This window comes from Dromiciops gliroides, chromosome 1 (genome assembly GCF_019393635.1).
Source record: "Dromiciops gliroides isolate mDroGli1 chromosome 1, mDroGli1.pri, whole genome shotgun sequence".
NCBI lineage: Eukaryota > Metazoa > Chordata > Mammalia > Microbiotheria > Microbiotheriidae > Dromiciops > Dromiciops gliroides.
Window position 1 is genome coordinate 80,586,203 of NC_057861.1, and position 72,089 is coordinate 80,658,291.

General features: G+C 40.4%; 1 protein-coding gene and 1 pseudogene across 1 annotated transcript; one reads left to right on the top strand and one right to left on the bottom strand.

Annotated features, from left to right (window-relative positions):
- Positions 1-19,054: 19,054 nt before the first annotated feature.
- On the top strand, positions 19,055-35,089 carry LOC122745855 (lymphocyte antigen 6E-like). The gene is made up of 6 exons (XM_043991316.1): positions 19,055-19,081; positions 24,625-24,717; positions 27,239-27,353; positions 31,693-31,811; positions 31,915-32,026; positions 34,878-35,089. Exons 1-6 carry the CDS (start codon positions 19,055-19,057, stop codon positions 35,087-35,089), a joined length of 678 nt encoding a protein of 225 aa, XP_043847251.1.
- Positions 35,090-71,701: 36,612 nt separating this feature from the next.
- Positions 71,702-72,089, bottom strand: part of LOC122745865 — a 3,241-nt pseudogene continuing 2,853 nt past the window's right edge.

Sequence of the window (72,089 nt, forward strand, 5' to 3'; positions counted from 1 at the left end):
CTTTAACAAACTCTGTTTTGCCCCTTGTATAAGCACAAAGCATGGACTTCCACCAATGAGGAGGAAGTCCCATACCAATGGGCTTTGGGATGGGTCATCTCTGAAATGGGGCCTTTCTAAAGTTTCACACTGGGGGGTAGGGAGGTGGCCATGGCAAAGGCCAGAAATTTTCCGCTATACATTTCCCAGTCCTTATGTTTCCATTTTCCTTTGCACTTTATGAGACTTCCTGCCATATGTTTCACAAGCTTGGGAAAGACAGGAGAGATGGATATCTGAACCCCATTTGGGGTTTTCCCTTCTGAGCAGCTAGTGGATGGGGAGGGGAAACTCTGATAGCATTATCACTCCAGCTGAATTGGATGAGTGAACTAAGTACTCAGACTGCTCATGAAGATCTGGGGGGCCAGTGCAGACATGGGAATAGGCAGAGTCTGGAGCTGGAACTGACTGGAGCAGTTTCATGGCTAATGAGGCAAGAGTTCAGAGAAGCCCACCACCCAGGGGTGAGAAGAGACAATATTCAGCCACACAGCTCTCCCTGTTTCCCTTAGAGAGTTTGTTGACTCAAACCTCCCAAATGCCTTTCTCCTCCTTCCCCCCTCCTTGTTCCCTCTTATGGCTTCCTAAGGGATCTTGATGAGTTCTAAACTTGCCACACATCCTATTAGTTGGGAGGAGGTGTAAGGGAAAGGAGAATCAATTCTGTACAGCAGTTTCATTGAAGCTTACTATTCAAGTGATTCATTACCATCTGTTTTGGGTTGCTATGTTGTTATTTGGATTACCTTATTGCTCCAATAAATCACATGACCACTAAAAAAAAAACAACAAACAACCCAGTAAATTATTGAATCCTATAAACAAATGGCTGTGAATCAAAAATAAAGTTTCCAAATGTGGGAAGGTGGGGATTCAGAGAAGAAATGAGGGGTGTTTCTCATTTTGGTCATTTTAAAGTTTATATCAGGTTATACCCCAAGATCTATACAGAACCTGGGGCCACTGTGAAAGCTTCTCAGGATGGGGAACAGGCAAGTGAGAGGGATGCTTGATGTGGCTGCACCACCACCTAGTGGTCAATATACATATTAGACACTTCCAGTTAAGTGGTAACCTGCCTTTCCCATACATAATCAGTTGTATGCTGTTGATTCTACTTCTACAATGTCTCATATCTGATCCCTTCTCTCCAGGGAAATAGACCCTCATTCATATCCCCATCACCTCAATTCTAGGCTAATGTAATCCTATGTGCCTAGACTTTCTAAACTGGTTTCCTTGATCTCAGTCTCTCCGTGCTCCAATTTACCCTTCTCACAGATATGTCTAAAAACATAAATCTGACCATATATGTCCCTTCCTCAAACGTCTTCAGTAGTTTTCTATTATCTCTAGTATAAAATAAAAAAAGTCAAACTAACATTTTAAGGCTCTCCATAATACGGCTCCCTCCAGGGGTACGTTGGTAAATGTTTAACAACCAGTTTTCCAGAAAAAACTTTTAAGCTCACTTTTAAGATCAATCTGAATTATTAACATTTTCTTAATCACTTTCTTAATTCTAGACAATCAACAAAACAACAAATCAAACCCTGATTTGTAGCATTTGTTAATTTTTGAGATGTAAATACTCATGCTGAAAACTTAAAAATCAGCTCTCACAAACCAGTAAGAGCTAGTTCCAGCATAGCCTTGGCTGCCTCTTCCTTTGACTTTCCTTGATGAATCCTCTATTTCAGTCAAGCTATCCTCTTGGCTATTATATAAATATGTAATACATTTTTATATATGTGACCTACATACATGATCTCTTAATTCTGTGTCTTGCCATAGGTGGTCCTTCTTTATAAGGCTTTTCCTGATTTCTCCAGCAGCGGATATCCTTTTTCTCTTCAAATAACTTTTTACTGCTTTGTATGTTCCATAAGGATTGCAATGCATCCCCTTCCTCTAGTAGAATGTAAGCTCCTTGAGAGCAGGAGTTGTTTTAATGTCTGTCATTTATTTTTGATGGCAACTGATATTTGGGAAGAAAAAGAGTTATGATGAATGTATTCAGATGAAATTAATGATTACTCTTGCCATCTGTCTGGGGAGGATGAGCATTAGCAAGTATTGGGAACATGTATATCCAGAAACTGAGGGAAATATTTAATATTTAAAGAAGAAGAACCAACAGCTGTAAGGATAGGAATCTTTGTACTCCCAGTGCCTGGCACAGTGTTTGGCAAAATGGTAGACACTTAATAAATGTTTGTTCAATTAGAATAAAAACCAGAAATATTTGTATTAAATTGCATACACATATGTATGGATAAAGATTAGTTGCATATTGTTGCTTACTTACTACTTGATCCTTACAAACCACCCTGTGAGATAGGTGGTGTTATTATCCCCATTTTACAGGTGAGAAAACTGTAAGGTTAAGTGACTTGTTCAGGGTCATACAGATAGTAAGTGTCTGAAGCAGGGTTTGAGCTTGGGGTTTTCCTGACACCCAGCCTAGCATGCTATCCCTGAACTGCCAGATAATAAGTGCCTACAAGATCATATTGAGACCTCATATATATGTATATATATATGTATATATATATATATATGTACATACATACATACATATATATATATATAATTCTGTGTTTCTTAATTTTCAAGGCAAACCACAAGCCAGGCCATTCTCCTTTCTGCCCCCTCAACGAAATGTGATACTTAGACCCCAGAAACTTAGATCTTGAACCAATGGAGATCAATAGCATATTTCAGAAACAAGAATCCCTTAATTAGCCAAATGAGATGGTCCAATGCTCTAAGGTTGGATCACAGGATCATAGGTCTGGGGCTGAAAGAGATCTCAGAGAACATTGAATCCAATGACTCCCTCATTTTACAGATCAGGAAACTGAGGCTGTAAGAGGGTAAGTGACCTGTCTAGCATCACACAGGTAGCAATCATCAGAGGTAATATTTGAACTCTGATCCTTTGACTCCAGAGCCAGTATTCTTTTCAACTTCCTGAAGGGAGTAGGCAGGGAAAATTGTAGTGGAGAGATAGGGGACCAGGTTCAAACCACTGTTCTGCACATGGAACATTGCATTAGCACTAGGGGACACAGTACTGAGTTGTGTACTTCCCAAGGAAAAACAAGATGAGGCAGGGAGGAAAGGGAGACTGGTCAGAAGCAGCCGTGTTTTATACTAGTCTGGATTAGATGGCTGTGGACACATACCTTGAGGGGAACAACTGCATGAGAATGAAGCTAAGGATGTCCAAGTGTGTGGGTTGTTTTTATTTCTGTGCTGAGGGAAACACCGTTTTCATCGCCATATAAGCTTTGGAAGTGTGAGTAAGGAAAAATAATCACCAAATTCATAGGGAGAAATAAAAGGTCAGAAATCTAAAGGACAATGATGAAAAAAAGTAAGAAAGAAGGTAGTGAGTGTATCAGAACCAGATCCCAAACAATTCTATGAGGCAGCAATTCTTAAAATGAATTGATACTGGTTAAAAAAAGAGGGAAATAGTTCAATTAGTGAAACAGATAGATTGGGTACAGAACATACTGTAGTAAATAATTATAGTAGCATAGTATTTGATAAACTCAAACAGCCCAGTTACTAGAGATAGAACTCATTATCTGACGAAAAACCAACCAACCAACCAACCAACCGAAGAAAAACCTGCTGGGAAAATTGGAGAACAGTCTGGCAGAAATCAGGTTTAGACCAATACCTCACACCATCTATGAAGATAAACTCCAAATGGATACATAACTTAGATATAAAGGGACATATGATTAAACACATTGGAGGAGAGGGAAGAAATGATTATTTTAAAAAAATCTATGGATATGGGAAGAATTCATAGTCAAACAAGTGATAGAGGATCAAAGAAGATAAAATGGGAAATTTTTATTAAGTGAAATTAAGAGTTTTTGTACAAACAAATCTAATGTAGTTAAAATTAGAACTGAAGCATAACTGGGAGAAAAATCTTTGAAGTGTTGTTATGAAAAAGGACTCATATTTGAAACACATAAAGGAGTGATTAAAATTTATGAGACTAAGAGCCATTCTCCAATAGATCAATTTATAGGAATAGAAAGTTCTCAAGAAAAAATTCAAGTTATCAACAATCATATAAAATGAACCAAATCATTAATAATTAGAAAAATACAAATCAAAGGCACTTTTAGATTCTACCTCACACTCATTAGATAGCAAATGATAAAAGAGGAAAATAAAAAATGGTAAAGGGGTTGTAGGAAAACAGGCACAGTGATACTTTTTGTGGAGCTGTGAATTGATACAGTCATTCTGGAATGCTATTTGAACCCTATCCCCAGGAAGTTACTAAGCTTCCCATTCTCTGTCAAAGCTACACCACTGCTAGACTATACCCTAGAGATCAAAGAAAGAAGAAAAGGACCTATTTGAACAACAATACTTATAGCTATTCTTCTCATGGTGGCCTAAAATTGGAAGCTAAGGGAACATCTTCCTCTTGGGGAATGGCTAGACAAATATACCTGTAATGGAATATCATTGTACCACAAGAAATGATGAAATGAACAGTTTCAAAGGAACCTGGGAAGGTGGAGGGTGAAGGATGCAAAACTAGGAGAACAATTTTAAAAATGATAAGAATATTATAGAGATTTTTAAACAAAAGCTTTGAAAGATTTGATGCCTTTGATGAATGCAGGGGAAAATGGATGAATATGACACATGACAGTCACTTTTTGCCAGAGAGGTGAATTTACAGTGCAGAAAAACATGTAAATTTTTAGACATGGTTAATGTAGGAATTTGTTTTGCTGGATCATGTATGTATATTATTAAAGGCTTAATTTTTCTTTTTTCATATTTTAAGAAATTTGCTCAATGGAGGTAGAAGACAGTGGGAGAGGGGGCAGCTAGATGGCACAGTGGATAAAGCACTAGCCCTGGATTTAGGAGGACCTGAGTTCAAATCCGGCTTCAGATACTTGACACTTACTAGCTGTGTGACCTTGGGCAAGTCACTTAACCCTCATTGCCCAGTTAAAAAAAAAAGAAAAGAAAGAAAAAGAAGACAGTGGGAGAGACAGATTAATAAAAGAAAAAAAATAAACGTGGGTTTCTAGGGAGTGGATTTATATGTAGTGATATATAGTGATGCAAAAAAAAAGAAATGAAAGAAAAGTGCATCATTGAAACACTTGAAAATACACAGAAGAGGGGCAACTAGGTGGCACAGTGGGTAAAGCACTGGCCCTGGATTCAGGAGGACCTGAATTCAAATCCAGCCTCAGACACTTGAAACTTACTAGCTGTGTGAACCTGGGCAAGTCACTTTAACCCTCATTGCCCTGCAAAAAGAAAAAAAAGAAGAGAAAGAAGTTCACATTGGGTAGAGACATGCTGGGAAGTTTTGTTGAAGTTTCACATATAATTTGTTTTCCTGTTTTATTTGTATTTCAACATGTTCTGCTTCACTGATGTCTGTTAAGATCACAATTAATAAGGAAAAATTTAAAAAGAAAACAAAAACAGAATTGGGAGGAATGAATCACCCCCTTCTGCCCAACTGGGCAGAAGAAGAGCCTGGTGCTTGTCCCCAGCCATGCTGTGTGTAGCGTTTTCCTGTCAGCCTCAAATAGAATGTTACCGGAAGTGGGATTTGTATTCCAGACGACTGTGCCATTAGCTGGAAATAAGAGGAAATTGCTCTCCATTGAGGAACAGAGAAGGGAAGAGGGATAAGGGTGGCTGTTTGAGCCCAGGCCTGTGAGTTGAGGGGATAAACTGAGTGGGCCAGTAGGGAAACCAATCCTATCTGTTGATAGAAAGAACTGGCAAAAGCTCCTGTCCCTGGACTAGCTTCAAGGAATTCACCCCAGGAAACCAAATATAAGGGGTGACTCCCATCAGCCACCCAAACACTCAGACTAGAAAAGTGAAGGAAACTCCCCAGGCTCCACTCTCATTTAAGGAAACATGCTAGTTAGACCCTGGTTAAGAAAGGGCAACAGTATGGGAGAGTACTATGGTCTGGGACTAGTACAGACCTTCCCATTGCCTGAGGGTGAGTCTGTTGCCACCAAACCAAGAGTGGCCCTGAGTGGTACATGGCTTGTGGGGGAGATGTGAACCTCACGCTCACCTCAGGTGAAGGCCAAGACCTGTAGGGCTGGCAAAAGATTCCCTGAATACTTCCCCAGGAGCAATGAGCTGAAACGTGAGATGAGGAAAGAAAGATTGAAACTGGGCTAAGTCAGAGCAAGAACACCTTGTGTCAAGATAGGAAATTGTTAGGGCATGGTCAGGAGCATGAGTGTCTTCTGTTTGCTCAGAACAATCTGCTCCAATTGTCCTGGCAGATTAGTGCTTTATGTGTTTGAGTTGGTTGGTTTGTTCGAATGTGTATGCATTATAACTTGTTAATTGGGGATTTATTAGGTTTAGAAGTTATTGTTGTTTTGAGTGTATATGTGGTGCAAGCTGCCAAGTACAAAAGACCTTGCCAAGAAAAAAAATTCATCTTTTGCTTCTTGAGTGTGTATATTAAGCTTATAGCTTCAAAAGAAGAAAAATAAAATCCAGAGAGAGGGAGTAGGTTTTGGGAAGGCTAGGCAATTGTGGAGTCTTGAATTCTTTAAAGAAAAAGACACACCTTTGGATTAAGAAAAATAAAAGAAAGAAATAAAAATCCAGCTCATCCCTTTATGTTAGTCATTTTTTTCTATCTAGGGAATGAAGGGATTAAGCATGATTTTATTCAATATGAATTGGGTGGAGGAAGCAAGTTATAGTGGGATAGAAATGAGGTTTATGTTCTGATTCTAACTAGAGTTATTTCATCATTGTTTATAATTGTTATTTATATTAATATGTTAAAAACACTTAACAGCTGTGTGACCCTAGGCAAGTCACTTAACCCTGTTTGCCTCAGTTTCCTCATTTGTAAAATGAACTTCAAAAGGAGATGGCAAACCACTTGAGTATCTCTGCCAAGAAAACCCCAAATGGGATCACAGAGAGTTGCACAAGATTGAAAACAACTGAACAACAAAACCCAATAACACTATTAAATGGACTGTGGTGGACAGGGAAGAGTTCCCAGTTAGGGGTGAATCTGATATTTTTCTCACTCATCATGGATAGTGAATAACTTGATATTTGAACTCATGCTACAATTAAACTCTGACAAGGGATGCTGGTAGAAAAAATAGTGCCTGCTCAAAGGAAGAGTAAATTTTTATTTCAATAAGTTTTAAAAATATATGTTATGGGGGCAGCTAGGTGGCGCAGTGGATAAAGCACTGGCCCTGGAGTCAGGAGTACCTGAGTTCAAATCTGGCCTCAGACACTTAACACTTACTAGCTGTGTGACCCTGGGCAAGTCACTTAACCCTCATTGCCCTAAAAAAAGAAAAAAAAATATATGTTATATGGAGAGAGAGGCACTATGGTGCAATAGGTAGGAGTTGGCCTTAGAGTCAGGCCTGTATTTAAGTCTCACTTCTGACACATACTAGCTGTTTGACCCTGGGCAAGTCACTCAATCTCCTAGTACTCTAGGAAATTTTCTAAGACTCTGGGATGCAGAAAATGTATTGACCTGAATTGATAGAGGGACCTCCCTTATCTGGGAGTTGCCTAATCAATTAAATCACAGCTCCAATTCCTACCCCATCCCCTATCCTGTTGAGAGGAGAATGGAACTAAGACAAAAATAAACATAGGGTTGGGGGTATTTAGGGCACACCATCTACCCAAGATACTAGTCATCAAAGTACACCCATAGCAACCTTTTCTTGACCTACTTGATATATCAAGGGGGAGTTGTATCTCCACATGAGACCACAAGCGAAGAAAAGAGAAGAGTGACTATACAAAAGTACCCTTGAAGACTCAGTTAAGAGCATAGAAGTTCTTTTTTTAGAGACATTGTAGATCCCAAGAACTGGGAATGGCTGAGATGTAATGAGAATTAATGATGTAGTTTGAAGATGGAGTTGTTGGCATCAATACCAAAACTGAACTGAACCTTTGTGGTTATTTTACTCAATGGAAAAACTTGCCTGCTTTCTGGAAATATGAACCATAATGAACTTTGTGATTTGTTTCCTGGAAACCTGAATGCAGAGTGGATGATATTAGGACTTTTATATGATATGTACATTATGGAATCACAGGAGTGAGTAGGCAGACTCTCTCACCGATTTAATCATTAGACTAATTTCAAACTGTTCTCTTGAATCAATATTGGCACATCTTTAAAATTTTTTTTCTTTTTGAATAGAATTTTATTTTCCAAAATATATGTAAAAACAAAATTTAACATCAATTTAAAAAAAAAATTGTTCCAACTTCTCTTCCTCCTCCATTCCCACTCCCCACCCACTAGAACTCAAGCATTTCAAAATAAGTTATACATGAGTAGTCATGGAAAACATTCCCACATTAGCTAGGTTGTGAGAGAAAACAGTCAAAAAACTCCCAAAACTTCAGACTGAGGAATTGTCAAAGAGAAAAATTAAAAAAAAAATGTGTTTCCAGGGGCAGCTAGGTGGCACAGTGGACAGAGCACCAGCCCTGGAACCAGGAGCACCTGAGCCCAAATCTGGCCCCATACACCCAACACCCACCAGCCGCATGACCTCGGGCAAGCCACCCAACCCCAATTGCCTCACCAAAAAAGAAAAAAAAAGTAAAGAAAAAAAAATGTGTTTCCATCTATTTTCAGATACTATCACTTCTTTCTCTGTAGATGGGTTGCCATTTTCATAAGTCCTTCAGGGTTATATTGGACCATTGCCTTGCTGAAAATAACCACATGCTTCCCAGCAGATCATCTTACACTATTGCTGTTATTTTGTATACAGTGCATTTCACTCTGCTTCAGTTCATGTAGGTCTTTCCAGGTTTTTCTAATAGTATCCTGTTCATCATAACCTAAATAAAGTACCTTAAACTTGACAAAGAATTTTCTTCATATTAGCCCAGCAAAGTCATCATAACTATTTCCCTCCATCCTTTTCCCTTCCCATGATATTTACTCTATTTTCTATCTTCTTTTAAACTATTCCTCCTCAATAGTGTTTTACTTCTGACTGTCCCCTCCCCTACTCTGCACTCCCTTTTTTTCACCCTTCCTTCCTTATCCTCTTCCCCTCATACTTTCCTTTAGGGTTAAATAGATTACTCCTCCCAACTGGGTGTGAATGTTATTCCCTCCATGAGCCAACTCTGATGAGTTTAAGGCCTTTGAGCTAATTCTATGTTCCAAATTTTCTTCCTCCCTCTCTCCTCAACCCTCCCTATGAAATCAAGCAATTCAATATGTCATACTTGTGCTGTTATGCAGAACATCTTTACCTTCCTCGAAAGTATTTTGCTTTTTACTGCTCTCTCCCCGAATCTGCCCTTCCCTCCCCCCCCCTTATCTCCCTCCCCTCCCTCAGGGCAAAAATATATTACTATACCCACTTGGGTATGTATGTTAGTCCTTCTTTGAGTCAATTCTGATGATATTAAGGTTCACTCACTCCCCAATTTCTTCCCCCTCTTCCCCTCCCCTCCATAAGCTTTTTTCTTGTTTCCTTCATGTGAACAAGCTCTCCCCAGACCATCTCCCCCCTTCCCCCTCCCCCAGTCTATTCCTCCTACACCTCCACCCTCTTTTAAGGATGTCATCATGGGCTAGTTAGGTGTTGGCACATCTTTTAAAGCCGTTGTTTTACTTTTTGCTGATGTTAAACTTGTTTCCAATGAAGCTTGATTTGGATTATGATGATGGTGACCTCATACATTATACATGAACAGGCTTTGGGAGTTGGAAGATGCAGAACTGGAGATGCACCAACATGTTTACTGGGCATAGAAATAATTAATTGGTCCCTTGCTAGTATCGCTACAGAGGAAATAGTTAAACAGTCAAATTTGATATAGCTTGTAATTTTTGTAAAAAGTGAAACATTGTCTATGGTAGGGACTGAATAGGATTATATAATTCTTCTGAACCTGAAAATTATTCATTTTTCATCCAAGGAACCCAATTCTCGACATATCCCAAATCACACGATAATGTTGATGGGTGACTTTGACACAAACAGGGTTGTAAGGACCAGGGTTCATTAGTTAATGCTGAGGAGCAATTGTTTATCTGTTACAAAAGAGTTCTAGTGCTGTATCTTTGTCATGAGACTGTGGTTTAGAGTCATGACTATAATAGTCAAGGGGTGGAATGTATCAGGAATATATAGCCCAGGCCAATAACTGTTGTCAATCATTTCCTAACCTTACTCCTTGCTCTGTAGCCATTGTGCTCACTCCCTTACAATCAGAACCTAGGAATCTGACCCTGGCATCCTGGGTCCTGGTGGATGGGCTTTTGCCTTATGTTGCCTGGAATGAGGTCTCTATACCACTTCTTAGCCATTTCTAAATCATGCCATCCTGCATGTCTTGCCATTGAATTTCTTTCTTTCTTTCTTTTTTTTTTTGGTGAGGCAATTGGGATTAAGTGACTTGCCCAGGGTCACACAGCCAGTAAGTGTTAAGTGTCTGAGGCTGGATTTGAACTCAAGTCCTCCTGACTCTAGGGCTGGTGCTCTACTGCACCACCTAGCTGCCCCTTTGCCATTTAATTTTGATGACTTTGGAAGAGTAAAGCTGATAATGTTTTGCCTCTCTGCCTCACTTAAGTCCAATTCACTGGTAAGTCAAGACATCACCCTCATGATGTCACTGGTCCTCTTTGAGAATGAAGGACCATTAACAATAATGGCAAGCATGTACCCCTAACTCCCCTTTCTTGCTCCCCTTTATATATTGTCTTCCTCCATTAGAATGCTAGTTAACTGCTGGCTGTCTTGCTTGTATTCCCAGTGCTTAGCACAATATTTGGCACAATGTTGGTCAGTCACGTCTGACTCCTCATGACCCTATTCGGAGTTTTCTTGGCAGAGATACTGCAATGGTTTGCTATTTCCTTTTCCAGTTCATTTAACAGAGGAGACAACTGAGACAAAGAGGGTTAACTCATTTGCCCAGTGTCACACAGCCCAGAGTTGAACTCAGGAAGATGGGTCTTCCTGACTCTAGGTCAGGCACCCTATCCACTGTGCCACCTAGCAGCCCTTACTTATCTGATGAATTGTAAGAACAATCTTCTGTATAGGAGACCTTAAATTAAAAGATAAATATTTGTATTAAATTGTGTACCTTCTAACTCTCCCCCTTCTTATTCATATGAATCTCTAATTTCATTAATGTGGGTATTTCCTCCATTGATACAAATTCCCTCCCGCGGCCCCCCCCCCCAAGTCTTGGCTATTTAGACAAAAAGATCTGTCTCTACCCAAGCTTGAGTAGAACACAATGAGCTTCCCCACCCTAGATTAAATTCTTTGCATGTTTGGATGAGGTCTGACTAAGATGAAGAGAGTTAATGTAATCTTATTATCAAAGAGAAACTGGACCTTTAAAAGACAGGGCTTAGGAAGAAGAAGGGGGGGGAGCTCTGAATTTCTCCAAGATATTGCTTATTAATAATCACTTTCACTGCAGTGTGGCTACTGTTCCCATGTAGCTGTGAGAAAAGATGCTCAGCTAGGTAAGCTGTTTGGTCCTTGGGGCCCCTGGCTGCCTTTTCTGCTTTGTGTTTCCTTCTCTGATCATAGGTGACCAAACAGTGATTCCATGGTGGAAATGCTCAGCCTTAGAGGTAATCTTGTAACTTTAAGAGTTCAGAGTTCCTGGGTTTTAAGTTGAGGTTGGCTTCACCACTGGAACTATTCCTTACATTCACTGCAGTGATTTTTGGACAAGACAATTGCTGATGACCAAGCCCTGACCTAGCTTGGAAGAAGACATGTACTCATGGGGAATTTTTTGAATAGGCTGAGCTAAGGTCAAGTACAAAATGCCTATTCAGTAGTACCACAAACTATGTCTTGATATTTTAGGTAACAACCTACCAGGATAGGGGGGGCAGATAGGCAGCACAATAGTGCACAGAGTAGAAGACTTTGAGTCAGGAAGACTAATCTTCATGAGTTCAAATCTGGTCACGGACACTAGCTGTGTGACCCTGGACAAGTCACCTAAACCCTGTTTGCCTCAATTTCCTCATCTATGAAATGAGTTGGAGATGGAAATGGCAAATCACTCCAGTATCTTTGCCAAGAGAACCCCAAATAGGGCCACGAAGAGTCAGGCACAACTGAAACAATTGAACAAAACCCAGGAGAATATAACAGTAGTTGTGTTATTGATGCTGTATGTTTTTTTTTGGTGGGGCAATGAGGGTTAAGTGATTTGCCTAGGGTCACACAGCTAGTAAGTGTCAAATGTCTGAATCTGGATTTGAACTCAAGTTCTCCTGAATTCAGGTCCAATGCTTTATCCACTGAGCCACCTAGCTGCCCCCTGTGGCTGAATTAAATTTTTTTTTCCTGTCAATGTGTGCTTGTGGATCTCATGTGTGTAGTAAGGTTCCATTCCTAGTTCTGGTTAATCATATGGAAACTTTAGAGTGAGAAAGCTGCTTCCAGCCATTAGGGGATTCTTCACTATCTCAAGTGCAAATCCCCCCCCCCCCCCATTTCTAAACTACCAAGTAGTGGTTGTGATCCAGGAATGACACAACGAGTTTTGATTGATAATTGATCATGTTTGAGAGACAGCCATATTTATCCATTGACTTGTGCTTTGGAGTTGACGAAGGTGAAGAAGGTAGATGATTCATAAACCAAGATGAATCTAATTTATGAATCTGAAGGAGTCTTATTGATTAACTGGGCCTTAGCTCAGAAAAGCTAATAGAAACAAATGGCTATATAGGGTCTGAGTCCATTGTCAACTTTTCCATGCTGGTGACATAGTCCTGCTAAGAAATGTGGGCATGCAGGAAACATACAGACAGAAAGTCATGCCTTTTCAATTTACAGAAAGATTGGGCAATTTGTCAGTAGCCCCAGAGAATGGTTAACATCCTACAAAATCTATGCTCCAGAACAATTAATAACATTATCTTTTTATAAATTCTTTCCCTAGTTCTGCTTGCTTTGCCCAGCATCTTCCCAGTTTTCTCTGAAAATGTCCATTTCATCATTTATTATGGAACAATAATATCTCATAGTATTCACATACCACATTTTTTAGCCATTCTCTAATAGGACACTGTCTTAGTTTCCCATTTTTCACCAAACTAAGAATTTCTATAAATATTGTTGTATATATAGGTCCCTTTAACATTTGTCATTTTTCCCTTTTGCCACCTTTGACAGTCTCATAGGTAACTTCCAATTTGTATTTCTCTAATTATTTGTGATTTAAAACATGTCCCCATATTATCATGGATAGCTTGGATGTCTGCTCTTGAGAACTGCCTGTTGATAACCTTGACCATTTGCCTTTTGGGAAGTGGCTCTTAGTCTTAATTGCAATCAGTTCCTTATATTTTTTGTAAATAAAACCTTTATCAGAGAAACTTGCTACAAGTATTTTTTCCCCTCAGTTAACCATTCCCTTATACTTTTTACTACATTTCTACATTTTTGTGCAAAAAAACTTTTAAAGTTTATGTTTTCCCTTTATCCTGTTCTCTTATGCTTTTCCTTCTCTTTGCTCCCCTCCCCTGAGGTTCTACTTCATACCTTGAAAATTTCCAATAAAATCAAATGATGGTAATATTCAATGTTTGAGAAGTTGTGGGAATATAGGCACATTAGTACATTGTTGGTTGACCTGTGAATCAGTACAGCTATTTTGGAAAAAAATTTGGAATTATGCAAATAGAGTAACCAAGGTGTTCATACCCTTTGACTGAGATATTTTATAACTAGATTTATGCCCCAAGGAGGTCACTGATTAGAAGAAAATTCCCATATATATCAAATATTTACAGTAGCATTTTTTTTTGTGGTAGCAAAGAACTGGAAATAAAATAGATGTCCATTAAATGAGGAATGGCTAAACAAATTGTGGTACTTGAAAGTAATGGAATATTACTGTGTTATAAAAAGTGACAGATATGATGAATATAGAAAAGTATGGGAAGATTTACACAATCTGATGCAGAACCAAGAAAAGATTATACGCAATGACTACAACAATGTAAGTGGAAAGAACAGTTAGAAAACAATAGAAAGGGAATGTTGTAAAGCCACAAAGAGAAAGCATGACCCAAATGAGGAGAAATGAGAAGATACCTTTACCCCACTCCTTTGTAAGATCCACGGATATGGTACATTGTATATGTGTTCAGATTTTCCATATACTGATAATTTTTGCTAATTTTTCTCTTTTTCTTTAAAAGTATTGTTTGTTATATGAGATGGCTCTCTAGGAGGGAATGGAAAGAATATTGTGAGAAATCTTGATATTATTAAAAACAAAAGATATAAAATTGTATTTAAAAAAGCGTCATTGCTTTTACCAACTAAAACCCTCTAACTGAAAAGATCAGCTGTAACACCCAGACAAACCACAGATTAGAGGTGGTAAATATTGCTGATGCCCATAGGAGACTTGATCTGTGTGGCAGAGATGTCATTCCTTCTGAGGGATCCAATGGTTCAGCAGTAGCTTGGAAGCTATGTAACCAGCACAGCCTAGTCCAGTGGAGAGTAACTAGCCTGAGTCAGCCCAGCAGCAGCTGTGCCCAGCAGCTGAACAACCTGCTTGGTTTAGCCCAGAAACAGATTGACCCATCCAGCTAAGACACTCTGGCCTAAGAAGAGTAAGCCTAACCTAGCATCAGAGCATCTCACCCATCACCAATACTGGTGCTTTGCTCTGCAGTTAACCTTGTGCTGATTCTCGGGAGAACAAAGGACATAGAGGCCCTGCCTTTCCAGAGTTATGAGTTTACTTGACCGTTTGTATTCCCCGCATGTGGATCTCACTATTGTTTTACTTTAAGTTCATGTCTACTCTTCCCCCATGAACTATGGATATATTCACCCCAGATTTTTAGGGGAGAAATGCTTTTTAACTACTGTTCTCTCTATACTAGTTTGTAAATTCATTTTCTAAAATTTAATGGAGTTTACTGGTTGACTATTAAGGGGGAAGCACGTTAGAGGAGGTTCATGAAATGCAGTTTTAGGAGAGACACCATAACCCAAAGTGGCAGTTGCTTCTTTGAAGCCCCATCTTCCCAAGTGTTTGTATGAGTCAGGGGACTAAAGCCTGGAGGGGTACTACATAAGGGTTTTGAGATTCTATGGTTTTATGATTCTATACTTCTAAGAGTCTGTATTGTTAGGATTCTGTGATTTTAATCATGTGTGACTATGTGTTTGTTTTATTCTATGCTTCTAAGATTCTGTGGCCTAAACTGTGTCTAGGGCCCAACTTCTGGTCTTAGGGGCTGCTTCCTGGTCTCTAGGCCTATCTCCTTCATTCTTTTTTTTTTTTTTTTTTGACAAGGCAATGGGGAGTTAAGTGACTTGCCAGGGTCACACAGCTAGTAAGTGTCTGAGGCTGGGTTTGAACTCAGGTCCTCCATCTCCTTCATTCTTGATGGTGTTCTTCCTTTGTTAAGAGGTCCTCTGAACTTGTCTTTTTGAATTGACATATTTTCCAGAAATATTGGATGCAGAGTATGCAAGAGGCCCATGGGAGTCAAGAAAGGTGCCAGTCAGTCTGCACCAGCCTGGGAAATGGTTTCTGCTGCTAAGGCCCTTGTAGATAAGCATACTGTCCTATCTTCATGGTCTAGCAGTTCCCAAAGGAAAATAATGCTGCTTTTGCCATTTTACTTATTCATGATTTCTCCTCCCCTTCAGGAGGGTACTGGTCCTTTCCCCTTTCCCCATGATTTCCCCTTTTCCCTTAACTTAAATACCAAGGCTTTCTCTGTATCGCTGGTCTCCTTGACATAGGGAATTCCCATATGCAAGTGCCTTTCTCTTGTAATAAACACAGTTGCAATGCATGTCTCGTGGACTTCTGATATTGTTTTTGGTTAACACCTTTTGAAACCCAATCCTAAAGTCCTGGTATGGGATTCTCTCCTTAGTAGTAGAGATGAATGCCTGAGATCTGGGATTCTCTTTCTCCAACTCTACTCTGCCTCTGACATAGGCATGGGACTATGATCTCCACCAATAAGGAAAGAATCCTATACCAATGGGTTTTGAGAGTGGGGTTACACTTCCAAACCACTCATTTCAGCAACTATAGCAGTTGAATCAACTTGGACAGCTTGCATGGGAATTAAAGCTGGAAAAGGATTTGCCTGTTGATCTCTCCAATCTCTCTCCCACTAGTATCACTGACATAGTCGCATATACACTTCTCAACTGAAGGTCCTTTTTTTAAAAAAAGTATTTTATTATTTTCTAGTTACATGTAGATATAGTTTTCAACATTTGTTCTTTTTAATCATAGAAGTATTTTATTATTTTCTGGTTACAAATAGAGATATTTTTCAACATTTGTTTTTATAAGATTTCTAGTTCCAAATTTTCTTCCTTCCCTCCCTCCCTTCCCTCCCCCCTCCCCAAGACAGCAAGCAATCTGATATAGGTTATATATGTACAATCACATTAAATATATTTCTGTATTAGTCATGCTGTGAAAGAAGAATCAGAACAAAAGGGAAAAAACCTTAAAAAAGAAAAACAAAAAGAGTAGAAACAGTATGGTTCAATTTGCATGTAGATTCCACAGTTCTTTTTTTCTGGATTTGGAGAGCATTTTCCATCATGAGTCCTTTGGAATTATTTTGGACCATTGTATTGCTGAAAAGAGTCAAGTCTATCACAGTTGATCATCACACAATGTTGTTGATACTGTGTACAATATTCTCCTGGTCAATTGAAGGTCTTTAAGGGAAGTCAGAAGGACCACTTGTAGAGGATGTTGTAGAGGGGTTACTTTTTTAGGGATGGTCACACAAGATGGTTTCTCTTTTCTCTGTCAACCCATTTAACTACTCATCTTACAGATGAGACTCAATGACTTGCCCATGTCAGACAGGTTGGCAATAGTTGAACTAGAATTCAATACTACATGAAGGAAGCTGAATAATACATAAAAGGAAGTTGAAAAGGAGAAATGGGAATGGGAAATGCCAGGGAAGAGAAGGAGTAGTATTCCCAGAAGTCATGGGCTGGTCCAGGTTGGATATGAGCCTGGTTGGCATGGGTATTTCCTCAAATGGAGGCTCAAGGAAGAGAACCTTGGAGAAATGAAAGGAAGAGGCTATGGGGGTGAAAGCAGTGTGGACAGCACCAGAAGGCTGCTAGGATGGAGGTGGAGCCATTGTCTTGGGAATCATAGGTTGGGAAGTGTAGGGAATCAAGGGAAGGACTGAGAGTGAGAGCTGTATATCCCTAAAGGTGTGTTTAATATGAGGGAAGAGAGAGACTACACTCATGACAGAGTCAAAAAACAAAAGAGAGAGGAGGAAACAGCCAAGGACATTAGTCAGGAAGTCTGAGTTCAAATTTTGGCTGTTCTGTCAGCTAGTTGTGTGACTTTAGGTAAGTCATTTCATCCCTTCAGGTCTCTTACAAACAAAAGGGCAGCTTGGTGGCACAGTAGATAGAGCTTGGAATCAGGAAGGCTTATCTCTGAGAGTTCAAATCTGGCTTCAGATACTTACTATCTGTGTGACCCTGGGCAAGTCACTACCCTGTTTTGCCTCAGTTTTCCTCATCTGTAAAATGAGCTGAAGACAGAAATGGCAAATCACTTCCATATATATTTCCCAAGAAAATCTCAATGGAGTCACTAAGAGTCAGACATGACTGAACAACAATATAATGAAAGGAGTTAGATCCATAAGGTACCTCTCAGCTTCTGAGCACTTTTCTATCCAATTAAATTGAATTCAATAAACATTTAGTAACACCTACTTACTAGCTATATGACCTAGGACAAGTCACTTAAGTCTAGGAGCCTTAGTTTCTTTATTGGTAAAATGGAAATCTAAGGAGGAAGACAGGGGGACTAACCTCCCCCACCCCAGTGTCTGAGGTGGCAGGATATTTGTGCTTCTTATTGTTGTTTCAGTTGTGTCCAACTCTTCATTGACCCTCTTTGGGGTTTTCTTGGCAAAGGTACTGGAGTGGTTTGCCACTTACTTCTATGGTTCATTTTACAGATGAGGGAACTGAGGCAAATAGGCTTAAGTGACTTCCCCAGGGTCACATAGCTAGCAAATGTCTGTGGCTAGAGTTCAACTCATGAAGATGTCTTCCTGACTCCAGACCCTGCACTCTATTCACTGGGCCACCTCAAAAAGTTGTTTTGAGGAAAACGTGTAAATGTTAAAGCACTACCAAAACACGACTTACTCTTATTATTATGTCCAAGATCTTCTGGTATCTTGAAAGGATGTCCTCCAACAGACGTAAGAAGTAAGAAGTTGTCAGGGAAGGAGACCTTCTAAATATTTTTAAAAATTCTTTTTTTTTTTTGTGGGGCAATGAGGGTTAAGTGACTTGCCCAGGGTCACACAGCTAGTAAGTGTCAAATGTCTGAGGCCGACTTTGAACTCAGGTCCTCCTGAATCCAGGGCCAGTGCTTTATCCACTGTGCCACCTAGCTGCCCCCATTCTAAATATTTTATAGAAGGAGACACTGATCCAGAGAGAGGCAGCATGCTACAGTAGAAAGAACACTAACTCTGGAGCCAGAGGATTGGTCTGGATTTAAATACTGCCTCTGATGCTCATTTCTTGTGTGATCTTGGACAAATTATAAAACTGCCCTGGAGGCAGCCAGGTGGCGCAGTAGATAAAGCACCAGCCCTGGATTCAGGAGGACCTGAGTTCAAATCTAACCTCAGACACTTGACACTAGCTGTGTGACTCTGGGCAAGTCGCTTAGCCCTCATTGCCCCACAAAACCCACAAACAAACAAACAAAAAACCCCAAACCCTCCCAAAACCTGCCCTGGACTTCAGTTTATCTGCAAAATGAGAATTGGACTATATGATATCTGAGATCTCTTCCAATTCTAAATCTATGATTTCTATGGCCCTAGAGGGAAAAATGACTTAATGAGTTCTAATCCTGGCTCTACCGATCTTAGGCAAATCCTTAAATCATGTTTGGGTGCCATGGCCAGTTAAAGGTAAACACAGCATTCTTGAGTTCTGGGTTCTGTCCCCTTTGGGTTCTTCCTCTTTTGTCCCCAGGTCCTGATCTTCTACTCTAGTCTGTCTCAGCCCAACTCAGCCCCTCCTCTCTGGCCAGCTGGGGCAGCCCATAGACAGTCAAGACTAGTGCTAGCTGGGGTGGCTAGGTGGTGCAGTGGATAGAGCACCAGCCCTGGATTCAGGACAACCTGAGTACAAATCCGGCTCAGACACTGACACTTACTAGTTGTGTGACCCTGGGCAAGTCGCTTACCCCAATTGCCTCACCAAAAAAAAAAAAAAAGAAAAAGAAAAAGAAAAAGGAAAAAAGACTAGTGCTAGCTAAGTCAAGCAGTCCCTTAGTGAGCTACAGACAGTGGGACCTTTAATTATATGGCTTTTATAAGGGCACATAGTAATAATGCCTGGGAATCTCTTTTGGGCTGGGTCCAGGGGTGGGTTTGAGAATGAAGAATAGCTTTACCATGGTTCCTAATGCTTCTTAGTCATGTGACCATGTACCCTATGTAAAATGTTTATAGTGATATGGGACTTTTGGAGGTGGGCCCTCTAGCCCAGCCTTCTAGTTGGACTCACACAGGTCAAATGACTTGCCTCCCAATTTGCTAGGCATCACATTGGTCACACAGATAGTAAACATCAGAACCAAGATTCAGGCCCAGGTCTTCTTACTCTTAATCAAGTACTTTTTTACTTTTGGAGGCATCAGTGCTAAGTGACTTGTCCAGGGTCTCATAGCTAGCAAGTATCTGAGGCTGATTTGAACTCAGGTCCTCCTGACTCCAGGGCCTGGGCTCTTTTCTTTTTCTTTTTTTTTTTTTTGTGTGGGGCAATGAGGGTTAAGTGACTTACCCAGGGTCACACAGCTAGTAAGTGTCAAGTGTCTGAGGCTGGATTTTGAACTCAGGTCTTTTTGAATTCAGGGCTGGTGCTTCATCTACTGCACCACCTAGCTGCCCCACCTGTGCTCTTTTCACTGTGCCACTTAGCTGTCCCCTAATCTACTCCTCTTGGGACCCAAAACATTCTAGTTCCTTTCCTGTCTCTGACTTTAACAATGAATGAAGTCCTTCCCCTTTTCTACGTTGGTTTCTTTCAGTGTGTGTGTGTGTGTGTGTGTGTGTGTGTGTGTGTGTGTGTGTGTGTGTGTGAGAGAGAGAGAGAGAGAGAGAGAGAGAGAGAGAGAGAGAGAGAGAGAGAGAGAGAGAGAGAGAGAGAGAGAGGGAGAGAGAGAGAGAGAGAGAGAGAGAGAGAGAGAGAGAGAGAGAGATTGAGAGACAGAGAGACAGAGAGACAGAGAGAGACACACACACACACAGACAGAGAGAGAATAAGAAGAGATGGCTTCTGGGACCCATCTTGCTTGGATATTTTTTGAGTCTAGGCATAGTGGAAAGGCAACTGCATATAAAAGTAGAGGCCCAGGGTGCAAGTCATAGCTCTCCCATTTTCTTTCCTGTGGCACCTTTGGCAGCCACTTTGGGCCTGTTTCCCAGTTTGTAAAATAATGAAGCTGGACTAGATGATCTCTAAGATTCCTTCTAGCCCAAGTTCCTTTGAGCCTATGACCTCAGAAGACTGAGACTAGGAATTGAAGACAATAAGTATGCTTTTAATTTTAATTTAATTTAATTTAATTTTTTTTAGTGAGGCAATTGGGGTTAAGTGACTTGCCCAGGATCACACAGCTAGTAAGTGTTAAGTGTCTGAGGCTGGATTTGAACTCAGGTCCTCCTGATTCCAGGGCTGGTGCTCTATCTACTGCACCACCTAGCTGCCCCAATAAGTATGCTTTTTAAAACTAAAAAATTTTCCCAATTATCCAGCATTTATTTTTCTCCCTTCTACCTTTCTCTACTCCTGATGAGGTAGTACCCAGAATTGTTTTGACCTGAATCTCTCTAACCAATAGTGAATTGAGCATTTTTTTCATATGGCTATAGGTAGCTTTGATTATTTCATCTGAAAACTTCATATCTTTTGACCATCTATCAATTGGGGAATGGATCTTATTTTAACAAATTTGACTCAGTTCTCTATGTATTTGAGAAGTGAGGCCTATCAAACAACTTACTTCGATTTTTTTTCACAGTTACTATTGATAACCGTATTTCCCTCCATCCTATTCCCTCCTCATGACATTTTCTCTGTTTTCTATCTTCTTTCATCCTATCCCTCCTCAAAAGTGTTTTGCTTCTGACTACCCCCTCCTCCAATCTGCCCTCCCTTCTTTCACCCTCTCACCCCTTATCCCCTCCCCTCCTACTTTCCTGCAGAGTAAGATAGAGTACTATACTCAATTGAGTGTGTATGTTATTACCTCTTTGAGCCAATTCTGATGAGAGTAAGGCTCACTCACTATCCCTTATCTCCCTCATCTTCCCCTCCATTCCATAAGCTTTTTCTTGCTTCTTTTATGAGATATACTTTACCTTATTCCACCTCTCCCTTTCCCTTTCTTCCAGTGCATTCCTCTCACCCTTTAATTTAATTAAAAAAAAAAGATATCATCCCTTAATAGTCAACTCACACCTGTGCCCTCTGTCTAAATATACTCCATCCAGCTGCCCTAATAATGAGAAGTTCTTATGAGTTACAAGTATCATCTTCCCATGTAGGAATGTAAACAGTTTAACCTTTTAATATCCCTTATGATTTACTTTTTAATATTCTTTATGATGTCTTTTTCCTGTTTACCTTTTTATGCTTCTCTAGGGTCTTGTATTTGAAAGTCAAATTTTCTATTCAGCTCACCTACCCCTGATGAAAAAAATAAAAGAAAAACTAAAGTCTTGCAACACATATGCATTCATAGTCAAGCAAAACAAATTCCCATTCTGGCCATGTCTAAAAATGTGTCTCATTGTTAATCAGTTCATCACCTGACTGTCAGGAGGTGGGTAACCTTCTTCAATATCAGTCTTTTGGAATAATGTATAACCATTACTTTGATCAGAATTCTCAAGTCTTTCAAATCATTCATTTTGACAATGTTTATGTATAGTCTGGAGGGTTCCATACATATCTTCCCAGATTTTCCTGAAATAATCTTCTCTTCATTTTTAAACTCTTGTATCATTTCTTTTGAAAATTCTGATTGACCTTGTGGGCAAGACAGGTTTTTTCTTTGAGGTTTCTCTTGTTGGTATTTCAGAATTATTCTCTTCTGGGTATTTTTCTTGGACATTTCATGTGTGTGTGTATGTGTGTGTGTGTGTGGTGTGTGTGTGTGTGTGTGTGTGTGTGTTTTCTCCTGATTATCTATGTGTGTGTGAATATTTTATCTTTTCCAATTACATTCATTTTTGTAAGATATTAAGTTCCAAATTTTTCTTGCTCCTTCCCTCCCCTCCCCACTCCCCATATGGCAAGCAATTTGATGTAGGTTATACATGTACAATCATGTTAAACCTATTTCCATGGTAGTCATGTTGTGAGGAAAAGGGGAAAACATGAGAAAGAAAAAAAACACAATAAAAAGGAAGAATAGTATTCTTCGATCTACATTAAAACTCCCTAGCTTTTTTTCTGAATGTGGATAGCATTTTCCATTACAAGTCTTTTGGAATTCTCTTGGGTCATTGTATTGCTGAGAAGAGCAAAGTCTATCATAGTTGATCATTGCACATGTTGCTGTTACTATGTACAATGTTCTCCCGATTCTGCTCACTTCACTCCAGCATCAGTTCATGTAAGTTTTTCTGAAATCCATTTGTTCATCATTTCTTATAGCACAATAGTATTTCCATTACATTTATATACCACAACTTGTTCAGCCATTCCTAATTGAGATGGGCATTCTCTAAATTTCCAATTCTTTGCCACCACAAAAAGAACTGCTAGAAATATTTTGTACATACAGCTCCTTTCCCTTTTTTATGTGGTATTGCAAGGTCAAAGGGTATGCACAGTTTGCCTTTTGGGTATAGTTCCAAATTGCTGTCCAGAATAGTTGGGGAACTCTACAAACAATGCATTAGGATCCCAATTTTCCCACATCTCCTCCAACATTTAGCATTTTCCTTTTCTGTCATATTAGAATCTGATGGGTTTGAGGTGGTACTTCAGAATTGTTCTAATTCGCATTTCTTCCAATCAATAGTGATTGGACTATAGAGATGATTATAGATAACTTTTATTTCTTCATCTGAAAACTGTCCATATCCTTTGACCAATTCTATCAATGGGGGAATGACTTCTATCTGATAAATTTGACTCAGTTCTCTATATATTTATCAGAAATACTGCCTGTAAAATAGTTTCCCAGCTTTCTGCTTTCCTTCTAATCTTGGTTGCATTAGTTTTGTTTGTAAAAAGCCTTTTAAATGCAATGTAATCAAAATTTTCTCTATTTCTTCCTTGTTCATAAATTTTCCCCTTCTCCATAGATCTTACAAGTAAACTTTCTTTGCTCTCCTAATTTGCTTCTGATATCACCCTTTATGTCTAAATCACGTACCCCATTTTGACCTTATATTGGTATATGGTTTGAGTTGTTGGTCTTTGCCTAGTTTCTGCCATACTATTTTGCAGTTTCCCCTGCAGTTTTTGTCAAAGTAGTGAGTTCCTATCCAGAAGCTGGAGTCTTTGGATTTATCAAATAGTAGATTACTATAGTAATTTACTACTGTGTCTTGTGTACCTAATCTATTCTACTGATTACACTCTATTTCTTAGCCAGTACAAAATAGTTTTGATGATTGCTACTTTATAATATGTTTTAGATCTGGTAAGCTAGGTAACCTTCTGTGCTTTTTCTCTCTCCGTTAATTCCCTTGATATTCTTGATCTTTTGTTCTTCTAAATGAATTTTGTTCTTCTTTTTTTCTTCTTGGGCATTTCTATCTTTCTTTCCCTCCCCATTTTCTCCCCTCACTAAATTATACAGAGTTCTATTTTGGGCAACTGATGTTGCTAGCCTACCCAGGAGCTGGGGGGGGGGCGGGGGCTAAGTCTATAATCAAAGCCCCTCTGAGAAGACTACTGTCTTCCCCCTGTTTGGCCACCTTGGACAGGGAACTGAGCCCACAATTTGCTCTGGGTCGTGGGCTCTGGGCTTTGGTTCTGAATGCATCCTTCCAGCCCCCAGCTGCTGCCTTGGAACCCAGGGATGTGCTGCTAGTGGGGATGAACTCTGGAAGATCTCTCCATCTCAGTCAGAATCCTTCCTGCCCTGAGCTGAAAATGGGCAGGGACCTTTGGTACCAGCAGAGCCCCTCAGTTGACACCCTCCACCTTCCCTCCCTTCATTTTCTTCGTGTCCTTCTGGCCGTTCCTTCCAGACACCTAGAGATTCTCCCTCGATCTTGCCCCCCACCCCCACTTCCCAGTCCTCATTCTTCTTAGCCTCCTCCCCCTTTCCCTCCCACGCCTAGCTCCAGGTGAGACTCCTAGTGCGTCAACCGTCCAAAGCCCTGCCCCTTCCGCTGGACTCTGGCTGTGGCTGCTGTTCATGTCTCAGCAAGGTTGAATTTCCTTGCGCACCTTGCTTGAGCCTGTGGACTGATTTTGGGCATAGGGATTGGGGGTGAGGCTAAAGGTTCTAGTGGAGAAAGATAACGAGTTCGCCTGGACTGGGGAGATTGTGGCTGGGGAGCTCGTGTGGACCGGGGTGAGGCCCCGGAGTAGAAGGAGAGGCTGGCATGGGCATGTCTGGAGGAGTTTTGCCAGAGGAAAGAGTATCAAATCTGTGGGTGCCACAAATGAGAAGGATCCAGATCAGGGAGGCTTCAGCAGGGTGAATGGAGTGGAGAGAGTCTTGAGGGGACTGATTTTCATGGGGACCCGGGAAGAGGGGGAATGGTATGAGCATCAAGGCCCTGGCAAAGAAAATAGGATGACTGGGTTCCCCGGGCCTGTAGGTCCGGGGTGAGGCGGATTAGCTGAGGTCCCTAGCATTGGGGAATCTGGGGTCCCCTATGACGCTGTGATAGTCTGCAAGGAGTAGAAACACAGTAGTGGTGGTGGCCTGAGGAAATCCAGGGTAGGGGCTTGAGGAAATCCAGGGTGGGAACTTGAAAGAGGACTTTGGGGTATGTGGAAAGGTCTAGGTCCAGAAAATAGGGATTGGTTCTTGTTTTCTTGGCTAGTCTGGGGATAGATGGGGTCTTCCAAGATTCTGCTCCTGGGACAGCACCCGCTGCTGGGCTCCCCATAGCAGCTGGCTGGAGTTGAGACTTAGTCTTCAGGTTCAGATAAACCATGATGTCAGCTTTTCTTAAAGTTGTCTTGTTTTATATTCAGCATGGGGCACACATCTGAGTGGAGGCCAGGGGCAAGAGCCACTCTTGCGAGCATCACCCCCTGCCTTAGCTCTTTACCTGCAGAGATCCCTAGCATCAGTGTTGGAAGAATCTTACTATCCAATATTGAGCTAAGCAAGGTGTTGGGGTTGGAGGAGGGGAAGAACTAGGGAAAAGAGGGGGGAGCAATTGTCATTTCCCTAGCCTGCCAGTGACTTTAACTCTGCGTGGGAGAGACCCCCTCCTGCAGTGGGACAGATGTAGTGGATTGAACCTGGAGGGAGAGAGAGCAGGGAAGAGGGGAGAGATCCTGAGGGGAGAGACCCTATGGGAGAGAAGGGAAGTGAAGAACTTGATGAGAGAAGGGGTGGGTACTCCCTGAGCTATTTTCGGGGATGAGATCATCAGGGACTAAATCTTTTTCTCTCCACGCTTTCATTGGTCTTCCAAGAACTAATCTGGATTAAATTGAAGGGACGAGTGAAAGGCACAGGGGGACGCTGGAGATTTGGCAGCTGAGCTTAGTGGGTATCAGCCTTTCCTATCACATAACCTGGGTTTGAGGGCTGACTCCTCTAAGGCACAGGGTCAGAGTTGGAAGGGAATAGAAACACAGAATTTAGGATGTCTGGAAGGACCTTAGTCCAGCCCTCACAGATGAATCCTAGCGAGGCTAAGTACCCAGGTCTTTTGATTCCAAGTCCAGTACTTGTTTCTTTTTTTCTTTTGGTGAGGCAATTGGGGTTAAGTGACTTGCCCAGGTCACACAGCTAGTAAGTGTCAAGTGTCTGGGCCGGATTTGAACTCAAGTCCTCCTGATCCAGGGTTGTGCTCTATCCACTGTGCCACCTAGCTGCTCCTAATTCTAGTACTTTTAATATTTATTCCATGCTTCCTCTTCAGAAAAGGGGTAGGATGGGAGGCTGAGGTTGGGACTGCATATTGGGATTTATTTTCTTACAGGGAAGCTAAGAAGATTCAGACTGGGGAGTAGAGTGATGGGGATAAGCACATGGGATTGGTGTGGTATGGCCTTTAATGATAGAGCACACTCATCCCACAATTATTGGAAGGCAACCTGGTATAGTGGAAAGAGCACCAGACTTGTGAGACTTGTGAGATGGTAGCTATGTGCCTTTGGGCAAGGCATTCTGGGCCTCAGTTTCTCTGCCTGTAAAATGAGGGGTTTGGAATAAATGACATCTAATGGCTCCTTCCAGTTCTGACATCCTATATAAACTGAGTCAAAGGGATAAGGAATCGGAGTCCCTGAAAGATGCAAGTCAGTTGTATATTTCCGAAAATGATGATGGCTATCCTCGCATTTATATAAACACTTGAAGGTTTGCAAAGCACTTTACACATATTATCTCATTTGATCTCACAACCCTGGGAGGCAGGTGCCATGTTGATGATGATGAGAAGGAGGAGAAGGAGAAGGAGGAGGAGGAGGAGGAGGAGGAGGAAGAAACTGAGGCAGAGGCTAAATTAGCTGCTGTGTAGGGATTGTCCAGGTTGTTTTTATTAATCATTATTTATGAATGATCAGTACAGGATGCAGAATTAATTTCTCTATCCCTTGGGGTCCTTAGCTATGAAAAAAAATCAGCATGCCACTGAGGCAGCACCTTCCTTCTCTTCCTCTCCCTCTTCTCCTCCAGGTGCCCAACAGCATCTCCAGCTATTCAGTGATCTGAGATCATTTCCAGCTCTAACATTGCTTATTGGATGTTCTAAGTAAAAGCTCTGTGATTATAAATTGTCAAAGAGTATTTCCCCACGCCACAGGTCTCTATCAGAAACCAGATACTGGGCTCTGATAGTAGTAGGAAGCTGGGAAGAACTAAAGGGCTACTGGGTCGTGGTCTGATGACTCATTGTCTGTCCTAGGATCGCAGTGACTCCTTCCTTCTGTGTCTCAGAGACATATCCCACCAAGCCTCTTCTCTAGGATTGAAGGTCTTTGTGCTAGTGCTGCTGGCTGCCCTGCTGTTTGTGGAACAAGGTGAGCCTCAGGCTTGATGCCCAGGGCTAAGGCTTACTCAAGCACCTTTCAGAGCCCAAGATTATGTGTCCTCCTGTCCTGATGGACTTCTTTTTTTTTTTTTTTTGCAGGGTACTGGGGGTTAGGTGACTTGCCTAGGGTCACACAACTAGTAAGTGTCAAGTGTTTGAGGCCGGATTTGAACTCAGGTGCTCCTGAATCCAGGGTCGGTGCTTTATCCACTGCGCCACCTAGCTGCCCCCCTGATGGACTTCTTTTGATCAGGCCTAGAGGACAGAAGTAGGAACAGTAGATCAAAGTCACAGGAAGGCCAGTTTCAGCTTAATGTAATCAAAAAACCCATTCTTCACCTAGGAGCAATCCCAAAGAGGAACTGGAGCCTTAGAAATATGGGGGTTTATCACTGGAGGCTTTCAAACAGAGGCTGGAAGACTATTTACCAAAGAAGTTATAGATTCCTATCGAGGTATGGGTAGGACTAGATAAACCCTCAAGTCTCTTCTGACTCAGATTCTGTGATTTTAAGATCATCTGTGGTGTTTATTTGTGAAAGTGTAAGCTCTCTGAGGACAGAGATATTTCATTTTGTTTTGGTATCTCCAGCAACTAATGTAGTAGATAGAGGTGCCTAATACATGTTTGCTGAATTTTGGATATCAACAATTAAAAATTATTTTTCTGATGATTGTTGTGAGGAAGATACTTCAAAAAACTTGAAGTCATGGGGGAAGTCTAGGTGGTATAGTAGAGTAAAGCATCAGCCCTGGGATTCAGGAGGACCTGAGTTCAATCCGGCTCCAGACACTTGACATGTACTAGCTGTGTGACATTGGCTAGTCACTTAACCCTCATTGCCGTGTGCAAAAAAAAAATCATTGTGAAAACTTGAAGTCATTTGGAAATTAAATGTCATCATTACTGTTGTTGATGTTGTTTAGGAAGACCTCAATTCAATCCAATAAGCATTATAAAAATACCTTCTATGTGTCAAATGCTATGTTTTTGCCCTGGGACAAAACCAAAAGCCGTCCCTGCCTTCAAGGAGCTAATGTTGTATAGGATGGATACAACATGTAAATAACACATACTTTATAATTTGAGGAGGAGGGTGAGAAGACCGGCAACTAGGGGAATCAGGGAAGGCTTCCCATAAGAAGATGCTTAAGAACCAAGCCTTGAAGGAATTTTAGGATTGTAAGCAGTGGTGGTGAGGAAGGAGTGAATTCCAGATGTGGGAGCATCTGTTCGAAGGCACGGAGGTGGAATGTTGTGTGGGAAGCTCAGAGAGTTACTGATCAAATTTTACAGAATGGAGTTTGTGAAGGAAAGTAAATGTGCAATGTATTTGGAAAGGTGGATAGGAAGCAGATTGTGACATCTAGGCCACCCTTCTTCCATGACAGATAGTGAACTCAAACACAGAGAGAAAAAGCAATTTTTCTAGGATCACACAGTCAGTGGAAGAATTGGCCCTTGAACCTAAGTTTCTTCATTCTCATCACCATCTTCCAATTAAAAAAAATTTTTTTTTCCTCAATCTCTTCTTCAGACTATGCAGATAAGGACACAGATTTGGTCCTTCCTCAGAATATGGGTTGGAGTCTAATGAATTTTTAGAGAATAAAAAGAGTAACCCAGAGAGGCAAAAGCACAGAGATGCCCCTTCATGAGACAAGTAATGATGTGGAGAGTCACAGGGGTCAAGCAAGCTGTGATCAAGGGAAACTGGGCCCTATCTTAGTTTGGGAAAGCTTCTTGCAGGAAGGGGAGGGGATGGTGTCAGGGTGGGTGGGTTTCCAAACTTCTAAAAAGAATGGGAGAGAGAGGCTTGTTGAGTTGAGGAATTTGTTCCCAAAGAAAAGAGAGAAAAGATTAAAGGACAGGAAAGTATGGGAATAAATGTAATTGATGGTCCCTTTAAAGTGTAAGACTTAGTGAAACCCACACATTTTAGTTCTTGACTTGTTGAGGACGACTAAGGCTTTAGTGATGAGTAGCATTCACTTAGTCACGCTAATATATATATATATATATATATTATTTTTTTTTGCTGGGCAATGAAGGTTAAGTGACTTGCCCAGGGTCACACAGCTAGTAAGTGTCAAGTGTCTGAGGCCGGATTTGAACTCAGGTACTCCTGAATCCAGGGCCGGTGCTTTATCCACTGCGCCACCTAGCTGCCCCTAGCAAATATTTTTTATGTGAGAGGTACTGTGCTGAGTGCTGGGGATACAAGAAAGGCAAAAACCAGTCCCTGTTTGATGGGGGAGGTGACACGCAAACCAACTATGTTCAAACAAGATATAGACGGGGTACACTGGAGATAACTTTAAAGGGGAAGCACTAGTATTTTTTTTTGTGTGTGTTTTTGTTTTTGTTTTTGTGGGTTTTGTTAAGTGACTTGTCCAGGGTCACACAGCTAGTAAGTGTCAAGTGTCTGAGGTTGGATTCCAGAGACGGTGCTTTATCCACTTCACCACCTCGCTACCCCTGGAAGCACTAGTATTAAGGAAGACTGGGGAAGGCTTCTTGGAAAAGGTGAGTCTTCAGAAGAGACTTGAATGAAGCCAGGATGTGAAGATGGGGGAGAAAGAAAGTTCTAGGCATGGGGTACAGTCACTGAAAATGCCTAAGGGCAGGAGATGGAAAGGTGGTGTTTGAGGAACAGCAAGGAAACTTTACTCTGGAAAAGAATAAGTGGAGAGAGGAAAATATAAGAAGGGGCCAGGGTTCTGAGAGGACTTGGAATGCTAAACAGATGATTTAATATTTGACCGTGGAGGTAGGAGATGGTGGAGTTTGTTGAATAAGGGGAATGACATGGGAGACCTGCATGTTTGGGAAGATCTCTTTGACAGCTGAGTGGAGGATGGACCATGGTGGGGAGAGACCTTATGGCAGAGAGAACAATCAGCAGCTATTGTGATAGTCTAGGTGTGAGGTGATGAGGGACTGTGCCAGGGTGGTGGCAGAGTTAGGGGAGAACAGAGAGGCTTCAGGAATCCAAAGTCCTAAATTTTTCTCTCAAATCACCCACAGTCCACACAGTCTCAGAATGCAAAAGGACTCCAGAGCTCATCTGTTCCAATCCCTACCTGAGTAGGAATTCCTCAAAAACATGAAAATGTTCATGCATCCTTTCTGTTGTAAAACTTCCAGTGATGGGGAACTCCTTCCCCCTTCTCCCCAGAAGCCCATTCTATTTTAAGAAACTCTTAAATGGGGCAGCTAGGTGACATAGTAGATAGAGCACTGACCCTGAAGTTGGGGAGAACCTGAGTTCAAATCTGACCTCAGACATTTACTACCTGTGTGACCCTGGGCAAGTCACTAACCCCAAATTGACTTAAACATCCAGGGCCATTTACAGTCATTCTGACATATATTTTGCCTCTGGATCCAGATGGCTCTGAATGAGACAGTGAGGCTGGTAACTTTACACAGTCTTGCCTCGCTTAAATACAGTTCACACAGCAAGTCATGAAATCACCCTGATGTCATAGTCCCTCTTCAGGAATGAAGGACAAACAACAAGATAGCTCTAATTGCTAGGAATTTTTTTTTCTCTCATCAAGCCTAAATCTGTTTCCTTTCCACCTCCACCCATTGCTTTAGTCTGACCTCTGGGACCAAAGAGAACAAGTCCAATCCCTTTTTTCCCCAATGTTAGGCCCTTCACACATGAAGATAGCTGATGTGTCCTCCCCTAAGTCCTTCCTTCTCTTGGATAAATATTACCAGTTCCTTCACCCAATCTTTCTATGGTATTGTCTCTAGTCCTCTGACTTTGCTCCTTTGGATGCTCTCCAGTTGGCAAATCCTCCCTAAAATATACTGCTAAGAACTAAATGTAGTGCTCTGGATATGCTGTGACCATGGCAGAGGACAGAAAGTCATCACCAATTCCTTCTGGACAGAAAGTCATCACTAGTTCCTTCTGGACATCACCAGTTCCTTCTGGACATTGTGTCCTTCTTGAGGTTTCCTAGGTTAATGTCGGTTCTTTTGGCCACGATATCACCTTGTTGAATGAACTCATGGACTACTAAAACCTGGGAGTGCTTCCTTGAAGAGATTGCAGAGAAGAGAGCAGAAGTGTCCCAAGGAGGTAGGGGTGAGGGAAAGAGACCAGATTAAAAAATATTCGGGAAATATTTAACAAAAGAAATTAAAATACAATAAATCATAGATATATGAATTGTGGTTTTCCAAGTAAATATGTGTTCTGCAGGGATACTTATATACTTTTAGTGGCCATTTTTTTTTGAGTTTGACTCAGCTGGCATAGGGAAGGGGGTTTTCACCTGTGATTTTGTTTTTCTTCCTTCTCTCCTTGCAGCTCATGCCCTCCTGTGTTTCACATGTGAAAAGGAAAAGGGCATAATCGGTTGTCTGAAGATCTCTCTTTGTTCAGTAGATGAAATTTACTGCATTTCCCAAAGAACCTTTTCAAAATTTGTGATTGATAACTCAAAGGGAGAGACAGACCCATACCCTATTACCCCTCCTAGTTCTTTTCCCTATTGGCTTCTGAAATCTTGTGAACACCTTCCTCCCTTAGGAAGACAGCATCTTTGACTCCAGGCAGGTGCTGAGCTGTGCCACCTTGAGCAGGGATGCATTTTTCATATTCCCAGAATTTCATGGAATTCATGGCATGTGCTCATGTGGTGGTAGGACCAAGCTTCAGTTTATGGACTAGAGTTAGGGATCAGACCTTGGGCTTAGGTCACAGAACTATTGAATCTTACAGTTGGAAAGGGATGCAAGGAGATAATCCAGTAGCAGCCTGTGGTTGTACCCACTTCACCACACCTGAAATAAGTGGTTATCTACCCCTTGCTTGAAGACCCCCCAAAGATGTAATCTTTGCTTCTTTCCAGGGGCAGGCCAGTTCCATTGTGAGACAAATTCTAATTGTTAGGAAATTCTTATTAATAGGAGAACCAAATTCTAACCTCCCTACAACTTCCTTATCCCTCTTCATGGTTCTTACTTCTACCTTCTGGGAGCAGCAGCAAAAGTATATGTGGAGGGGCAGCTAGGTGGCGCAGTGGATAGAGCACCAGCTCTGGAGTCAGGAGGACCTGAGTTCAAATCTGGCCTCAGACACTTAACACTCCCTAGCTGTGTGACCCTGGGCAAGTCACTTACCCCAATTTGCCTCACCAAAAACAAAAACAAACAAACAAACAAACAAACAAAAAAAGTATATGTGGAATCCAGTTGAATTGAAATGGAGGTCAATCCATTTGAACTCAATGGGATTCTACATGGTCTTTCTTTTTTTTCCCCAAGCTCTCTTTTTATTACAAGCTTATCAATCAGCAACAAATATGAACATTTCAATAGCCAAAGAAAAATTTAAAAAGATTTGTCTTTGAAACTATAAATTTATGTAATGTTTTTTAAAAGCATGTTAAATTTGACATGGTAGTAACACATTGCCCTGTTTGTTGTTTGTGTCCCCTTCTGAACTTCTTTGTTATTTTTCTACTCATTTAAAAATGTTTTATTCCTGCTGTTTGTGTGTATCTTTATCATAATCCACTCATTGCTTCCTCTCCTCCATCAAATAGATACCCTTTCTTGTAACCAATAAGTGTGGTCAAGTGAAACAAATCAATACATTGGCCATGTCTGGAAAAGAATATTTCAAATTCCCTTTGTTATTGCTGGTTAAACATTCCCATTTCCTTTGGCTGATCCATCTCTCACAAGACCTGTCATCATCTCACCATCCTGGTCATCCTTTTCTTTATGAATTCCAATCTATTTATGTCTTTCCTGAAATATGGCACCCCAAACTGTATCTGTGTATTTAGAACCAAAGAATGTCAGAGCAGGGAAAAGGTCTTAAAACATAAAACAACAGAGCTGGAAGGAACCTTAGAACATTGAATGTCAAAAGATAAGAAGAACATAGAATGTCAGAACTGGAAGGGTCTTCAAAATTTAGAATATTAGAACTAGGTGGGGGGTCTTAGTATATTATATAATATCTGGTATAGAAGGCTCTTCAGAACCTAGAATAACAGGGCTAGGAGGGACCTTACTACATAGAACATTAGAGCTGAAGGGTCTTCAGAACCTAGACTATCAGAACTAGGAAGGGCCTTAGAACATAGAATGTCAGAGGTTGGAAGGGTCCTCCTCAGAATCTAGAATACCAGGGCTACAACTACGTGGCAAACATTTGATAATATAAATGAAATGGATGATATTCACAAAAATAAAAACTTTCCAGATTAACAGAAGAGGAAATAAAATCCTTAAATAAGCTCATTTTAGAAAAAGAAATTGAAACAAGCCATCAATGAACTCTCCCTAAGAAAAAATCTTCAGGGCCAGATAGATTTACCAAATATTGAAGAACAATTAGTTCCAATACTATACAAATTATTTGGAAAAATAGGTGAATAAGGAGTCCTACCAAATTCCTTTTATGAAAACAAATATGGTGTTGATACCTAAACCAGGCAGAGACAAAGCAGAGAAAGAAAATTATAGACCAATTTCCCTATTGATATTGATGCAAAAATCTTAAATAAAATATTAGCAAGGAGATTATAGCAATCATCACCAGGATAGTACACTATGACCAGGTGGAATTTATACCAGGAATGCAGGCTTGTTGGACATTAGGAAAACTATCAACATAATCAATCACATCAATAACAAAACTAACCAAAGTCATATGATTATCTCTTTAGGGTTTTTTTTTTTTTTTTTGGTGTGGCAATCAAGATTAAGTGACTTGTTTAGGGTCACACAGCTAGTAAGTGTCAAGTGTCTGAGGCTGGATTTGAACTCAAATCCTTCTGATCCAGGGCTGATGCTTTATCCACTGTGCCACCTAGCTACCCCCCTGATTTTCTTAATAGATGCAGTGAAAGCTTTTGTTTTAAAAACACTAGAGAGCAATAGGAATAGGTGGAGCTTTCCTTAAAATAATAAGCAGTATTTACCTAAAACCATCATCAAGCATTATATATAATGGGATAAGTCAGAGGCATTCCCAATAAGATCAGCGGTGAAACAGGGATGTCCATTATCACCTCTATTATTAATATTGTCCTAGAAATGTCAGCTGAAGCAGTAAGAGAAGAAAAAGGAATAGAAGGAATTAGAATAGGTAAGGAGGAAACAAAATTTTCACTCTTTGCAGATGATGTGATAGTTTACTTAGAGAATCCTAGAGAATCAACTAAAAAACTACTTGAAACAATTAACAACTTTAGCAAAGTTTCAGGATATAAAATAAATCCACATAGAATATCAGGGCTAGGAGGGAGGGGCCTCAGAACATAGAATGCCATTGCTAGGAGGAACTTTAGAACAGATAAACAGGTTAGAATTATACAATACTGACTCTCAGGATGGGAAAGGACCCTTGAAATGTTCTAGTCCATTCTCTTCAGTTTATAGAGTTAGAGCTGAGGCCCAGAGAATGAAAGCCACTTGCCCAAGGTTAACAGTGAATTACTTATTTGTCTTTGTTTTTATTTTATTTTTTAAATGCAGGACATAGACCAAAGACCATCAGCAAATTTTGTTCTTCCTTCTGTCCGGGTAAAGGTTACGTCTCTGCGGTGACGATTGTGAATACTCGATGCTGCCGAAAGACCCTATGTAATACATTCTCAAGTGATGGTGGACTCCAGGCCAGCTTCTTGGTGCTGGGCCTGTCTGTGCTGCTCAGTTTGCTTTATATCCTGGGGAGGCCAAGTGCTTGACGCTGCTCCCCTCAGCCTTTTTCATTCTTGCCCTGTCTGCCCCAAAGTCCCAAGGTACACCACCCAGCTTCTGAGTGGGAAGGTCCTTTATCCTTCTCCTCAGCTCTCCCTCACTTTCCCAATAATGGAAATAATGGAATTCAGTCCCTGAATGCTTCTTTCTTCTCTTCCCTTTTGTCCTTGGTTCTGTCTCGGGTTGGGTGTTTATCACTGGACCCAGGCTCAAGTGTCCCTAGTCTACTGCCAGATCCCCTCATGGGATGGAGGATGTATTAGAGGCTGAGAGAGATCATCCGTGTGATCTCAGGCAAGTAAACTTAACCTCTCTAGTCCTCAGTTTTCTCACCCATCAAATAAGGCCTTGGACCAGATAATGTAAAAGGTCCTTTCCCATTCTAAATCCTATGATCTTCTGAGAGAGCCTTGAATCCCAACCTGTGTAGGTTTAGGAATAGGAGTAAGGGCCCAGGAGAATCCTAGATTTCAGGAATTTTTCCTCGTAAGAACACTCTACAAGTCTGTGTATGTGTGTGTTGGTATGAGGAGGGTACTTTTATGTGCATGTGTTTTGAGTGTACATGTGTACTGTACTTGCATATTAGTGTGTGATCTGTATATGTGTGGTTATGTATGTTCTTGGGTAGACAATGTTGCCTGTGATTCATGCAGTTATGAATCCGCATGACTGGATCTATGGTCATGTGGATTTCTGTTGACTATTTTTTATGTATTTTATGTGTGTGTGTGTGTGTGTGTGTGTGTGAATAATTTGTGTGCCCTCGTCTGTTTTTGTGTGGATATGGCTGTATGCACATGTACAAATCTGTGACCATTCAAACAGGTGTGTATGAAAGGGTGTCATTACTGACCCTTTCCAGACTCCATTGCCTTAGTCCTCCCCACAATGAGCCTAAGGTGTGAAAGGCTGAGCTGTGTTTCCTGTCGCACTCAAGTCTCAATATTAAGGGGGAGTTCGTGGGCTCTGTGGAGCCTCCAGGCCAGAAGGGAGTGAAAAAATAGACTGGGATCCAGTGATTTACATCTTGCTGGAGTGGTTTTCAGCACCCAAGACTTTTCCTTCTCACCTCGGCCAAAATGCCATCTAGCCTCCCACTCAACTGGTCCTTGTCTTGTTCGGTGCCTCAAATAAAGACAGGTGCTTCTACCTTTCTTCCTTCATGTCTGCCTGTATTTGACTGTCCCTTGGTGTTTGCCCAAGAGGTAGCTACCCCTTAGCTCTCAAGGGAATTTGTTTGTTTGTTTTTGCTTTTTTGTGGGGCAATGAGGGTTAAGTGACTTGCCCATGGTCACACAGCTAGTGTCAAGTGTCTGAGGCTGGATTTGAACTCAGGACCTCCTGAATCCAGGGCCAGTGCTTTATCCACTCACCACCTAGCTACCCCCACCCCTTAGCTCTCAAGGAGCCCTTAGTCTGAGGGAAACAAAGATGGAACTAGTGTTTGGGCAAAGCTCATTAGAAGGCGTCCCTGTCCTTTGAGCTTTTTGAGGGCCCAACAAGATAGACTAGAGTTTTCAAATGAAGCTTGATGTTGGGCATACCAGAGAAAAGAAGACCCAAAGGAGTCATGGGCTGGGAGTAAGGAAGCCTGTGTTCCAGTGCTGACTCTGCCCTTGTCATTAATTCCTCATGACTTTGGACAAGTCCTTTCTCTTCTGTGGCTTGCAGTTTCCTCTTCTGTAAAAGCAAGAGGTAAAACTAAGGATCCTGATCATCTGATGGTTGCTTCTGCCTGTGACATTGAATCCTTTGAGTAGAGGTGGGCTTGCTGCTTTCTCCTTTACAATGACCCTTGAGTGCTCTGAGAGAGAATTAAAAAAACAACTTTAAAAACATCTTTGATCAGGGGCGGCTAGGTGGCACAGTGTATAGAGCACTGGCTCTGGATTCAGGAGTACCTGAGTTCAAATCCAGCCTCAGACACTTACACTTACTAGCTGTGGTGACCTGGGCACGTCACTTAACCCCTGTTGCCCTTAAACAAACAAACAAACAAACATCTTTGATCATTGGGGAAAAGACTGGGGCCTTGAAGGGAAGGGGAGAAAGATGACTTTTTCCATCTTTTCCATCTTGGCCTTTGTGAATTCCCCCTCTCTGAGGGGGGAGATGTAGCCCTTGTCCTTAGGAAGCCCCTATCTGAGGGACAGACATGAACTATGGCTTCAAGAAACCACTGATTTGAGGGAAAGACACAGTAACTGTCCCCAAGAAGTCCCCAGTGTAAAGGAGGAGACCCAGTTCCTGACCTTAGTGGATACCTGATCTGAGAGACACACACAGATCTAATCTTAAGAAAGCCCCTGGTCTCATGGGGAAATAGCATCTGTCCAAAGGGAACCACTGCTCTGAGGTGGAGACATGGCCCCTGTCTTGGAGGAACTACCAGTGTGAGGAAGAGGCCAGGTCAATAATCATTGAAGGAATTCAACTATAGAAAAGAACCACATTCAGAACTAACCAAAGTCAAGTTGAACTGCTCAGGTGAGGCTTTCCAACACAGTATGACTCAGAAAGATCCTACCTAGAGGCACACAATCAAACCAGTACCCCAAATAAGGTCTAAAAAGGTGAGATTGCTAAAGTCGAGGAGGGAGAGGCCACTGGTAAGAAGAACTATATCTTTAGATTTAAGATATTGAAAGTCCCACTCATTTGGTCAGCACAAATCACCCAAACACTTACTGTGTGCAGGTCCCCATATTCACTCTTGAGTGGGTGAATTCCTGGGGCACACCATGAAGATATCTCATTCCAAGTTGATGCTGATCATTCATCATTACTCTTTAGGTCTGATGATTCATGACCAATCCCAAATTCTCCTAATGATTGTATTGCCTGGTTGACATATCTTCATCTTGTCCACAGCAATAGTATGAGAAACTTTGCAAAATCCTCTCGAACTCTCTCTGTTCTACCAGTCTCGAAAGACCTTGTCAAAAAAGGAAGTAGTTGGTCCAGAATGACCCAGTTTCAATGAAACTTTGTAGTTACAGCTTTTTTTTTTTGAGATGTTTACTCACCATTCCAGGAATAATGCATCCTAGAATTTTTTTAGGAATGAAAGTCAAGCTCACCAGCTGATAATTTATAGACTCTTATTCTCTCCCCCCTTTTGAAAAATCAGAATAATTAATGTCTGTCCTGCTTCAATCTCTCCCTCTCTAATTTAAAAAAAATCTCCCACATGCTTAGGAAGGACATTCACCACTTCTTTCAGTATATTGGAATGTAATTTATGAGGGCCAGTGGAATGAACTCATCAAGGGCAGTCAGGAATTCTCATAACTTTATCTTGAATATGAATTCCCTTAGCCATTTTTGTTTGGTCCTTATTACTTCAAAGAACCTTGATAGAGAAAGATAAAAGAAGAAGATGTGAGCCGTTCCACTTTCTCTCTGTCATTCTCTTTCCTCATCCTCTCTGCACTTAGCACTAGTTCTGTCCTTTCTTTGTTTTTCTCTGTTTCCCCAATATACATTTAATAATCTGGTTCCCTCATATGTCCCATTGTTCATCCTTCTTGCTCTATGGGAAACTTCAATTGTTTAGCAAGTCTTTTCCAGAAGTAGATTTAGGTTTAATTAGAAGTAGGTTTAATTACTAATTTCCAAGTACTCTCTTTTTAGGGAAGGCTCCATGCCATCACTTACTTGCCTTGAGGTAGCAGCTGTATCCCCCTCTTTCTTGAATAACTTTCCCAGCACTCTATACCCACATACCCCCTTCTCCAAAAGAGTTCTTAGCAGTGGGCAAAATTCTTTCATTTGTACCCTTGTCACAGTCCATGGGAACTCCTTGTTTCTCCTTCCCCTATACCTTCCCTAGCCTTCTGCTCAAATCAATAGAATTTGGTGAGGGTCTACACACCTATTGCTCTATACCAGCCCTCCAATAATTGGGCAACCTTGGTTACCATTCCCCTTCAGCACCCAGTGACACAAATATTCCCCAGGCTGCTGTCTGATTAGGTACTTGTATGGGTCTCTCCTGATTTGGGCACCACCAATGCAGGGTGATTAAGACTATATCCCTACACTTTATCCTTATCCCCACAATGGCTGATTAACAGACACACTTTCCAAATGTAATCTATGTGTCAGACTTAGTCTCTATCATGAGGGACCAGGCTGAGTGTTAAGGAGAGTCTCTCCAAACAAAAATCTTTATATTGTGCTTTGCTCCAACTGAGGTTTCTCTTTGGCACATCAGAATCTAGAAAGGAAGCTTCCTTTCAAGTGCTCAAGCTAACAAAGGAGTAAACATAGAATAGGTTTATTTAAGACTAGTTTATTTGGAAAGGTGGTATAACATAGTGGATGGAGTGCTGACCATGGAGTCAGGAAATCTGAAATTAATTTTTTTTCTTGTACACTCACTATAATAAGTCAACAAAAGCTTATTAAGCACTTACTAAGTGTTGGGCTAGGTGGTGAAGTGGTTGGAGTGCCAGGTCTGAAGTCAGGAACACTCATCTTCATGAGTTCAAATCCAACCATTATTGGGTGAGTCACTTAACCATGTTTGCCTCAGTTTCCTCATCTGTACAATGAACTGGAGAAGGAAACAGCAAACCACTCCAGCATCTTAGCCAAGAAAACCCCAAATGGAATTGCAAAGAGTCAACAGGACTGGACAACAACAACAAAAAACAAAGTGCCAGGCATTATGCTGAATGCAGTGGATACAAATACAGTCCCTGCCCTCAAGGAGTTTTCATTCTAATGGTGGAAGACAATACATATAAGAGCACTTAAAAGGGTTGGGGAGTGGGAAGTCATAAGGGGACTTGAGGGCAAAGTCCCAAGAATCAGAAGTGGATTTGGGAGAGGAATGAAGGGTGGCCAAATTGAGATTCTGGGAGGAACTCACCTATGGCAAAAGGGGGCTTTGGGGAAAGAGGCAGCATTTGGGGATGCTTGCAGCCCCATTTCCCTTTCTCATGTGTTTGCCCCCTAGCTTAGTCTCCATCTTGCTTATCTGACATGATCTTAACCTATTCAGGGGAAAAATTTTGTTGGGGGGAGAGATTAAAAAAAAGCCTTCAGTTTCTACATCAACAACATTTTCCCCAGTGTTTTTATCTTTCCTTACCTCTATAAGGAAAGCTGAGCCACAGAATCAACACTTTTGGATTGTGGTGCTGGAGAAGACTTTTGAGAGTCCCTTGGACAACAAAGAGATGAAATCAATGAATACTTAAAAAGAAATGAATTCAGGCTATTATACTGAAGCTGAAGCTAAAATACTTTGACTCCATGATGAAAAGATGGAACTCATTGGAAAAGACCTTAATGTTGGGAAAGATATATATTTGTGTGTGTATATATATATATACATATATATATATATATGTATATATATATATTTTAGTGAGGCAATTGGGGTTAAGTGACTTGCCCAGGGTCACACAGCTAGTAAGTGTTAAGTGTCTGAGGCTGGATTTGAACTCAGGTACTCCTGACTCCAGGGCCGGTGCTCTATCCACTGTGCCATCTAGCTGCCCCAGGAAAGATATATTTTTAAAAAATTTATTTATTTATTTAGAATTTCCCCCAAGTTACATGTAAAAAAAATCTCAAATTTTTTCACATTGATTTTTTAAAACTTTGTGTTCCAAATTTTCTTCCTCCTTCCTGCCTCTCCCCTCCCTAAGAAATCAAGAAATTCAACATAATTCATACATGTGCAGTAATGCAAAACATCTTCACATTAGTCAGGTTGTGAAAGAAAACAGACAAAATAACTTTAGAAAGAGGAACTAACAAATAAAATTATACTTCAATCTGTATTCAGATACCATCAATTCTTTCTCTGTTGATGGTTTTCATTTTTTATACATCCTTCTGATAGCATCCTGCTCATCATTGTTGGGAAAGATTGAAGACAAAAGAAAAAGGGGATGGTAGAAGATAAGATGGATAGTGTTAAGGAAACAATGAACATGAATTTGCATAGACCTTGAAAGACAGTGGAAGGTAGAAGGGCCTGGTGTGCTATGGTCTATGGGGTCATGACCCAACTGAATGACTAAACAACAACAACAATAACATATATAATAAACAATATGTTTTGAAGGGGAAAAAAGGAAGAGGAAGGAGAGAAAAAACTCAACAAAACCAGCCAATTCATCTAAGAAATGTGAAAATATTTTTAATGGTCCATACTGTAAACCTTCTACTTCTACCAAAGAGTGGGGGGTTTGGAGTGTGTGTGGAGAATGTTTTCTGATATCTCTTCTTTGGGGACCAAGCCTGTTGTCTTTTGTTTTGTAGTTGTTATTTCCACTTTACACTGTTGTAGTCATTGCATGTATTGTTTTCTTGACTCTTTTTATTTTGCTCTGCATCAATTCCTATACTTTTTACATGCTTCTTTATAGTCATTATATTTTTTTCTTACATATTCCATTATGTTCAAGTACTACAATTTGTTTAGTCATTTCCAGTTGAAGGGCATCTACTTTGTTTCCAATTCTTTGCTCCTTCAAAAAGTTCTTCTATTCATATTTTAGTGTATATTGGGACTTTCCTTTTATCATCCACCTCTTTGGGGTATATGCCTTGTAGTAGAATTGGACATCAAAGGTATGAACATTTGGCACTTTATTTGCATAATTCCAAATTACTTTCTAACATATTGGATGGCCCCACAACAGTGAATGCTCTAGGGTGCTTATCTTCCTTATCTGCCCACAGCCTCTCCAATATTGACTATTCCCATCTTTTATCTTTGCCAATTTGCTGGGGATGTGTGTGTGTGTGTGTGTGTGTGTGTGTGTGAGAGAGAGAGAGAGAGAGGGAAAACCTCAGTTGTTGTTGTTCAGTTGTGTTCGACTTTTTGTGATCCCTTTTTGGGGGTTTTCTTGGCAAAGATACTGGAGTTGTTTGCCATTTCCTTTTCTAGCTCATTTTACAGATGAGGAAACTGAGGTAAACAGGCTGAAGTGATCTGCCCAGGGTTATATAGCTAATCAGTGTCTGAGGCTGGATTTGAACTCATAAAGATGAGTCTTCCTGATTCCAAGCCCAGTCCTCTAACCACTGTGCCACCTAGCTACCCTGGAAACCTCAGGGTTGTTTTTATTTGCATGTTTTGTGTTATTAGTGACTTGGAACATTCTTTCATATGGTGGTTAGTAATTTGAAATTCTTTTGAGAATGATTTGTTCATATCCTTTTATCACTCATTTGAAAAAAAATGGTTTCCCCTTCCCCCCAATTACATGTAAAGGCAATATTTAACATTCTTTTTTTTTTTTAAAGAATTTTGAAAAAAAAAGAATTTTGAGTTCCAAATTTTTTCCTTCCCTTTCTTTCTTTCCCCCTCCTGAGACGGTAAGCAATTTGACATAGGTTATATATGTTTTCTCACTCATTTATTGGGCAAGGAGGAGACCTTTTAAGTCTGAATTTTGCTCCACCAAATCAAATGCCTTTATCTTTCTTTCAATCAATTTCTCAATCTCTCTCTCTCTCTCTCTCTCTCTCTCTCTCTCTCTCTCTCTCTCTCTTCTCTATCCATTTATTTATAGTAATCTATAGACAATAACCATAGTAGTCTAGCAGTGGTGGTGATGTTAAGGGATTGATCGCTCTCACCCTTGTGTTGGTTGAGTTTCCTTCTTTCAAGCTACTTAATTGGCTCCTCCCCTTTGGAAAATTTGGTTTTCCTTTCAAATGGAGAGGAAGAGAATGAGCTTGGAAATAGCCAAGCTTATCAAAGCTATCCATCATAGCCCATTATAACTTCTCCCAGTCAAAACTGCTGCCTAGCAAGATTGGGTTGTATATTTCTCTACTTGGAGAATTTATAAAATTAAATCAACATTTCTCTCTTTTTTCTGTTCTAAGCCCTCATGCCAATAAATGCACTAGCAGATACATGTGAGAAAATAATGGGGTTTTGGGACTCTCAGAGGCCTCCTCTAGAGGACCTAATCCGAAGCTTTACCTGATCTGTTTCAGAGCCAGCCCAGAGTCAGTCAAGTTTGACCTAAGACTCATACAGACAATAGAGGTTAAAACCACATCTACCTGAAAGCCTTTCCCCCCAGAGGGTCTATCCTCTGAGCTCCGACCTCAGCACCTCAGAACGTACTGCTCATGGACCACCCTCAAGTCCAGTAAACCAGCAGATTTGAATGATGCTAGCCAATTAGCTTGGAGCAGTGTGTGAGGGGTGGCCTCTCTTCCAGACCACAAAAAGCTTACACTCTCTCACACGTGCTCTTGGTCTTAGACTCGAAGGAGGTGGCCTTGCCTTGCTCTCTCTCTCTCTCTCTCTCCTATCTTAAGTATGTAGGGCTTTTGAACTTTCGGAGCTACGTGTTCTCTCTGTACCAATATTTATATGCTTTAAAAAATGCTTAATGTCCCAAACTGGTGCTATATCCTCTAATTTATAAGTAGCAATATATTAGAAACCCCAGCTAATTTCCCTAAAACTTGGGACAGAGATAAGCACCCCCATATAATTTCAAATGACACATACATACTACAGTTATAAAATCTACTTATCTCTCCTTTTCTAGGCATTCCCCTCGCCGTCTTTTCATAACTGCACTCGAACAATGAAATAGATGTAATTCGATGGTTATCCACTTTTATCTTAAAACTGCCTTTAAAGACAAAGCAAATAGAAAGGTATATGAACTTTAAAGAAATAGTAATATAGGCACATAGACTCTGAGGAGAGAAAGAAAGAGGAAGAGGGAAGAGGGATGAGGTTAGTGAGGAATCACCAGCTTCAGATCAATCTGGGGTGACCTCAGCAAGAAGAGGATCTGCTTAGATATGCCTAATGCCCTTGGTTTCTGTACTGATGACCTGATTACTACTGTCCCCTTCCCTCTATTGTTATTTCTCTCTCTCAGCTACTCAGGGGACTGAGGAAAAGAATACTGATGATTTCTACTCTCTAGGGAGGGCATTCATCTCCATAGTTCTGTTACAACAGGATCTTGTTATTTTGGTACAGTTTGGCCAATTGTGTGATAGTGAAGATAAAATCCACTGTAGGTTACCATTTGTAAAAGCCTACTTGTTCCTTTGTGATTTTTTACCATTCATACTCTTTTTAAATGTGCACATTGTTCCCATAAAGGTTTTACACGGCGATGAGGAAGGAGTCCTATGGTTTGTAGTGATTCATGTCCTCTTTCTCAGTTTTTAGTAGTATTGCTCTTAGTGTTTTTCCCTCCTTCAGTTATTTGCTATCCTTAATTCAGATAGCTTAAGAATGAGTTCTTTAACACCTTTGAAATTGTGTTGCCTCCAGTGTAGACCTCCTCTTTTTATCTTTGTTCTGTTCCAGAAAGACAACAAACAAATGAAAGGATGTACAGATCCATCTGTATTTCTACAACAAATATGTTTTTCATCAATGATAATGGAGCTACCATGTTTGAACTTTAACATCACAGTTCCTAATATGACCTATGAAGAAATAGAAGTAGGAAGAGAAGCTGGGCAAATTTGTAATAACCATGTGAAAAGATGCTTAAATTCCTCAATACTTAAAAATATCTAAGGGTAAACCAAGTGTAGGGAGAGTAGAGAAATTTTTGCCTGGCAGAAGTCACTGATGTGTTTATTCATTTCAGTTGTGTCCAACTCTTCATGACCCTAGTTGGGGTTTTCTTGTGTGACAGGTGAAACTAAATGTGTGTGGTCACCTTACCTGTCCCTAGTGTGGGGAAAGCTAGCTAGGATTTACTTATAAATTAGAAGCTTCAGCAACAGTTTAGGAATTACAAATTTATTAGAGTATATTAGAGGTTAGAAAAGAGAGAATATGTGTCTCTGAAAGAATAGGAAAACCTATCTACTCTAGAGGAGATATCAGAGTTTAACTTGGCCTGGTTCTTCTGCTACCACCATGAGGTTCTGACTACCAACTGACAAAACAAACTACCTTACACACTGCTTCAAGCTGATTGGTTGATGGTCATCTCATGCTTTCTCAGCAGGGGGCCCCTGGTAATAATATTCTCACAGCAGAACACTTGGCAAAGATACTGTAATGGCTTGTCATTTTCTTCTCTAGCTCATTTTACAGATGAAACCGAGACAAACAGGGTTAAGTGACTTGCCTAGGGTCACACAGCCATAAGTCTCTGAGGCTGGATTTGAATTTGGGTCTTCCTAACTCTAGTCCTGGTGCTCTATCCACTGTACCACTTAGATTTTCTGAAAGTCATTGACAGGTATGCATAATTAGGGCAGGAAATTGAAGTAAGGGGCAGCCTTAAGATACCACCTTAGCCGCACTAGGATAGTCAAAATAGTAAAAAATGACGAAATTCAATGTGGATAGAGATAAGGGGAACTATAGATGGGTGTAGTGCCTCAGAGACTTTCCAAAGGTTTGGGAAAACACTAGGCATATTTATTAGAGTGCTATAAAATTTTAAGGATAAGAAGTCTCAGGAAATATATGTAACAGGGTTATAAGAAAGACACATATAAAATGATATAAAGCAGGAATTAGAAGCAGGTCAAGGTATACACCCTGACTGCAGAGGTCTCTGTCTCTCTATCTCTGTCTTTCTTTGTCTCTGTCTCTTCTTTATTTCTTCTCTCTCTCTCTCTCTCTCTCTCTCTCTCTCTCTCTCTCTCTCTCTCTCTTTACCAGGGGTAGTAGAACTTCATACTGATATTTAAGAGGACATAGACCAAAAAATGTATTTAAATTAATTTATTTGGTTTTACTTTGTTAAATTAAAAGTGACAGAGAGGGACCAGTCAAGATAGTGGAGTAGGAGGAAGCAGTAGAGCCCAGTTCCCCCATCCTCTTACAAAGATACCAACAATCATCTAATAAGAATGTTAAACCAAGTAGTGAGCAGGAAATCAAAGGAGAAACCACAGTGGGGTTATCTTTCCTGCCCAAGATCACAAATTTTACCTACAGGCAAGTGACCAAGGTATGAACCATTGATATGAGATGGTCCAGGATTGTGGACTCAGCATCCAGAGTGCCATGTTAGATCAGCTTGAACCAAGGTCTTCCTGGTTTTGAGGCTGGTTCTCTCCACTATGGCAGATTGCCTCTCTTTATATGTTATATATGTATGTATAAGTGGATGAAATGAGACATGAAACTTTCTGTAAAGGCTTCCTGCCTCCCCCCCCCCGCCCCGCCCCCCCCGCCCCCCGCCCCAGTTAACTATTTCCCTTCTAATTTTAACTGAATTGGGTTTTGTTTGTGCAAAGCCTTTTAAATTTTATGTAATCAAAATTATTCCATTTTCTGTGATCCTTTCTATCTTTTGTTTGATTGTGAACTAGCTGAATGACCTTGGACAAGTCATTTATCCCCAATTGCTTTAAACATACAGGGCCATCTATAGTTGTCCTGATGTATATCTTGCCACTGTACCCAGATGGCAAATCATGACATCTGTCATGGTCCTCTTCAAGAACAAAGGACAAACAACAACAACAACAACAATACTGAACTTTGAATATACTCCTTGAACCCAGTTATAGAACTACTAGGCTCAAACTAGAAGGAGATAGGGGAAAAGGTCTGAAAGGGACAAATATATTTGTAGCAGCTCTTTCCATGAGGGTAAAGAATTGGACACTAAGAGAATGTTCATCAATGGGTTATGAATGAACATATGGCATTTGAATGTAATGGAATATGAATGTAATGGAATATTATTGTGCTGTAAGAAATGAGTAAAGAGATGGTTTCAGAGAAACTGGGAAATGATGCAGAGTAAAGTGAACAGAACAATGAGGACAACTTATATGAGAATATTTATATTATAAAACGTTTTGAAAGACTTAAGAATGTTGATGTCATGATTCCACAGGAGTGATGGTGAAGAATGATATAGCTACTTCCTCATGGAGATTAGAAACACTTGATTTGCAGAATGAAACACACATTTTTTGGGTGTGACCAATATAGGTATTCATTCTCCTTCATTACATGTATTTGTTACAAAGATTTTCTTTTCCTTTTCTTTTTCTCAGCAGGGAGAAAAACGTTTGATAATTTAAAACAATCTAATTAAAAATAAAAGGCAGCTAAGTAACTCAGTGGGTAGAGTGGTAGACTGGAATTGGCAAGATCTGTGCTCAAATCTTACCCCCAGACACTTACTAGGTGTGGGACCTTGGGTAAGTCTCTTAATTTCTTTAAGTCCCAGTTTTCTCATTTGTAATTTAGGATATTAATAGCATCTCTCTGCCAGGGTTGTCTTGTAAACACTTTGCCAGTGTTAAATCACTGTACAAATGCTAGCTATTCAAACAAACAGGGGGGAATGGTTAAAATAAATTCTTTAGATATATAATACATTTCTCTAGTTTGCAAAAAAAGTGCAAAAGTCAAAATAAGTCTAAAATAAGAGAAACAACACACAAACATAAATGTATATATATATATATATATATGTACATGTAAAAGAACATACACACTGTAGGGGCCAAATTTAATATGGGGAGAGTTAATTAGGTGGCTTGCCATAATATTGGGGTTCAGAAGATAATGAAGGACCTCTAGGTCCAAAGTTTCTTCCCTTCCAAACTGTATTTTTTAGTTATTTCTCCCAGGCTAATAAGAAAGATTAACAGCCTATTTTCCACAAACAAATCAGGTTTTATTAATGGGAATAAAATATATAACAAAGGTGAAGTTAATAAAACCAGTAACAAGGGAATAGGGGAAGAGAAAAATGGATAAGCTCCCTGGCTCTACCAAAGACTAACTCAATCCCCAAACTTGCTTCCAGCTCAGCTAATTGGAAGAGCTGGCCTGATTTCTATTAACTCACCACCTGGGGTCCATAGTTTCTATGGGAGTCAGCTGTGTAGCCCCTCTCCAGTCTGCTCTCAAAAGCTCACCAACAGGAAAGAGCGCACCTAGGCTCAGTATTCTCTTTTCTAGCTTTTCTCTACCTCCCCCAAAAGGGAGGTCCTTCAAGCTGGATGGCTGAGAGTGGTCCCCCTGCTGAGATGTCAGCAGTATATGTCACTCAGGGCAGGCCAGGTATGGCCTATATCTAATCATCCCAAGTAGGTACTTAGTCTGTTTTTCAAACAATACTAAATCAATCAGATGGGACCCCTGGGCATCTGCTAAATTCCATTATTTTATCACAATACCTATATATAAATATATAACCACATATATACAGGATAAATAGGAAATAATCAATAGAAGGAAGGCACTGGGATGAAGAGCTCTTGGGGAAGGCTTCTTGGAGAGGTAGGGTTTTTGAAATCTCCATCCTTTTACTTTTCCTTTTTTTTTAAACCAAGACATTTGCCCTTCTCTAATATTCTAACTCTTGGCACTTTAGGACAACCTTCTAGATCTTTTGGCTTATTGGCTCAGCCCCTGAGACCTCCAGATTATGTTCCAACCTCATAAGGTTGGACATTTTGTGAAGTAATAATTGACCTGAATATTCCTGGTTTATTCTGCCTTTTACCCATGCTTCACATGTGTTTTGACAGAGGATCACAGATGGAGGGGAAGGGATATGGGGAGGTAGAATCTTAAAAGTCATCCAGTCCATTTGCTGATGAGGAACCTGAAACCTGAAGAGGTTAGATGGCTTGTCCAAGGTCACCTCTGTAGTAAGTAATGAGATAACACTCAAATTCTTATTATCTGACTCTGGTGGTACAGTGGATAGAGCACTGGGCTTGGAGTCAGGAAGACCTCAGTTCAAATCCAGCCTCTGATACTTACTAGCTATGTAATCCTGGGCAAATTGCTTAACTACTTCCGGCCTCAATTTCTTCATCTGTAAAATGAGTATGATAATAGCACCTACCCATCAGGGTTGTTGTGAGGGTCAAATGAGATAATATTTCCTGGCAGATAGAAAGTGCTATATAAATGTTTGCTGCTGCTGTTGCTCTTCTTCTTCTCCTCCTCCTGCTCTTCCCCATTTCTCCCCATTCCTCCTAGTCTTCCTCTTCCTCCTCCTCTTCCAAGTTTAGCAATTTTCCCTTTTACCATGCTGATATCTAAGGTCATGGGTTATAATAATATAATAATAATATAATAAGGTTATATTGCTTCCTGGCCTTCTACTTCAATGCTGGCTCTGTAAATTACTAGTGTTCTCTCCAGATATCCCTTCATGTTGCTTGCCCTTCACACAAGAATTCCTAGTTGTGGCTCTGATCTTTATCCCTCTTCATTTTCATCTTCAAGTTCTCTTGATGAGATAGGTTTTCAAGGCTTCAGGTACTGTAATAGAAAGAACTCTATCTGATCCATCACTCTGCCTTTGGAAATGAGAAGAGGAGGAAGCCAGAGTGAGAGTGGGAGGGACATTCTCCACCATCTTCTTCAGTCCTTCCCAGTGCCCAGACTCCTCAAACCTCCCAGATTTTTCAGTGTTCCTGCTGTCATCAACATGAGCTCTTCATCTTTGTCCTCTGACATCTTTTTATCGAATGTTAGGTTGACTCAGTGATCCATTGTTCCCAGACCTGCTTGTTAATCAGGCTTCTCTCAGTCTACGGCTTTGTATTATTTAATATTCCTCAGGTTACAAACCATGCCCCCTACCTGTTTGTACCTGGAAATTGTCACATACTCCTACTTTGGGGAGGAGCTGAGATGCAAGGGCCCAGCCCCCTTTGCTGACACGAACCTATCTGAATTGTCTTTATCTCATTACAAAAATTATCAATAAAAGCTGGCTCCATCTTGAAACCATTGCTGATCCCCAGGCTGCCAACTTGTTGCTACCTTGATGTATTTTAATAAATGTATTTTAATTCTCATCCTGAGTTTTTCCTCCTTAATCAGGGTGAAAACAAGGACAAGGAATTTTCCTTTCAATACTCTGCTACTCCCTGCTCCTGACTTTAGGGAGTTACAATCACCAGCCTCCAGGCAGTGCCTGGGGACTGATGACAGGATTAAGAGTTGAAAGAATTCTGAGGAATTGTGAAATCTGACCCACTCATTCTACAGATGGGTAAACTGAGGCCCAGAGGAGGTGACCTGACTTTGTAAATCTTAGAGACCTGGTCTGTCATAGTGGAAACAGAGCTGGACCTATGCTGCTTGTCTCCATCAATTGAAAAAGCATTTATCAACTCCCTACCATGTGACAGGCACTTATAATAAGTGCTGGAGATACAAACATGAAGAGCCTCTGCCCTCAAGGAGCCTATTATATGCTATTAGGGAGAAAAAAAAAATAGGGAGAGAGGCAGTGTAGCCTAATGGTTAGAGAATGAGCCTAAAACCAGGAAGACCTTGATTTGAGTCCCACTTCTTGGGGATTTGCCACCTACTGGCTCTGCCACTTTTGGCAAGGCTCTTACGTTTTCAGTGGTCTAGGTTAGGACTACAAAGGGCAGAGAAGGTACATTGATGAAGGGAGTTTCCTTAGCAGGGAGCTCCCCATACTAGTGAAATCCCAAGTCCAGTCTCTAACCCCCAGTGCAAGCTATACTGTATAGCCCAAGGATTTAGGGGGTAGTGTTGAAAAGAAAATTCTTTCTCTGGGCTTTTGCCCTTATTAAGGATGTGGAACTCAGGAAAAAAGATGATGAAAAAGGATTTTGTTATTTTGTTAGGTTAGAGTGCGTTGACAAGCTGATGGCTGAAGATCAGCAATGGCTTCAAGGTGGGGACAGCTTGTATAGATAATTTTAAGACTACCCAGATAAGTCCACCTCAGCAAAAGAGGGGGGGGCCCTTGGGTCTCAGTTCCTCCCCAAGGTAGCAAGAAGGTGACAATTTGCAGGTAGGGGTATGTGACAAAGAACAGGTGATAGAAAAAGCTACAGACTTGGTGTCTCCCTCCCCATCAGAGCCTCCTGCAACACTGATTGTTAAGCGGGGCTGGGAATGATGGGATGCTCAGTCAACATAACTTTCAACAGTGGGGAAGATGCTTACTTGCTCTGTGACTATGGGTAAATGGCTTAAGCTCTCAAAGCCAGTTTCATGATTTGTGTAAAACTTTTGCATTGTCTAGTTCATGGTATGATTATGAGGAAAGTATTTGGCAATCCTTGTTGTGTTACTGACACGTGCATAATAATTATTAAAGATCCTTACAAATGTAAATGATTATTATTCATGAGTTTAAGGGAATGATCTCTGAAGACTCTTCCAGCTTGGAATCCTTTGATAATATAATCCTCTTCATCTACAACCTATTATCCTTCTTTTTGTTGTTGTTAAGTTGTTTCAGTTGCATTAGACTCTCTACAATCCCATTTGGGGTTTCTTGGCAGAGATGGCTGGAGTGGTTTGGCATTTCTTTCTTCAGCTCATTTTACAGATGAGGAAACTGAGTCAAACACTGTTAAGTGACTTGACCTAGAGAGTGGGTATTAAAAGAGTGCTGGATCTGGAGTCTAGTAACCTGGCAGAACACTAGCTGTAATACTTAGTATCAGGCCAGGTGGTGGTGTTGTGGATAAAGTACTAGGCCTGGACTTAGGAGGTTCAAATCTTGAGTTCAAATTTTGCCTTAGGCACTTACTAGAGGTGTGATCTTGGACAAGTAGCTTCTCAGTTTCCTCAATTGTAAAATGGGAATAATAATAGCACCTATCTTCCAGAGTTTTTATGAGGATAAAAAGAGATAATGTTTGTAAAAACCACTGGCACACAGTAGGTGCTATATAAATGCTTTTCTTTCTCTTTCCCCGAGCTGTGTGGCATTGAAAAATTCACTAAACCTAGAGACTAAATTGCCTTATTTGCATGAGAGAGGAGAGAGGGAGAGAGAGAGGGGTTCTGATCATCTTGAAGAGGTTAAAAGGATAAGATTTTTGTTGGGGGGGTCTATTATTTTATGGAAAGACTCTGATAAATGCCTCCTGAATAGGTCCAAACATTATTATGGAATTGGTTGTCTCATCTCTCTAACTCATTGGCACCAACTGCAACTTTTCGTTTGTTTTCTGCTTCCCTCTGCTGTCAGTTTTTGGGGATTTACATCTCTAATTTCCAGGCTGAGCCTGGGGAAGGTCCTACTAACTCTTTTTCCGTTGTGAGCATTTACACTACTGAAACAAAGAAATACTACACATCAGGGCTTGATTTATTGTTTTGTTGATTGTCTAGATTTAAGAAAGTGATGAAAAAAAATAATGCAGATTCAATTAAAAAGTATGTTGTGTGTAAATTTTTTGTGGAAAGCTGATTGTCAGAACATTTACCAGCCTGCTTTGGGTTGAGAGGTACCCCAGAGGCCTAATTAGACAATATTGATTTGATTACATAGGGTTTTCTTCAACTATTGTCCCCATTTTGTAGATGTGAATATTGAGGTCTAAGAAGTTAAACAGTTTGCTCAAGGTCACACAGTTAATAAATAGGAAGAACCAATCCAGAGCCTTCTGATTTGGCTGTCAAGCACTGCTAATGTGATCTCTAAAACATCTCTTGCCATCAACCCTTTCCCCCCAACCCATATGGCCACCAACCTAATGTGGGTCCTATCATGCCTGGATTATTGCATGTACCTTCCAACTGAATTCCTGGTTTCCAGTCTCTCCCTTACCAATACAGCCTCCCCACAGCTGCCAAAATAGTCTTTCTAGAAGCACAGATTTGATTATGTCATTCCCCTGATTTAGAACCTGTGTTGGGTCTCTATCACTTCAAGGATAGGGGTTTTTAATTCAAGGTTTTGTTTTTTAACCCCAAATTTGGGGTTGTGTTTTCATTGAAAAAAAGTATTTTGATAACTGTGTGTTGTATTTTGTGCATTTAAAATCATTATTCTGAGAAGGGGTCCACAGCCTTCACCAGACTGCCAAAGAGGGCTCATGCACAAAATGGCTAAGAACTCCTGCTCTAGGATAATGTATGAGCTCCTCAGTTTGGCATGTAAAGCCATTCACAATTTGACTCCATCCATAAATGCTATAGATAGTCAATCATTACTTCTATCATTACTCTCCTGCAAGAGGGCAGTTAGTTGGCACAGTGGATAGAGTGTCAGGCCTGGAGTCAGGAAGATTCCTCTTCCTGAGTTAAAATTTGACTTCAGACACTTGCTAGCTTCATGAGCCTTCTCAAGCCACTTAATCCCATTTGTCTGAGTATCCTAATCTGTAAAATGAGATGGGGAAGGAAATGGCAAACCATTCTAGTATTTTTGCTGAGAAAACTCTAATTGGGGTCATGAAGAGAGTCAGACATGACTGGAAATGACTGAATAACAATTCCTGCATGGATGATATTCCAGAAAAACAGGCCTTTTTGCCTTTTCCTAGACTTGGTAGCCCATTTTCCACCTCCATACTTTTATACAGGCTCTCAATCCTGTAATATATTCCTTTGTGCTGTTTTTTCCTTATTTTTTTTTTCATTGGGACAATGAGGGTTAAGTGACTTGCCCAGGGTCACACAGCTAGTAAGTGTCAAGTGTCTGAGGTTGGGTTTGAACTCAGGTCCTCCTGAATCCAGGGCCAGTGTTTTTAGCCACTGCGCCACCTAGCTGCCCCTGTGCTGTTTCTTAAAAGTCTCTCTTCAAGAATCCGCTAGTGCTACTGTCTAAGAGAAGCCTTGCTTTATCTCTCTAACTTTTGATACTTTCTTCTTCCTCAGCTGATAACATATCTATTTAAGCTCTTTAGTATTGTATCCCCTCAGCAGAAAAACAGCTCCCTGTGGTCAGGGCCATTTAAAATTTTATCTTTTTTCTTATACCAGGCCTAGCACAATGCCTTGTACACTGGTGCTTAATAAATGCAGATTGGATTGGTACAATAGGGGCAAAGGGGAAGAAGGGAAGGCTGTGGTACAGACTTAGTTTATAGGCCATCTATAACTATTTTTTTTTATCTATAACTATTGACTTAACATTTGGTATTGTAAATATGGCCTTCTTTTTTTCAATCATTAACAAGTTTACACACAACTGAAGTAAATGAAACATCAGTGTTGACTTTGCCACTTTAAACAAAATCAGAAGACATGAGAAAATTGCAGGTAAATAGAAAGATGGCTCACAGTTTCTCCTTGGTTTGATCATGCTACCAAAGGGAATAGGAAACTTCACATCTTAGGACATGAGGTCATTTTATCATTTGGTGTTCATGAAGACCATCGAGTATTAATTTGCTTGTTTTCTTGCAGATCCTTCAACAATCATAATTTTCCATATTTTTGGCCATCTTTGCTATTTGGGTGTACGTGAGATAGAACTTCAGAATTGTTTTAATCTTTATTTCTCTAATTATTGGCAATTTGGGGCATCTTTTCCATCTACTTATAAATGGTTCCATTTTCTTCTTTTCCCAACTGTATGTTTATATCCTTTCACTATTTATCTATTGGAGAATACCTCTTATAAATTTGAATCTGTTCCTTATATGTGTTGGATATGAAACCTTTATCAGAGAAACTTGCTTCAGATTTTCCTTTTACCTTCTCATTTTAACCACATTGGTTGCATAAAGACTTAAAATTTTATATAATAAAAGTCTATTTTGCTTTTGATCATACTCCCTATCCCTTGTTTGGTCATGAACTCTTCCCTTATTCATAGTTATGAAAGACATTATCTTCCTTTTTTACTGTTTATGATGTGACCTTTTAATCTAAATTATGTATCCATTTGAAGTTTATCTTTGTTTATGGTGTGAGATATTGGTCTATATACCTCACTTCTGCCAGAATGACATTCAATTTTCCCTGAAGTTTTGTTGAGTAGTTAGTCCTTACTCCAGGAGTTTGGGCCATTCAACACTTTGATGCTTTGTTTACTGCAGTACATTGTGGTTATGTTCCTCATTTTTCCCGCTGATTGATCTCTCTCTTTTTAACCTATGCCAAATACTTTTATTGCTACTCGTAACCACTCCAGTATCTTTGCCAAGAAAATTCCAAATGACATAATAAAGAGACACCACTAAAAAACAACTGAATGACAAGATGCCTTGAGACTTGATACTACTAGGTGCCCCCTTTCCCACTTTTGAAATCATTTCTCTTGAATCTTTGACCTTTTGTTTCTCCAGACTAATTTCATTTTATTATTTTTTTTCTAGCTCTGCAAAGTCACCTTTCAGTGGTTCAATGGGTCTGAAAAAGAAAAGTGATTTTTAAGCCGTATTGTTATTTTTATTATATTGGCACAATCTGCACAATTAGTATTTCTCCAATTATGTATGTCTGCTTTCACATCTGTGAAGAATGTTTTGTAAATGTATTCATATAGTTTTTTTGGTTATTCATATAGTTTTTGCTAGATAGAGGTGGGTGACTTGCTAGATAGAATTCCAAATATTGTATATCTTTTGTAGTAATTCTGAATGGAGTTTCTCTTTCTGACAGGTTTTCTTGCTAATATATAGAAATGCTGATGATTTGCCTGAATAAATATATGGAATTCATGTTATCAGTTTTGTTGACATGTAATTGGGCAAGATAGCTTTTAACGGTTTTCTTTACTTCATTTCTAATTGTTGTGAATTTTCCTATTTCATTTTTGAATACAAATAATTTGATTTTACTTTCTTTTAAAAATCATTTGTTGTTCAGTTATGTCCAACTCTTTGTGACCACATTTGGGGTGCTCTTGGCAAAGAAGTCTCAGTGGTTTGTCATTTCCTACTCCAGCTCATTTTACAGATGAGGGAGTGAGGCAAACAGGATTAAGTGACTTGACCAGGGTCACACATCTAAGAAGTGTTTCAGGTCAGATTTGAAATCAGGAAGGTAAGTCTTCCTGATTCCAGGCCTAACATTCTATCTACTGTGCTACCTAGATGCCTCTTTAAAAATCATACTAGCTGTTTATTTTATTATTTTTTTAAAAAGCTCCTAATTTTATTTATTAATTCTGTAATACTATTCCTGCTATTCTTTTCATTTATGAAAAAATAATCTTAGGATAGTGACAATAACAACTCCCACTGAGAATGCTTTAAAGTTTACAGAACACTTTGCTCACCACTTTCTGAGGAAGATACTCTAAGAAATACCATCTCCATTTTACCTAGGAGGAAACTAGGGATCAGAGAAATTAGGGAACTAGACCCAAATCACATAGCTAGCAAGTGTCTGAGCCAAGACTGAACTATATAGATTTGCTGACCCTAGGTCCAGCCATCTTTCCATCCTTTCATCTTTCTACTTTACCAGACTTTCTCTTCTAGGATACACATTCTTATGGTCTAGAGGGTGTGTGGAAATGGGAGGGCAGAAAAAATATGGAACATATCCAATAAGAGGGTGGATTTGAGATTTTAGTTGGTACTTAAAGGAAGCCAGGTAAACCAGGAGGCAGAGATGAGTAGGGAGAGCCTTCTGGGATGAAGCACAGCCAGGGAATATGCCTGGATCTGAGAGATGGATTGTCTAGGTCATGGAACAGCCGGGAGGCCAGTGTCATTGGACTGGAGCACTTGTTGGGGAGTAATGCATAAGAAGACTGGAGAGATAAGAGGGGCTAGGCTATGAAGAGCTTTGAATGCCAAACAGAGGGGTTTGTATTTAATTCTGGAGATGATAAGGAGCCATTAGAGCTCATTTTGGAGTTTATTTATTTATTACTATAGAGGGTTACATGGTTAGACCTGCACTTTAGGAAAATAACTTTAGTGGCTGAATGGAGGATGGGTTGGAGTGGGGAGAGACTTGAGGCTGGCTGACCTATTAATAGGTTATGGCAATAGTTCAGGTGTGAGATGATAAAAGATGCATTACAGTGATGGCACAGTCAGAGGAAAGGTGTGTATTCAAGAGATGTTGTAAAGGTGAAAACAACAAGCCTTGGCAAGAGATTAGATATGGGGGTGAGAGGTAATGAGTTCAGGATGACACTTAGATTGTGATCCTGAGGGGCTGGGAGGATGGTATTGTCCTCAGTAGTAATAAAAGAGATGTGTGTGTGTGTATGTGTGTGTGTGTGTGTATGTGTGTGTGGGGAAGGTTTAGGAGGAAAGATAATGAGTTTAATTTTTAACATGTTGAATTTATGTCTCCTGGTCTAGATGTCTGGAGATGTGAGATGGGTGGGTGGGTGGGAGTCAGAAGAGAGGTTAGGACAGGATAGGCAGTTTTGAGAATCATCAGCATTGAAATGGTAATTAAATCCATGGGAGCCAATGAGATCATCAAGTGAAGTAGTATATAGAGAGAAGAGGACCCAAGACAGAATCCTGGGGGACACCTATTATTATGGTGGATGATATGGATGAGGATCTGGCAAAGGATACTGAGAAAGAACAGTCTGATATGTAGGAGAAACAGGAGAGAGTGGTGTCCTAAAAACTTAGAAGAGAGAATATCAAGGAGAATCAGGTGGATTAACAGTGTTAAGTCAATCATATCTATAGAGATGATTTTCAGATCTATTTCTCCAGCCCTGACCTTTCTCCTGACATCTAGTCTAACATCTTCAATCTCCTCTGGGACATCTTAAACTGAATGCACCAAAGACCTCTCAAACTCAACACGTCCATATCTGGACCCCTTATCTTTATCTCCAACCCTCCCCACTTCTAAATTTCCTCATTACTATTCAGGGCACCAACAACTTCTCAGCCAACCAGGCTCACAACCTTGGTGTTGTTCTTGATTCCTCAATCAAAATCACCCTGCATAACCTCATAGCATCTCTCAAGTGCTTCATTCTTTCCTCTGACACCCTCTGCCATGGTTCAGGCCCTCATCATCTCCTGTCAGGAATATCACAGTAGTCTCATGATCAATCTCCTTTGCCACAGGTTTCTCCACTCAGCTGCCAAAGTGGTCTTCCTAAAGAACAGGTCTAACTCTGTCATTTCCTTACTCAACAAACTCTAGTAGCTCTATATCACTTCCTTAATTTTGATAAGAGAAGAAGGCATATAATAGAACTGTGGGGCACAGCCACAGGTGGGAGGGGGTTTGAAACAGAATGAGCAGTGATTCTGATTGTCCTGTAAAGGACACTGAGAAGGAGTGGTTGGTGATACAGGAAGCAAATCCAGAGAGAGAGAGAGAGAGAGAGAGCGCGAGCAATTAGGGTTACACAAGACCCAGAGAAGAGACAGGATCCAGGAGGAGAAGATGATCAACATCATGAAATGCTGCAAATAGGGCAAGAAGAAGAAGGATGAAGAAAAAGCCATCCAAGGTAGCCATGATGAGGTCACTGGTAAATATGGAGGGGGTACTTTCAGATGAATAATGAGCTTGGAAGCCAGATCGCAAAGTTAGAGGGGAGACAGTGGAAGTGATAATAGTGAAGTTAGAGGTAGAGATAATTTCCTTCCTTCCTTTTTTCCTCCCCTCCAGCCCCCCCACCTCTTCCTTCCTTCCTTCCTTTATTTCTGTCTGTCTGTCTGTCTGTCTGTCTGTCACTTTCTTTCTTTTGTAAGGGCCTAAAATTCTAGCTGTGATGTTTAAAATCTAAATTGTGGTCGCCTTAAATTAGAAGCTTTAGTACCAGTCCTTGGGCATTAAACATTTATTAAAGCATATAGATATTCCCATGGAGTTCAGAAAGTTAAGAAAAAAGCCTATTTAGCCTAGAGTTCCAGCCTGGCCTGGTTCTTCCTCAAGTCCTCTGCCACAAGCCTGCTTCAATCATGAACTCTCTCCAGCAAACTGATTGTGGAAGCCTTTTATAGGTCTGGAACAGAGGCGGTCCTTACACACTGCTTCAAGCTGATTGGTTGGCATCATCCAAATCCATTGGTTCTGAAGGTGTTCTCAAGGTGTGATTACAATCCAGTTAACTTGAAGTAGGCTAATCAGCAGTTAATCACTCTCACTTGATTCAATCAGTCTAGATTAATCTCCAGGTGGGTGTTTGAATATCTGCTAAATCTCATTATTTAATCACAGTGGTCGCCTTAAATTAGAAGCTTTAGCAAGAATTTAGCCTCTTAAGTATTTATTAAAGCACATTAGAAGTCAGTGAAGAGGAGCAGCTAGATGGCGCAGTGGATAGAGCACCAGCCCTGGAGTCAGGAGTACCTGAGTTCAAATCTGACCTCAGACACTTAACACTTACTAGCTGTGTGACCCTGGGCAAGTCACTTAACCCCAATTGCCTCACTAAAAAAAAAAAAAGTTCTTTCTTTCTTTCTTTCTTTCTTTCTTTCTTTCTTTCTTTCTTTCTTTCTTTCTTTCTTTCTTTCTTTCTTTCTTTCTTTCTTTCTTTCTTTCTTTCTTTCTTTCTTTCTTTCTTTCTTTCTTTCTTTCTTTCTTTCTTTCTTTCTTCCTTCCTTCCTTCCTTCCTTCCTTCCTTCCTTCCTTCTTCCTTCTTTCTTTCTTTCTTTCTTTCTTTCTTTCTTTCTTTCTTTCTTTCTTTCTTTCTTTCTTTCTTTCTTTCTTTCTTTCTTTCTTTCTTTCTTCTTCCTTCCTTCCTTCCTTCCTTCCTTCCTTCCTTCCTTCCTTCCTTCCTTCCTTCCTTCCTTCCTTCCTCCCTCCCTTCCTTCCTTCCTTCCTTCCTTCCTTCCTTCCTCCCTTCCTTCCTTCCTTTCTTTCCAGGAGTATGACTGTGAAAGGGAGGAGAGTATACCATAGCTTAAAGGGATGGTGGGTTCTGGTCAGGGTTTTTTAAGATAGAAGAGACTTTTAAAGAATGGGAGCATAGTGCCTGGCACATAGTTAAGTACTTAATACATGCTTGTTGTCTTGGGTGTCTTTATAGGCAGAAGAGACAGAATAAGTGGATTAGGGAGAGATTGGAGAAAGGTTGCTTGTTGTCTTTCATTCTCAAAGAGGAACAAAATGACATCATTATGTTAGGGTCAAGGGTTAGGGTCAATCAGTGGGTCTGACTGTGGCTGATCAGACCAATATGTACTCCGAAGGCTCTACCACAGGTTAGGCATAAATAGTCTGTATGGTCATTTGGAGTAGAGATGTCTCTGATTTTGCACACCTTGTGTTTCTTTTGAGTGGCTGTGATTCTGCTTTGCTCAAAGAGCACAGCCATTGATGCAGGCATGCCATGCTGGGTGGTCCTGTGCCAGTGTCTCCCCAAAGTTTTTCAAAGAGACCTTGAGAGTGTTCTTGCATTTCTTCTTTTGACTTCCATGTGAGCATTTGCTTTGTGTGAGTTCTCTGTAAAATTATCTTTTAGACAAACATATATTTGGTGTTGAACAATGTGGCCAGCTCATCAGGAATTGTGGTCTCTGCAGTATAGTTAGAATTCTATGTACTTCAGCTTGAGAAAGGAGCTCAGTGTCTGGTCCCTTACCTTACCAGATGACCTTCAGAATCTTCCTAAGACAATTCAAATGGAAGCAATTCAGTTTCCTTGCTGGCACTGGTATACTATGCAGGTTTCACAGGCATACAACAATGAGGTCAGCACAATGGCTCTGTTGACCTTCATTTTGGTAGGCAGCTTTATGCCTCTTTTCTCCCACACTCTCCTTTGGAACCTCCCAAACACTGAACTACCTCTGGCAATGTATGAGTCAACTTCATCATCTGTGTCCATCCCTAGAAAGTATACTGCCAAGGTATTCAAAATTTCTCCATTTGCTGTACTTGATGTTTCTATATATTGATGACATGGTGCTGACTGGTGGAGAACCTGTGTTTTCTTGGTGTTAATTGTCAGGCCAAAATTAGCACAAGTGGCAGAGAATTGATACATATTTTGTTGTATCCAGCCCAAGAGGCTTCATTGAGTGCATTATCATCTGTGAAGAAAAAAGGGTGCAGACCAACTTTCCCTCCACTTTAGTCTTGGCTTATAGCCTTTTCTTTTCTTTTCTTTTTTTTTGTAGGGCAATGAGGGGTAAGCCTACAGAGCATCATAAAAGTGATTTGGATTGCTACTATCAGAATAAAACTGAATTTTATCTGCCTTTTCCCTGAGCCAAGAATCCTGTATCGCTCTAAGCTTCACTTTTGTTGGAGTTAAATGCTGTCTTTTTAGAAATTGATGAACTATCTGCTGGTAAACCCTATGGAGTTCTAGTTTTTCATTTAGCAGCCTCTGAATTTCCCCATCATTTTCATTAAGCCAATCTTTATGTTTGTGAGTTTTTTGGCCCAAATGAGTAAATTCAGTGCTGTACACCAAATCTCTGAAAGCTGTCTACTCCTTTTCTACTTCACTGTTGCTAATCATGTGTTGGCTCAGTTTTTCTTCCAAGTAAGCAACAAAATGTTTGCATAGCACTCTAATATGTTGACATTAAGTCTTGACTTGGTAGTTGTCTTGCCTTGGGGCCACTGCTTTTGTTGGAAGGTGAATGTTTAGCTTGTAGAGGATAAGAGGATAATTGGTTAATAATTCTGTGCCACACATCACCTCCAGCATCCTCACATCTTGTCTATTTTTTTCTCCTTACAATGATATAGTTTATTAAATGCCAGTGGCCAATGTTTGCTGTGAGGCTGAATCCACAAAGTTTTATTGCATTTAGGTAAATGGAAGACAGTATTGGTGTTGAGAAAGTCATCAGATGCACACATCTTCAGTAGTAAGTGACCATTGCTATTGCTATTTCTGACTCCATTTCTCCCAAGGTCTCCCTGCCATTTCTGATAATCTAAGCCTATTCTTGCATTAGAGTTGCCCAGAATTACAATCTTGTCCTCTGTTGGCACATTGATGATGAGATTCTCCAGGTCTTTATAAAAATTTCTTTTACTTCATCAGAATTCATCATGTTGGGTGTCTACACACTGATGATAGTGGCATGGTACTTTCCAGTAAGTGGCAATCATGTTGTTATGAACCTGTTGTTCACTCCTTTTGGTAGGCATACAAGCTTGTTGACTAGATTAGATTTGATTGCAAAACCTACACCAGCTTCACAATTCTCCCTTTCACTTTGACCACTCCAGAAAAACATGTATCCAACTCTGGCTTTGGTAAGCTGGCCTTCATTTGCCAGCTTTGTATCACTCAGGGTTGCTATTTGGATGTGGTACCTGCTGAGTTCTCTCACAGCAAGAGCTGTTTATCTTTCAGGGCTCCTGAATTTTGGCACATTCCATGTACCAGTGATGAGTGGAATCATCTTTGCAAAGGTTTTTGTACATTTTTTTGTGTGTGTTTCAATCACAGGGTAGGATCCATCCTTGCTGCAGCAAACAGGCCAGGGTTAGGCGAAGCAGTCAATTTTAGGGCATCTTTTCTAGCCCTTTTTTCACGCCAGGAGGTGAGCTGTGTGGTCCTTAAAAAGGTTGCTCAGATACTCAAGGGGCTGCCAAATCCCACTGCTGCTTCATTTAGTGGGACGACAACTCTATGGTTTGGGCTGTCTGTGTAGCGGGTTGTGACCACAGCTCCCAGTGTATCCTTACCTGATGCTTCATCACTTGCCTATCGCCACAGGACTTTGAAGGAGGTAAAAATAGCAAAATGGTATGGGTGATGTCTTTTGACTCACATCATTTGAATTTAAGTGAATCAGAATTGCATAAAGGCATCAGCTTCACTCTCTCTTCCAGAGTCATCCATCTACAGGCAAGACAAAGGTCAGGATGCCTGGCAATAGCTCAGGATGCAGTGGATGACCTCAGTGTCACCAATGTCTTACCAAACCCTAAGCCTGCTTCTGCCACTTTCATGACCCATTGGAACAAATTGTTCACATTCGCCCGTTCCTCTGGGGAAGTCTTCATGTGCTTGAGATAGACACCCCACTGACTCACCCCCAGGTCTGAGGCCTCTTGGTTGCCTTCAACCTGCTTTAGCCAGTTTGCTGACATAATTTTAGCGGAGTGTGATTGCTGCTCGTACTACAGCTTCTTGGAAACATACTTGAGAGTTGGGGAGGGGGACACCAAAGGTGGACGATGAGCAGCCCTGAAAAAGGCTCAGCAGCCCTTACCCTAGAGGTCTGTTTTCCCTGAACACACCCAATGGAGATTGGCAAGAGGGGGAGAAATTGCCTTTCAGAGATGTCATTCTGTTTTTTTTGTATTTTGTTCTAAGGTCTCCAGAGCACTGATGTTCTATGATTCTTTGCAGGGTGGGGTGGTGGAACTTTGTCCTCAATCATTAAAGAATGAACTTTTTCTGTTGTCTCAGTTATCATTTGGTATTTTATCTTATCACTTCCCAGACAACTAATACCTAATTATGCAATAATTATGATCTAAGGAGTGGTTGTTTAGTTGTTTCAGTCATGTCTGATACTTCCTTACCCCATTTAGGGTTTTCTTGCTGAAGAATTGTTTACCATTTCTTTCTTCAGCTAATTTCATAGATGAGGAACTGAGGCAAACAGGGTTAAGTGACTTGCCCAGGGTCACACAATAACTAGTAAGTGGCTGTTCCTGGATTTAAACTCAGGAAGATGAGTCTTTCTGATTCCGGGTACAGCATCTATCTATCTACTATGCCACCTACTTGCCCTTAACCTAAGGAAAGATCTTATTAAATCTGTAAGGGACCTATAAAGAGGGGGTAGGGAGAGGTTATTACTTTGCACAATAGAATTCTTGGCTAAGTTTCCAGAAGACCTTAACCTCTTGGGTGTGGCAGAATATGGGAGCAATCTTAGGAACTAAGAAAATAAATTTCAGCAGAAAAGGGCTTGGGATATTTAATATTTTAAGAAAAAAGGAAAAAAATGTGTCCCTGTCCTCAAGGAGTCCTTGTTACAATGGAGAAGCATAATTCCTGGTTTAGGATTTAAAAAAACAAGATGCAGCAACTTGTCTTGAATGCAGAAATGATAAATCATTTATTAGGTGCTTACTATATGTTGAACACTGTATTAAATCCTTTTTTTTTTTTTTTTAGTGAGGCAGTTGGGGTTAAGTGACTTGCTCAGGGTCACACAGCTAGTAAGTATTAAGTGTTTGAGGCCGGATTTGAACTCAGGTACTCCTGACTCCAGGGCTGGTGCTCTATCCACTGCACCACCTAGCTGCCCCCTGTATTAAATCTTGCAGATAAAAATACGAGGAAGCAAAATGGTTCCTGTTCTCAAGGAACTCAATAGGGTAATATCAGGGAATATAAAGGAAGCTAGAAAGGTGGTGAGGGAGCATGTCCCCGTGGTGGCAAAGAGCTTGGAAGTAGCTAGGAAGTGACATTAAGGGCTGGCTCTGGGCACTATAATGCTAATTTTCCTCTATTAGAGCCTAGAATTCCATAGGCAGAACCCAAGATTGGGGCAGGGGAGAGGAGGAAGAGGAGGAGGTCATCTATTCCAGCTACTATCTGAACAAATCATATAGGCTTCCTGGCTAGTGTCATTCAAGCTCTACTTGAGGTTTTCCAAAAAGCAGCACTTATTACTGTCTAAAAAAGTTCAATTTACTCTTTTTTTTTTTTTTTTAGTGAGGCAATTGGGGTTAAGTGACTTGCCCAGGGTCACACAGCTAGTAAGTGTGTGTTAAGTGTCTGAGGCTGGATTTGAACTCAGGTCCTCCTGACTCCAGGGCCGGTGCTCTATCCACTGTGCCACCTAGCTGCCCCCCTCAATTTATTCTTAACCAGCTCCAATTATTGGTAAGTTTCTCCTTGGCGAGTAGGTCCAACAGCTGGCACTTAAGGTAGCGAAGTGAATAGTGCACAGAACATGGGATGAGGAATCCTGTTTCAGACATTCACTAGTAGACAGCCAGCCAGGTGGCTAAGTGGATAGAGAGCTGGACCTGTAGTCAGGAAGGCCTGAGTTCAAATCTGGCCTCAGACACTTACCCATGGTGTGATTATAAGTCAATCATTTAAACTCTGTTTTCTCAACCCTAAAGTGGGGATGCTAATAGCACCTACCTTGTGGTGTCCTTGTGAGATGCAAATGAGATATTTGTAAAGCACTTAGCAGTGCCTGGCATATAGGAGGTACTACATAAATGCTTGTTCTCTCCTTTCCTTTCTCTAGTTGTATGACCCTGCTCAAGTCACAACCTTTCTGTGCCTCAGTTTTCTCATCTGTAGACTGGAAAGGGTTAATGTGAAGATAAAATGAGTGAACCTATGGAAAATACTTTATAAACCTTAAAGTATTACATAAATGCTATTATTATTATTATTATTATTATTGATAATAATATATTATATGGAATTGAAATTTTCCTCCCTCTAATTTTTCCCAAGTCTTCACTCTCTACTTTTTTTTTCCTGTGCTTTGGTATATACAATTGGTGTTGCATCAGACAAAATGAGACCTGGGAAAGACCTGAGCTTAAAAAGCTCAAAGTCTCCCACTGTATCTGGGACCATCAACAGTCGTCCTAATCTATATCTTGCCACTGGACCCAGATGTCTCCGGAGGAGAGAGTCAGGTTGGTGACTTTGCACAGCCCTCCCTCACTTAAATCCAACTCACTGTAAGTCATGACATCACCTCCTGATGTCATGGTCCTCTTCAAGAATGAAGGACAAACAACAACAACGTACACATGTACACACATATGCAAATAACTCATACACAGGGACACACCTTTGTTGTTATTTATGTGTTTCCTTAGCAGAACCAGTACCTGTAACCACAGGCATTAGTGAATCATCATAGAAGCGCTGGATTTAGAGTTAGGAATGGATTACCTACTCGAACTCCCTCATTTTAAAACAGAGGCCAAGAGAGTTCCACTGAGTTGTGTCAGGTCCCACAGTTGGGAAGTAGAAGAGTGAGGATTTAAATTAAAAATTGAAAAGTAACTCACTTATTTTAACTTGAAATAATATAACCTTCCCTGGGGCCTTGAAATGCAATGATTTTTCAGTTATAATACATTGTATCCAGACTACAGGTTTCCCATATTCTTTCTTCCCTTCTTTGGTTATCAGCCTCTTTTCTCTGGGTCCCAAAGAGAGTCCAAGGCCCCAGGGAAGGTTATGTTACTTCAAGTTAAAATAAGTGAGTTACTTTTTGATTTTAATTTTCCCTAGAACTGACTCTGGCCTAGAAGGGAAGGGCCCTAGAAAGGGCCAGGCTGGGTTGTGGAAAGGGTGTCTCCTTGGGTTCCCTTCCCCTCAGCCACTCCTACTTATGATCATAGGTGGGGCAGTTGGTGACTCAGGGGTAAATGACCCATATTTCTGACTAGGCTTTGAAACTAGTCATAGCATTGAGATCGATCATGTTGTCCAGTGCTTCATTTTATAGAGAAAGAAAATGAGGTCCAGTCTCCGTCTGACCATTTGACTCTCCTAAAGTTAGATTCAAATTCACGGAGCCTCCTGCTGCCAGATCCAACATTGTGTTTTTATTGCATTGTATTGTTTCTCACCTTTGGGGGCTAATGAGTCAAAGCTACTTATTTTACCAAGAGGGAAAGGACTTGGCCACAGTCACATACTGAGTCTAGGGTGGATCACAGAACAGCCCAATTTCAGGGTTTGGAAAGCACTTCAGCAGGCATTGAATCCAGTTCATATCTAAAAAAGGAATCCCAGGGGCAGCTAGGTGGCTCAGTGGATAAAGCACCGGCTCTGGATTCAGGAGGACCTGAGTTCAAATCCGGCCTTAGACACTTGACACTTACTAGCTGTGTGACCCTGGGCAAGTCACTTAACCCTCATTGCCCCACAAAAAAATTAAAGAAAAAAGGAATCCCTATATAACTTACCAGATAAGTGATCATCTGACATCAACCCGAATACCTCTAATGATGGGGAACTCATTACCTCTGGAGATATGCCAGGGCACTTTGGGATAGGACAGTGGACAGAGAGCAGGACTTGGAGGCAGTAAGACATGTTCAGATCTTAATGTGACCCTGGGCAAGTCATTTGGTCTCTCTGTGCTTCAATTTCCTCATTTGTCAAATAGGGATAATAATAGCACTTACCACCCAGGATTACTGTAAGGATCAAATGAGTTAACAGATATAACATTTGTAAAAGACTTTGCAGACAAGGAAGCACTATAAAAATTATAGTTATCATTACTCTTATAGCTCTAATTGTTTGGAAGTTTTTCCTGATACCAAGTTGAAATTTGCTTCTTTGAAACTTTTGTCCATTGCTCCTGGTTGTGTCCTCCAAACTGAGGAAAAGCAAACCTGCTTCCACCAGATAACCTTTCAAATATTTACAGGAAAGAAGGAGGGAAATAAACACTTATAGAGTGCCTACCATGTTGCAGACATGAAACTAACATTTATGAAATACCAATTACATGTTAAATAATTACAAATATTATTTTACTAGGTACTCAAAAAACCTCTTAAAGTATCTTCTATTGTTATATCCATAATTCAGATGAGGAAACTAATGCAGAAAGAGATGAAATGACTTGCCCAGAATTTGAACTCAGGCCTTCCTGACTCTAGGCTCAGCTCCATGCACTGAGACACCTAGTTGCCTCAATATTAGGTTGAACACAGCAATCATGTCCCCTTAACAATCTCTTAGTCTTTCCAAGCTAAATATCTCCATTTCCTTTAATCATTTCCCATGTGACTCAACACACTCCACCATCCCAGTTGGTCCTCTTTAGTATGCTCTTTTGTTTAATTTTTATTTTTTTTAGAATAGAATTTTATTTTCCAAAGTATATGTAAAAACAAATTTTAACATCAATTTAAAAAAACAATGTTCCAACTTCTCTTCCTCCTCTATTCCCACCCCCCACCCACTAGAACTCAAGCATATCAAAATAAATAATACATGAGTAGTCATGGAAAACATTCCCACATTACCTAGGTTGTGAGAAAAAAACAGTCAAAAAACTCCCAAAACTTCAGACTGAGGAATTGTCAAAGAGAAAAAACATTTGTTTTAAAAAATGTGTTTCCAGGGGCAGCTAGGTGGCGCAGCGGACAGAGCACCGGCCCTGGAACCAGGAGCACCCGAGCCCAAATCCGGCCCCACACACCCAACACCCACCAGCCACATGACCCCGGGCAAGCCAACCAACCCCAATTGCCTCACCAAAAAAGAAAAAAAAAAGAAAAGGAAAAAACAATGTGTTTCCAACTATTTCAGATACTATCACTTCTTTCTCTGTAGATGGGTTGCCATTTTCATAGTCCTTCAGGGTTATATTGGACCATTGCCTTGCTGAAAATAACCACATGCTTCCAAGCAGATCATTTTACACTATTGCTGTTATTTTGTATACAGTGCATTTCACTCTGCTTCAGTTCATGTAGGTCTTTCCAGGTTTTTCTAATAGTATCCTGTTCATCATACCCTAAATAATGTACCTTAAACTTGACAAAGAATTTTCTTCGTATTAGCCCAGCAAAGTCATCATAACTATTTCCCTCCATCCTATTCCCTTCCCATGATATTTACTCTATTTTCCATCTTCTTTTAAACTATTCCTCCTCAAAAGTATTTTACTTCTGACTGTCCCCTCCCCTACTCTGCACTCCCTTTTTTTTCACCCTTCCTTCCTTATCCTCTTCCCCTCATACTTTCCTGTAAGGTTAAATAGATTACTCCTCCCAACTGGGTGTGAATGTTATTCCCTCCATGAGCCAACTCTGATGAGTTTAAGGTCTTTGAGCTAATTCTGTGTTCCAAATTTTCTTCCTCCCTCTCTCCTCAACCCTCCCTATGAAATCAAGCAATTCAATATTTCATACTTGTGCCGTTATGCAGAACGTCTTCACCTTCCTTGAAAGTATTTTGCTTTTTACTACTCTCTCCTAGAATCTGCCCTTCCCCTCCCCCTCCCCCTTATCTCCCTACCCTCCATCAGGGCAAAATATATTACTATACCCACTTGAGTATGTATGTTAGTCCTTCTTTGAGTCAATTCTGATGATATTAAGGTTCAATCACTCCCCAATTCCTTCCCCCTCTTCCCCTCCCCTCCATAAGCTTTTTTCTTGTTTCCTTCATATGAATAACCTCTCCCCAGACCATCTCTCCCCTTCCCCCTCCCCCAGTCTATTTCTCCTACACCTCAACCCTATTTTAAGGATGTCATTATGGGTTAGTTAGGTGGCACAGTGGACAATGCACCAGCCCTGGACCCAGGAGGCCCCAAGCCCGAATCCGGCCCCATTTAGTATGCTCTTTTGCTTTCTAATGTCCTCCCTAGATTGTCATGCTCCAAACTAAACCTAATGCTACAGATGGTCTGACCATGACAGAATAAAGAAACCATGTCTCTATGAATTCAGCCTACATGACAGCTTTCTTTGGCTGCCACATCACACCTCTCAGGCTTCTGTTGAGCTTACAGTTCATGACAACTTCCACATCTTTTCTTCAGAAAATTCTATCTTGCTAAACTAAAGTACTAGAGCAGAATCTATGATACTTCAGTTGAAGTAAAAAAGGCAAGGGTAGCAATCATGATCTCAGAGAAACCAAAAGCAAAATTACACTTAATTAAAGGAGATAACCAGACTACATTTTGCTAAAAGGTATGCTAAACAATGAAGTAATATAAAAATGTTTACAGGAAGTTTATCTGATAAAGGCCTTATTTCTCAAACATATAGGGAGAAGAGAAGAGTCAATCAACCAGTCAGTTAGCATTTTGACTGAGTTAAATTTATAAAAATATGAGCCATTTCTCAATTGATAAATGGTTAAAGGTTATGAACAGGCAGTTTTCAAAAATAGAAAACAAGACTATTTATAGTCATATGAAAAAAATGTACTATATCACTATGGATTGGGGAAATACAAATTAAAACAGCTCTGATGTAACAGCCCATACTTCTCAGAAATGACAAATGCTGGAGGGGATGGGGAAAAATAGGTACACTAGTAACTGTTGGTGAACTTATGAACTGATCCAACCTTTCTGGAGATCAATTTGGAACTATGCCCAAAGGTCTATAAAACTTCATGTCCTTTGACCCAGCCACGCTGCTATTAGATCTGTAACTGAAAGAGATCAAAGAAAAGGGGAAAAGACCTATACATACAAAAATATTTATAGCAGCTCTTTTTGTGGTGGCAAAGAATTGGAAATTGAGGGTATGCTCACCAATTGGGGAATCATTGAACAAATTATGGCATATATTGTGATAGAATACTATTGTGTTATAAAAATGATGAGGGGGTAGTTTCAGAAAAAAAATACATGGCAAAAGAAGTGAGAGGAACTGTGAAGATCACTGTGCCTGATAACAGCAATTGTGATGATGTCGTAATGGCATGATGATGTTGTAATGATGACCAACTGTGATTAATCCAATGATCTGAGAGCATTCCAAATCAATCATGATGAAAAAATGCTATCCATCTCCAGAGATAGAACTGAAGAACTCTGAGTACAAATTGACATATAATTTTTGGCTTTATTTATTTATTTGCTTTTTTGGGTTGTAATATGTCTAATATGAAAATATTTTTGCGTGATTTCATGTTTAATTAATTGATAACATTTTTCTTTACTTCTCAGTGGGTAGAAAAGTGGTGAGAGGGAGGGAAAGAATTTGGAACTCAAAATTTAGAAAGAATAGAATGTTAAAAATAAAGAAATAATAAATTAAAAAAGAAAATGCTATCTCATCATACATCTCTTATCTTGAATTTATGATATTGATTCTTTAAACCCAAACATAGGACTTAACATTTATGCTGATTAAATTGCTTCTTACTAAAGTCACCCCCAAATTCTATACTTTTAGGATGGTAGTCCCTGGGAGAGAGTCACCAGTGAATAGAGGAGGACCCAAGACTCTTTGAGAGTTGACATATGAAGGTATATTTGGCCACTGAGGTTAAGATTTCATCTGCATTCCTCTTTGTTTGTGTGTGTGTGTGTGAGGCAATTGGGGTTAAGTGACTTGCCCAGGGTCATACAGATAGTGTCAAGTGTCTGAGGTCGGATTTGAACTCAGGTCCTCCTGACTCCAGGGCCAGTGCTCTATCCATTGCGCCACCTAGCTGTTCTTTGGATTCCTCTTTGATAATTTAATCTCCAGTCTTTGTACCACACTGGAGGGTCCCACTCTGGATGTAGCCTTAGAGATAATTTATTCCTTCCTATTTCTTTTTTACTGACTCTGGGATCTCATTGATCTAGGGAGCTCCTAGGGTAGGTAGGTGGTAAAGTGAATAGAGCATTGGGCTTGGAATCAGGAAGATTCATCTTCATGAGTTCAAATCTGGCCTTAGACACTTACTAGCGTTGTGACCTTAGAAAAGTCACTTAATCCTATTTGCCTCAGTTCCTCATCTGTAAAATGAACCAGAGAAGGAAATGGAGAGCCACTTCAGTATCTTTGCTAGAAAAACACCCAAATGAAGTCATGAAGAGTTGGACATGATTAAAACAACACAACAGGGAGCTCCTGGTAAAGAACTCCCTTTATCAGTGCAGATTATCCCCTCTAAAATTTAGTCTTAGAGAGGTACTCAGGGCACTAAGAGGTAAAGCTAGCTGCCCATGGTCATCCAGCCAGTACATTGGAGATGGATGTTGAACCCATGTCTTCCTTGCTCCAGGATTGTTTTTCTACCTGCTATGACATCATGCCTCTCATCTGACATCTGAGAAAACTGAGGCCATGACCTTGTCCAAAGTTACACAGGTACTAAGTAGCAGAAGCGGAGATGTTGTCTCCAAACTGAGCATTTTTCCATGATTTCACATGATTTCATTGATTGAAATACATTCAAGTTGGAGACAGGATCTCCACCTCTGCTTCTCACTACCTGTGTGATTTTGGACAAGTTCATAGCCTCAGTTTCCTCTGATGTTAAATGAGAGGCACCATGTCATAGTGGGTAGAAATGGCTTCAACATCCATCGCCAATGGATGAGCATGGGGGATCACCAGGAAGAAAGTTTCAAAAGCCATAAGGTCTTTCTTGTTCTCCCCTTCTCCATCTATAATAATCATGACAACAATCTGTATTACAGCATTTGTAACATCTGTTCTCTTCTCAGGATTTACTTCACACACTCTCTGTCTTAATCTTTCATGTCTTCTTGATCAGGAACCATAAGATTTGGACTCTGTTCTATATCCAGTAAAGAGCTAATAAGGCCTTTGCAATGATCATCAGCAAATACTTTGGATTGTTTAACCAAGGGAAAAGCAGTTACCAATGTCTCACCACCGCTCCCATAATCAAGAGGATCAGACACAACAGCTCTGGAGATCACCCTGTTCTTATACTCAATTTCTTCAAACTCTGCTTCACTTGATGGCCTTCTTGCAGATTGCATTTCTCC

Excerpts from the sequence above, each read along its gene's own strand:
- LOC122745855 (XM_043991316.1), top strand. The coding sequence starts at position 19,055 with ATGTTTGGGTGCCATGGCCAGTTAAAG. Across the intron at positions 27,354-31,692 it reads CCTGCTGTTTGTGGAACAAG|CTCATGCCCTCCTGTGTTTC; the intron begins GTGAGCCTCAGG and ends CTCTCCTTGCAG. Across the intron at positions 31,812-31,914 it reads AAAGAACCTTTTCAAAATTT|GAAGACAGCATCTTTGACTC; the intron begins GTGATTGATAAC and ends TTCCTCCCTTAG.